We start from the raw sequence: 69,363 nt of genomic DNA, 5'->3' as shown, positions 1-69,363 counted from the left end.
CATCAAGTCAATCCGGAAAGACAAAATCAAAGATGAGCAAGATCTGATGCACATTCGGCGAGAGATTGAGATCATGTCATCACTCAACCACCCCCACATCATTGCCATCCACGAAGGTACAGAGGCAGGGCATTGAAGCGGAGAGTGTGTGTGCGTGCGGAGAGTGTGTGTGCGTGCGGAGAGTGTGTGTGCGTGCGGAGAGTGTGTGTGTGTGCGGAGAGTGTGTGTGCATGCACACACGCAGTCGGAACAGATGACACACAGGAGTAGAAAAAGGCATGGGCTTTAGGCTTGGGCAGGAGCTGGATTTGAGACCCAGCTGCATGACCTTGAGCAAGTAATTTAATGTAGTCTCTGGGTCTCAGTTCCTCTTCTGTAAAATGAGATAATCTCACCTACGTCACAAGGTTGTTGCAAAGATCAAATTTAATATCACCAAGTACTCGGCTCAGGAGAGGAACTCCACAGATTGTAGGCATTTTTGTTCTTAGGTTTCCCATACTTAAACACTGCCTCCCCAAACCCACTGAGAGCCTTGGCACTGTGGGGGTAGCTGAAGCATACGGAGACCTGCGCCTGTCTCAGGCGTGTGGGTGCTCTCTTTCTTTGTACGTCTCAAGAGCCAGGCCTCCTGTCCTCTGAATCATTCCCACCGTGAGGCCGGTTCCTACCCGTCGTCGTATCTCGCAGCCTCCTCTTCCACTGACATCAGTGCTGGCTTCCCACCCCAGCTACCCTGCTCCCTGTGACCCAGACAACAAAGTGAGCGAGAGATGGTGACGCGGGAAAGACAGGGAACGGCCTCCACACACTCCTGTCTGCTGGCAGCCTTTACATAATATCAGTTAGGCAGGAAGCGAGGAATGGCAGGAGCAGCAGGAGGGAGGAAGGGAGCCTGAGACTTTGCTCTCAGCCTGAATATTGCTGATGGGAGGAAGAGAGGTCTCCTCTCTCAAGTTCTGTTTAGAAGAAGGCTTAAGAGCAGAACCACTGCCATGGTCCCCTGGCCTGACCCCGTCCCATGAGGAACCCAAGCAAGTGGCTGAGAAGGCTAATGGTATCTCAGCAGGGTTGTAGAGACCCACAGGGTTGGAGTCTCTAGGCAGGCCCCAGCAGTCTGGGCCACGGTGCTCTCCCGGGAAAAAGCACAGTCTTCCTGGCCAGATACCCAACTGCTTGGGAGCTCGGACTCTCCCTTAGAGTAGCCTCCTCTCTCAACTCCTTCTCCCAGGCTAGACAGGAATCGCTCTGGGGTTGACTGAGCAAGCCAGACTCATAGGACCCGCTTGACACGAAGATGCAATATCACAGACATACATGTTTTGACACACACCCAGCTGAAGGGCCAGTTTGATGAACCAGCCGTTCCCTGCTTTTCCAGGAGAACAGACGAGGCCTGTGGTGGCAAGCGGGCCCCTCCCACACGTGGAGATGAGCCAGCTGAAATAGGCTGACCGCCAGGAGCCCAGCAAGTCAATTAATTATCAAATATTTATTGATTGTTTCTGTGTACAAGGCCCAAGCCTGAATACTCTGGACGGGAAATCAAAGAAGTTCAGAGTGATGAGTGTCTCAGCTCTCCATGGATTACAAACCACTTTCATATGCTTTTATCCCTCTTCTGATCTTCTGAGTATTATTTTTCAAGTTTATGCATGAGGATGCTAATAATAAAGGCAATGGCACCCCACTCCGGTACTCTTGCCTGGAAAATCCCATGGATGGAGGAGCCTGGTAGGCTGCAGTCCATGGGGTCGCTAAGAGTCGGATACGACTGAGCGACTTCACTTTCACTTTTCACTTTCATGCATTGGAGAAGGAAATGGCAACCCGCTCCAGTGTTCTTGCCTGGAGAGTCCCAGGGATGGTGGAGCCTGGTTGGCTGCCATCTATGGGGTCGCACAGAGTCAGACATGACTGAAGTGACTTAGCAGCTTAGCAACCATCTATTGAGTGCTTGCTTGCTTGTCAGGCTCCACACCAGCTCGCTCAGCCAGCCTGAGAGCTGTCGCTTGTTTTTATCTATTTCTCGCCCCAGCCCTGTGAAATTGCTGTCATTATCCCTCTTCATATGAGGAAACTGAGGTGCACTGATTGAATGACTTGCCATGGTCACCCAGCTAGTAAGTGATGGGGCCAGGATTCGAATCCCAAACCTATGTCCTTACTGAGGTATCTGGAAGAGATTTGCTGAAGGTCAGCAGGCAAAAAAGTACTGAGTTCTGAACCAGGGAGCCTGACTTTTCATTTTTATCCAGCGATGTCGTGGAATTCGTAGGGTAGGTTTAAGGATGCTCAGAAGCCTGAACTTCCAAGGAGAGGGAAGTGAGCCAGTCCTCTTGGCCTGAACTCATTGCTGCTGGGAGGTGATGGGAGCGTCAGCGGGCAGCATCCTACCCCCTTACAGTTGTCTGCTTTGGGGCCGGGAGGAGGGTGAGGCCCCTGGTGGGAGCGTGCCCCCCGCAGGGCCTGACTCTGCTGCCTCGCTCTGCCCCAGTGTTTGAGAACAGCAGCAGGATTGTGATCGTCATGGAGCACGCCAGCCGGGGTGACCTGTATGACTACATCAGCGGGCGGCAGCGGCTCAGCGAGCGCGAGGCCAGGCACTTCTTCCGGCAAATCGTCTCCGCCGTGCACTACTGCCACCAGGTGGGCGGGCCCTGGGCCCGGGGGCTGGCTTTCCCAGAGAGGTCCCGAGACTTGCCAGGACCACACAGGGAGCGAGAAACAAAGGCGAGATGGGAGTGTTGGCGTGTCTGGCTTCAAGTCTCTTGGCTGGGGTTGGAAGGACCTATGGTTTGTTGCACCGGTGAAGATGGGCTCCCTGCCTGTCTGTGCTTACCCCACCTTTCGTGCTTCCTCACTGTGCAGACTAGGTCTTCATGTCCGTCTCCCCTCATGGCCTTCCCCTGACCCCTGACCCCTGCCCTCCCTCTTTCAGAACGGGGTTGTCCACCGGGATCTCAAACTGGAGAATATCCTCTTAGATGCCAATGGAAATATCAAGGTGAGCCTCACTTCTTGTTTAAAACTGCTCCCCCACCCCTCCCCAGACCGTCTGCACTGGCCCCACCTAAGCATGTTTTAGTCTCCAGGAGGTTCCAGGAGGAGTTGAGTCCCGGTAAGGACTCAGCCACCCTCCATTTCAGCACTTCCTTCTGTGGGTTGAAAACTGAGGCCTCATGATAAGGAGTGTCTTACACAAGGGCCCATGGCTAGCAAGGTCAGCTGGAACCAGTCTTCTAACTCCCTCAACGTCACAAGGTTGAAGGAGTCTAGATCTAGGGTCGGTTGCTGCTCACAGCCTTGGGAGTGGCAGGGAGAGGCCATGGCCTGCGTGTTTCCCACCTGCACGTGTGCACAGAGATGCAGGCACACATACGCACGCATGTGTGTGCACTTTAATCTGCTACCATTAAGGAGCCCTTTTGCACCTTTCACCACAGCAAGCACTCCAGCACCAGCTTCCTGCTTCCTTCTGCTGCTGAATTCCCATGGCTAAGTAGTTAAATTTAGGTCTGAGAAGTTCGTGTTGACGTGATAAGCTCGGATCTCAGGGCTGGAAGGGGCAGACAGCAAGAGCCTGCCCTGAAGACACCTGGGAGGGCTCTGACTCTGCGCTTGGACCCTCCGCAGAATCTTCCCGAACCCAGGTCACAGCCTCTTCCCCAGTGGCCCCTGACCTGTGCCCTGAGGTGCCCTGAGTTCATTCTCCTTTCCAATTCCCGGAGTAGGCGGGGCTCGCTTTGATGCTAACCAGGGAGGGGGAGGCCAGAGCCAGTAAATGCACACAGTCCAGGCAGGCATGAACTTTCCCATCTGTACCAGTCATCTGCCTCGTTATGGGCATCAATAGGTAACTGCTTGATAAGAGGCCAATAAAACCCATAAAAGAAGGAGTTCATAAACAGCTCCTCCCCACCCTGGACACATGTGACCCTCTGCTGGGGAGGAAGGCTAGGAGCGAGAGGGCATAGGTCTCAGCCTCTGTCTGAGGAGAGCTGGGGGAAGGGTCTCTCTAAGGAGTGAGAAGATGGGCTTGGGGGCCCTCAAACCCCCAGTATCCGAGGGCTCAGGAGTCCCTTCCTATAAGAAGATTGCTTCTCCTGGGCCATAATGATGGCCCTAATCTCTGCTCTGCCTTCCCTGTGGCTTCTCAGATCTCCTGGGCTGACCCCAGTCCCACCACCACTTTCCTGCCTAGATGTGGGCCAAGATGAGCCCTTTGCTGGGAAGGCAACCCAAGCCCATGGGGTAACTGTGTTCTGAAGTCCTTGGCACTGACATGAGACATTGTCTCTCCCCCTCCAACTGAGAGCCGTCCTTCAGTCATTAAGTGGCCACTAGTCCCATCTATGGGCCACAGCTGGGCGAGGAGCTGCAGAAGGGGTCGGGGCAGGTGGTCCACGTGGGGAGCATATTGACATGGCAGCGTGAGGAGACAGAACTGACAAGCAGGGCCCTCTGTGAGTCATTGGAAATCGTACGGCTTTATGGGAAGAGAAGATCTCAGGGCAGTGGAAGGCTTCCAGGGGGAGGTGGGCCTTCTGGGTTGGTAGGACGTGTGTAGGCAGAGTGAGCATCCCTGGAGTGGAGAGCAGGCTGAGCAAGGGCCTGGGGAACAGTGAGGACTCTGGAGCTCCCCTCACCTCTGCCCAGGCACACCACGTTGACACAGCCTCTGAAGGGCTCTTTCTTCCAGGGCCTGAGCTGTGTTGGTAGTGCCCAGTATGGGCTAGAGGTCATGGGCACCCTTTCCTTCTGCCAGGGCCTGTGTTTCCTCAGGGTCTGGAGAGGGGCAGACCAGGAGCTACCAAACAATCCAGGCCTTGGTGTGACCCTGTCCGTGTTTGACCCAATCTTACAGATTGCTGACTTTGGCCTCTCCAACCTCTACCACCAAGGCAAGTTCCTGCAGACGTTCTGCGGGAGCCCCCTCTACGCCTCGCCGGAGATCGTCAATGGAAAGCCCTACACAGGACCAGAGGTGAGTACCTGGCCTCCTCCTAACCTCTTGGCTTAGACCTTGAGAGAGGGATGAGCTGGTTTTCTAATGATTCCCTTTCTCAGATTGCAAGACTCACTTCCCCGCCAGAGCAGTGCCTAGCCAGTTCTGTAGCTGGGAGTAGCAAAACTGGCATGAGAGCTTAAGTCCTCTGACCTCTGACCCCTGACCCCTGACAGCGTGGCTCTGTGCCCCACACCTTCTGCATTCCCGTTGCCTTTCCTAGCCCCCGGCCAGCCTCCCCAAGCAGAGGCAGGTGACGCCTCTCTCCATGACTCCCAGTCCCTTCTACAGTATGGCCCTCTTTGCCCCCTGGGTACTAGAAGGAGGTGGTCCCTGGATGCTCTGGGCTCTGGGTTCCCCCTCATGGGCACTGAAGGCGAGCCTGGAGCCGTTTGCCCTGCGCCATGAGGGCCCCCTGGCTGACCCCGTCTCTCCTCAGGTGGACAGCTGGTCCCTGGGTGTTCTCCTCTACATCCTGGTGCATGGCTCCATGCCCTTTGATGGGCAGGACCACAAGACACTGGTGAAACAGATCAGCAACGGGGCCTACCGGCAGCCGCCTAAACCCTCTGGTGAGTGAGGGATGTGGGCATTCTCATCCAGACCCTGGGTGTCCTTTGCTAATTCCTGATGCAGGAATTAAACAGTGACGTAAAGTGAAGCTTCCCTGGTAGCTCAGACTGTAAAGAATTTGCCTGCAAAGCTGGAGGCTGGGGTTCAATCCCTGGGTCTGAAAGATCCCCCAGAGAAGAGAACGGCAGCCCACTCCTGTATTCTTGCCTGGAGAATCCTGTGGACTGAGGGAATTGTCTGCAGTTGCAGCCTGGTGGGCTACAGTCCGTGGGGTTGCGAAGAGTCAGACATGGCTGAGCGATTTTCGCTTTCACTAAGTGAAGACGGCAGCCCAGTGTAGATGAAGGCGCCTTCCACCCCGCCTCCTGCTCTCATCTCCCTGCCTCCTGTGTCTGTGACCTGCGAGGAAGGAAGGGCTAAGTCTTCCTTTATGGGCATGCTTATTTGGGAAGTGCTTCCTAAAGCCTAGTCTAGATCCTCTCTGCCACAGTTGTCTCATTGCCTACTGCGTTTGTCCTTAGAAATCTTGTCCTTTCATGTACGATGTATAAGGTGAGAAGAAGGGTGTGAGGACCTTGGTTTACTCTTGAGCAGCATAGCCTCCACCCCCAGAGGCCTGCATTTCACTGGAGCAAAGGAGCAGACCTGTAAACAGGGCTGTGGTCCTGCGGTCCTGGAGACTGGGGAGCCTGCCTGGGGGCACAGCTGACCTGGGAGGGAGCCCCGTCTTAGCATCCATGGGGTGAGCCAGAAGGGATGCTGCAGGTGCCCGAGCTTGTGGCTACGGAGCTGAAGCCTCTCTCTCCCCTTCTAGATGCCTGTGGCCTGATCCGGTGGCTACTGATGGTGAACCCTACCCGCCGGGCCACCCTGGAGGACGTGGCCAGCCACTGGTGGGTCAACTGGGGCTACACCACCCGTGTCGGGGAGCAGGGGGCCCCGCACGAGGGCGGGCACCCCAGCAGCGACCCCGGCCGGACCTCCGTGGCTCAGTGGCTGTGGCGCTCCTCCCGACCCCTCCTGGAGAACGGCGCCAAGGTCTGCAGCTTCTTGAAGCAGCAGGCGCCGGGCGGCAGGGCCCTCGCCCCTGGCCTGGAGCGCCAGCACTCGCTCAAGAAGTCCCGCAAGGAGAACGCCATGGCCCAGACCTTCCAGGGGGCCCTGGCCACTGATGCCTCCCCTCGCCCTGGGAAGGGTGGCCTCAAGCTGCCGAAAGGCATTCTCAAGAAGAAGACTTCAAATCCCGCAGAGGGGGCAACGCAGGGCCCTGAGCCCGGCCCCAGCCCCGCCAACCCAGGCCAGGCTGGCCCGCCGCTCCCCAAGAAGGGCATCCTCAAGAAGCCGCGCCAGCGGGAGTCTGGCTACTACTCCTCACCTGAGCCCAGCGAGTCTGGGGAGCTCTTGGATGCCGGGGACGTGTTTGTGAGTGGGGATACGGATGCCGGGAACGTGTTTGTGAGTGGGGATACCATGGAGCACAAGCCCCCTCCAGCCTCGGGGCGGCTGCCGCATCGCAAGGGCATTCTCAAACACAACGGCAAGTTCTCGCACGCGGCCCTGGAGCACACAGCGCCCACCACCTTCGGCTCTTTGGATGAACTGGCCTCCCCGCGCCCTCCAGCCCGGGCCAGCCACCCCTCGGGGGCTGTGAGTGAGGATAGCATCCTGTCCTCTGAGTCCTTTGACCAGCTGGACTTGCCCGAACGGCTCCCTGAGCCCCCTCTGCGGGGCTCTGTGTCTGTGGACAACCTCATGGGGCTGGAGGCACCCCCGTTGGAGGGCCCCGGAAGCCGAGGCCTGAGGCGCTGGAGGCAGGACCCCCTGGGGACTAGCTGCTTTTCCCTGCTGGACTGCCCAGAAGGGACAGAGGACGGCCAGCAGGGACTGAGGGTCTGCTCGGAGCTCAGCTGAAGAGGGGGTATTGCCCATGCGGGCAGGCTCTGAGATGCAGCTGGATGCACCCTAAGGGGGAGGCTGCCTTCTTCCCTGCCTCCCAGGACCTGCATCCCAGCCCAGAAGGCTGAGGTGGTTTCAGTTGAGCCTTGGGGAGGGCTGGATGTGGGCAGTGGGCAAGTGAAGTGCGTTGAGGGTTCAGTGTCTTCAGCCCCATGGAACCAAGAAGGTAGCTCTAGAGGGGAAATGAGTAGAGAAGCGGCGAGGAAGGCCCGTGGCTGAGTCTAGGTTGCCTGTCAATTTCCAGGTTGCCTTGCCCACTGCCCCCTCTGAGGGGGTCGATGCCTTCTTCTTGAGGATGCCTTTGGCAGCTTGAGGCCACCCTTACCAGGGCGAGGGGCGGCGTCCCCCTGGAGGGTCTGGGCTGTGTAGTTCTTACTCTTGGACTTCCTACTGGTGCCTCAGCCACTGAGCCACGGAGGCCTGGCCAGGGTCTCTGCTGGCTGCCCGCCCGTGTGCGGGTACAGTGTAGCCTGTGCCCTCCCCATAGTAGGGCCACAGAGAGCTGGAAAGAGCACTCTATCAGTGCCTAGCTCCTGTGAAGAGTAAGTTTGTGTGTGATGCCGTCCTGCCAAGGTGGGGCTAGAAGCTCTTCATTCATGCACACATTCCCATCTCCACCAACTGTTGCAGGAAGGGGGACCCCTTCCAGGGCCCGAAACTGGGCTCTTGTCTAACACTCAGAAATGAATTGTCCAAGGAGACACATGTGCTGACAAAGCAAGAGATTTTATTGGGAAAGGGCGCCCGGGTGGAGAGCAGGAGGGTCAGGGAACCCAGGAGAGCTGCTCTGCCACGTGGCTCGCAGTCTCGGGTTTTATGGTGATAGGGTTAGTTTCTGGGTTGCCCTTAGCCAATCATTCTGACTTAGAGTCCTTCCTGGTGGTGCATGCCTTGTTCAGCCAAGATGGATGCCAGGGTTCTGGGAGGTGGCGGGACATGTGGCGTCTCCTTTTGACCTTTCCTGAACTCTGCCAGTTGGTGGAGGCTTATTAGTTCTGTGTTCCTTACCAGGATCTCCTGTAAAACAACTCATGCAAATGGTTACTGTGGTGCCTGGCCAGGGTGGGCGGTTTCAGTCAGTGTGCTTCCCCTAACAGAACCACTCAAAACTGGAATGTGGCCCTCCCCGCTAGTTTTCCCGGGGGTGTCTTGGGAATGGTCTCCTAGAGTGTGCCCTTCCATACTTACCTGAGCAGTAAGAGAACACAGCCTCTGTTTCTTCAGAGGTTCTCTCCCCTTTCCCATCCTCCAAACTTGGAAAGTGAGAGTGAAAATCGCTCAGCCGTGTCTGACTCTTTGCAGCCCCATGGCTGTACCCACCAGGCTGCAATTGCAGACAGTTCCCTCAGTCCACAGAATTCTCCAGGCAAGAATACTGCAGTGGGCTGCCGTTCTCTTCTCAGGGGGATTTTTCCCACTCTCCAGCTCTGCAGGCAAATTCTTTACAGTCTGAGCCGCCAGGGAAGCTTCACTTTACGTCACTGTTTAATTCCCGCATCAGGAATTAGTAAAGGACACCCAGGGTCTGGATGAGAACGCCCACATCCCTCGCTCACCAGAGGGTTTAGGCGGCTGCCGGTAGGCCCCGTTGCTGATCTGTCTCACCAGCGTCTGGTGGTCATGCACCAGGATGTAGAAGAGAACGCCCAGGGACCAGCTGTCCACCTGAGGGAGAGACGGGGTCAGCCAGGAGGTCCTCATGCCGCAGGGCGAACGGAGTCGCTGCTATGGATCCAGAAGACTTGAAAAGGCTCAGGCTGCTAATGGACTCATCTCAAGGGGCTCAGAGGCCCCCGGACCCCACTTTGGACCTCAAGGACTCTGAACTTCTCCAGCCTCCATGCTGCTCCTGCTATTGAGAATGGATGTATCTGTTTCTCCTGGCCTTTAGGGCCCTAGAAAGTCCTTATTTATTTTAATGTTTTCAGCTCTGTGTTTTTAAAAGAGCGAATCTTACTATTTTCAATACTGTGAATGCTATGCTCTGGGGAATTCCACTATGACATCCGAGTTTTGTGTACAGGGAGGTATTAGTGCACAGCTTCCCTGCTGATCACAGGCGGGGGTGGGGATCTTTTGTAAGCCTGCATGCCCCATCGCACTCTCTGGGAGGGGTCTCAGGCTCCTCGCTCCACGCCCTGAATCTGTCTACCTGATGGTCCCTCTTCCCTCCTGTGACCAGAAAGAACCACCCCATTAAAAATGAGAACGGTGATTGGAAAACAGCTTCAGTCATTCTATTTGGGTAGTGGGACACAGATGTTTGAGTTTTCTCCTAACACACACTTCCTTGGACTCTGTGGGGTGAAAAATGGAGACCCTGCTTAATGAAAGCAAAACACACAACAAAAACCCGGCTCTTGGCTCCAAAAGACTCCCAGGTATACCTCCACCAGCAGTTCTGCGCTTGTAAGCACACAGGGGAGAGAGCCCTGGACTGAGGGTCCCAACTTGCCCTTTCTGCCTTTAGCCCTGAAGAACTGGGTTTGTCCAGTTATATAGCCCGCCCTTCCCTCCCCTGTCCAGCTCTGTCCCTAGCTGCTGGAAGGCACCCCCCCACGTTTATTCTCTCCTTCCAAAGAAATCCTTTTCCCGCTAGTGCAGGGCAGCTTCTCACTCTTGCGCCCAACCGCCTGGCTCCTGGAGGATGTAAAGAATGCCTGGAATGCCCCCCTCGTTGGCCAGCCCTCTCCACCCCCTGCAGAGCATTCCCCAGACGCCGGTTCCATTGAGAAACTCCCAGGCTCGGAGGGCAGGATGAAAGGGAGGACAAGCACAAAGTGCAGGCCAGCAACCGGCTGGCTCCGGCTCCAAGCAGACGCCCTCCCCCATGCCTTATCCGCCTCTGCTGTGCACAGGCCCCCAAACAGCCCCAGTCGTGGCCAGCTGCAGCTGCCCGCTCCACACACACCTGCCCTCCCGCCAGCCTGCAGTGCCTGCTGGCATGGGGCACCTGCCCTTTCCTCCCCTTCCCTGCTTGTGCGAAGCTGGCAAAGTTGCTGAGTCTGGGAAAGAAGTGAGGAGGCCAGGTAACTGTGGGGTCAGGATGGGAGAGGAAGCAAACTGTTCAGGCTGCGAATGGGATACTTCAGTCTGATATCTTTGTTTGTGGTCCAAATGAATGCCGGAGCTCTGGGCCAAACTCTGGGTAGACATAGGAAAAGCTTAAGAGACAATCATTACCCAAGAAGCAGAGAGTTCAGATGTGGAATCAACTGTGTTCATTTACTCACTGACTCAGGAAAAAAGTGAAAGCTCTGTGAAAGACAGAAGTAAGTGCTCTGTTGCTGGTGCAACACAGAAGATCGTAACCTCAAAGAGGACGCAGACTGAGCAGCAAGCCCGCATGTGTTTAAAGTTCAATAGCAAAATTGCCAGTTCAGATGATGGTGAAGGGGCAACGGAGTGATGGAAAAGAATAATTGCGATTTAGGAGGTAACGGGCTACCATTTAAGTGCTTATGTATCAAACACTTGGTGATGGTGGTTTAATCACTAAGTCATGTCCAACTCTTGCGACCCCAGGGACTGTGGCCCACCAGGCTTCTCTGTCCATGGGATTCCCAGCAAGAATACTGCAGTGGGTTACCATTCCTACTCCATGGGATCTTCCTGACCCAGAGATCAAACAGTCTCCCCTGCGTTGGACGCGGATTCTTTACCACTGAACCACCAGGTGAAAGTGAAAAGTGTTAGTTCCCTCAGTTGTGTCCAGCTCTTTGGGACACCAGGTTTTCCAGGGGATTTCCCAGGCAAGAATACTAGAGTGGATTGCCACTTCCTCCTCCAGGGGATCTTCCCATCCCAGGGATAAAACCACATCTCTTGAACTCCAGGTCTGGGGGAATGCCAAATCTCAGCAGGAGTGGGCGATGTGGGATTTGTTTAATCTAGGTAGGCTTTGGAGAGTTGGGAGAATACCAGTGAATATCAGTGAATGGAACTACAAATGTACAGGCCCGCTCTTATCTAGGCACAATGGAGGTAGTCATTTCTGCCCCAAATGCCTTCCCCTTCCCTCGAAAGCCTCACAAGGGAGCTGGAAAAGCAGAGGGTGAGTGAGGACAGGGAGAAGCTGGTGTGGGGCGCCAGGATGGGGGAAGGGACACCACAGCTCCAGCAGCACACCCTACCAGCACTGCTGGGGCTGGAACGGCCAAGACGGGGCTGTGGCTGTGACGGTCGCTCCGCTGTGTCCAACTCTGCGACCCCACGGACTACACAGTCCGTGCAATTCTCCAGGACTGAGATCTTTTGTCCTCTGAGGTTTGTTTGCTTCATCTCTTTCAAACCAGGGGCTGGGAGGGGTGGGCAGGAGAGAGGGAACCGGGGAGGCGGGCAGGCCGCTGGGGAAAGAGACTCGGGGGAAGAGAGTGGCTACTACACCGGCCCCTAAGGAGGCCCAAGCTCTGGGGACGTGCATTCCATATTGCTGGGCCCTTCCCCTCACCTGCCAGATGCTTCATACCAAAACATTCCAGAAAGTAGACTCAGAGCGATGACTCTGAGCCCCAGGGGGGACGTCTGGGGCCCTAGGAATACTTAGTGCCACATCAGCGCTTCCGGAATGTGAATAACCCAGACAACTACCGGAGGGGCAACTCTGGGAGACAGGAAAGGGCCTTCAGAAACCAGACCAGAATTCTCTCCACACCCTCAGCCCTTCCCTGGGGCAAGTCCATCCAGGCTGTCCCTGGGTGGAAACCCCCTCGCTGGGGAGCATGGAAGCTTCACTTCATGCAGTGGGGAGACCCCCCCACTGGGCACGTCAGGAGGAGCTGTCTGATCCCCCAGGGACCCCATCCAGTTGGGCTGCCTCAGAGCCTTCTGGTGGGCTGGTGGGAAGGGGAAATGGCAATTCAGATGGGTGGGGAACAGCAGTCCTCCACATGAAATAGTGCCCACACCCCACCAGAGCTTCTGCGCAGCTCTGCCAGTCAGAATCTGGAGACTCACTGAGAGCCAGAGCGTGTCTGAGCCGGGAAGGACCCAGGACAAAGGGTTAGCCGAGCAGCCTCAGCATTTATAAGAGACTGGGGCTGGGGCAGGAAGCTAGGGAGCACTCAGATCTCCACTGGAGATGAACGGTATAAGGAGTCTGGAATTTCTGAAAGACATGTGAGTTGGAGATAAAGACAGGAGTTGTTAGGAAAGAATTTCTGCTTTGGGTGGAAAATCAGCTTAGTTGATCTCTGAAGTCCCTGAGTTCTAAAGATTCCTGGATTTCATTGACTAGGAAGGACTTCCCAGGTGGTGCTGGTGGTAAAGAACCTGCCTGTCAGTTCAGGAGATGTAAAAGACACGGGTTCCATCCCAGGGTTGGGAAGATCCTCTGGAGAAGGGCATGGAAAACAACTCCAGTATTCTTGCCTGGAGAATCCCCATGGACAAAGAAGCCTGGTGGCCTGTAGTCCGTGGGGTCACACAGAAACAGACACAACTAAAGCGACTTAGCATGCACACACGCATTGACTAGGAAAGCAGTTATTCTGTGGCTGATCAGTTTGTGAAAGCTTGACAGTGGAGATGGGTGTTGCTGAGTCAGGAAGGTGGTTTTGCCCATATGCAACTGACTTTCTCCTCCTGAGGAAGACACAGGCTTCTCCCAGGGATGGAAGAAGACTGCGGGGGGTTGTCCTTTGTCTTCCTGTACAAGAGAGCTGTGCTAAAAGACCTCTCAAAACCATCCAGCCGTGAAACTTCATGACCGCACATCTAAGGATTTTAGAGATTTTATAAGCACATTGGAAATGTCACTCTGGAGCCAGGCCTCTGCCTCTGACATTGGCAGAGGGGAGGGGAGTTACCTTGTACAACCCAGGCCCCAGAGAACAAGCCTGCTCCCGGATTCCCAGTTCTCTTCCGCTGTTTCAGAACTTCCTGCTTCAGATCATGGGCAAGCTTCCACACAGCCCTCATTTCAACAGGCCTGGTGAGTGGCTCTGATGACACCAGAGTTGGAGGACTGACTCCAAGTGAGGGCTTTTAACCTTTCTCTACAGAGCTGCTGCCTTTAGAGAAATGCCACGCCACTGGGCAAGCAGCTTCCTCTCTGGGTTGCAAACTTCTTTCCCTCTCTCTCTTTTATTCCGCCTGCTTTCGGCTCTAAAATCCTCCTTACTGATCGTGTTTCATAAGAAGGTGACACTAGGGGTAAAGAACCACCCGCCAGTGCAGGTTAGACATAAGAGACCCAGACTGGATCCCTGGGTCAGGAAGACCCCCCGGAGGAGGGCACAGCAACCCACTCCAGTGTTCTCGCCTGGAGGACCCCATGGACAGAGGCACCTGGGGGGCTACAGTCCATGGGGTCACACAGAATCGGACACGACTGAAGCCACTGAGCACAGCACCCCATGCTTCTCAGGCTTTCCCCTCCTCACTCCAGCTCATCCCCTGACTCAATTTCACCCTTTCCCCTCTGGGGATGTTTAGGTTGAGTTGGGGGAATGAGTCATCCTAGAGTTGGGGAGGGGGCTTCAAGTCCATAAATGGGCAAAAGTTCTGATTTCAGGTCTCACTCTCCAATTCCTCCCCTGTGTCACCTACCCCCACAGGAATTCCCCAGAGAAAAGGAAGCTGTTGGGAGAGGGGAGTGCGGGCTTTGACCAATGAAATTCTACAAACAGCAGCTTTTTAGGAGATAGGAGACTGACTCAGCTTCCCTAATAAACTGAAAAGCACAACAGGATTTTCCCAGCCCCAGAGGCCAAAACCCCATTTCCGGGTGCTCCCTGCTCGTCCCTGCTTTCTCCTCGGAGGACACCAGCTCCCAGGGGTGCTGACCCAGCTCCCCAGCAGGGCTGACCACATGCCTCACCCAGCAGCAGAGGGAAGGGTGCAGTGACCTTTCCAAGTTCTCTGCCTGGATTCCGAATCCGCCTCCAGCCTGGTCTGCAGTGTCTTCCTGGTCCTTTGGCTTCCTGCCGAAGCAGGTCAGCCCCTGGCGTGGAGCCCCACTTCTGCTGAAGGACCCCTGGCTGGCTCTAAGTGCAGGGCTCTATGAATGGAGAAGCCGTGGGCTGGGTGCCACCTGGGGGGAGCTGGCTGGTTCCTCCTCAGAGTCTCACGTGGTGGCCAGGTCCCCTTTGAAATGCTTTCTCAATTCAGGGTCTGGGCCTCACATGGCTGCTCAGAAACCTTGCTAGCCACAGACCCAGGAGACTCAGGGGCAGACTTGCAAAGCTCCAGGAGATGAACAGACACAGCCAAAACGTCAGTTTGTTGGTTTGTAAACTGCTGTCAAACCGACCAGGCCCTTGGGTTGCTGATGAGCATGTTCACCCCTTGCTTCCACATGAGGCGAAGCTGAGATTCAGAGGGAAGCTTACTCAGAGAGCATGGAAACTGGGCAGAGAACACTGTGGCCATGAATGGCCTTCGTGGCGTGGCAGCCTCTCAGCCAGGACGCACCAGGTGGCTGGTTCAGGGCGCCCTCCCCCAGCAGACCTCTGGAGAGCCTCCCCTACACACTGCCCCAGAGACAAGCTCCCTGGCTTAGCACATTCCTCCTGTAAGCAGGGCACAGTGCAATCACTTAGACGGTCACTTTCCCAGCGCACTCACGTCAGCTCTGCTGCCCCGGGACATCACTGGATGACTCCTGAACGTGCTTTGTAAGCAACACCTCCCCGAAGAAAATGAAGGAGTGGGAGAAGGCGCTCAGTAAATGTTTAATAAAGGGCCTCCACCTGCTCCCCTGGCCCCAGCCCCTTAGAAAAGGGAATCTGATAGTTACATCAGTGAAAACTCACCCCCAATAAACCCGTCAACACGTATCGAGACCTTACTTTGTTGTAGGCGCCAGGGAGGACACAGAGGCAGTCAAGGCATGGCTCCCTCTCTCAAGGAATGTGTATATAATAAAGCTGAAGCCATAAAATAACACCCACAGGATGACCGCAAACAGCGCAGACGAGAGCGTGCTAAGGGTGTGTGTCTGGTACAGAAAATGTGTCCAGCTCCCCTGGACTTGGCTGTAACGGGACCCCTCGTGTGGCTGAGGGGTAGACCCCTGGCTGGCTCTGGCCCCAGGCTTTGGTCACAGGTGGGTCAGAAAAGGAATAAGTGCCCATAACTAAGGCTCCTGGTGTTCCGGCCCCAAGGCAGGGTCTCCCTGAGCCCACTCAGTAGAAACGGGAGGGCCCAGAGGTCCTTCCCCACAGCCACAAGTCGTGGCAGGAAACGAGGGTGAGGGCCAAAATGAGCAGCCGGCATCGGACAAGAACAGCTCCCGCCTCGCCAGCCATGGGTGAGGGCGGGCTGGGGCGTCGAGCATGTTGGTTCACTGGCCATGTCCTGAGAAAGGCATCCACTGTTTCCTCCCTGCCTGGAGGAGTTTGCCTTCTTTAGTCTCTCAGAGCCTCAAGATGAAGCAGAACTGTCTCTCTCTCTCTAAGCCAGCTTGGTCTGCTTCACAGCTTGTGTGCCATTTGCTAGGTCCCTAGGTCCCGAGTCTTTCTAGGCCCTTTTTTTTTCATCCCTGCTAGGGCACTAGGCAAGAGCCAGCCTCAGTCTCCTCCCACCCCACCGCTTAGCTCAGAAATGAGAACCAGCTTGGAATCACATTCAACCATGTGTGTGCTGTGAGTGAATTATAGCAGACTGAATGTTGAGAGGTACAAGAATCCAGTTCTGCACAACGTGAACATACTTAACACTATTGAACTGCACACTTAAGACAGTTAAGATGGTGAATTTTATGTATTTTGTTACTCAATTAAATTTTTTAATTAAAAAAATCTATCTTTTTCATTAAGCCAACCATTAAAAACATTTGCAAAAACGTAGAACAATGTTACTCTTTTCACTAATTTTTTTTTTGAAAAATATAGCTTTTTTGGTAAAAAGTGTTTTGTATATATAAACATGTAGTGAGTTATTACCATTGTTTTTTTAGACTGGTCTTTTAAAATTAATTAATAAATATTTTAAAATTTATGTTTTAATTGATAATGTAGTAAACATCATTTCACCCACATAAAAGCTCTTTGAGTGTCCTAAATAATTTTTTAGAGTGTAAAGAGACCGCAACATTAAAAACTGCTGCTCTACCAATAAGGAGTATAGCAGGCAGGGTTGCCAGACAAAATATAGGATTCTCTTCTCAGTTAAGTTTGAATTTCAATTAAACAATGAATAATTCTGTAGTGTAACATTACCTAAAACATACTAAACTGAGTATGTATTATTTATCTGAAATTCAAATTTAAATGGGCATTCTGTATTTTTATTTGCTAATCTGTCACCCTGACAGCAGGAAAGATTTAGGTCAGGTTGAGAACTTGCATCAGATTTTGGGATCCTGACCCAGAAGCGGATGGAGAATTTCTGACAACTTTTAACAGAAACGAATGGGCCTGAGGGCCCTAAATGCTTAAGGTTGGAGATGCCAGCCTGGAGGGGTACGAGCAGCAAAATCTTCCCTGAGCTGGCCTGAGGTTCACTCAGCCTCCAGGAGGAAACCCAGGCAGCTGGAGGATGAGCAAAAGCAAAGGAAAGTGAAACTCAGCATCGTGTTGTTGGAGGAAGTGACGCTGGCCGGGTGAAGGCTGGGTGGGGGCAGGCGAGGACTGAGGTCTCTGGAGGATGTCAAAAACAGGAGGCAGTGAGGTCACTTAGCTCTGCTAAAAATAGCTGTGGCTGCCATAGGGGTGAGTGCGGTCAGGAAGCCGGGGGTGAACCTTCGAGTCTGGGTGGGGCTGTGCAGAGATGCAGCTGGGGTGGTTGGGGTGTCCAGCCAGGTGGCAGGAAAACCTAAGAGGCATATTTGGGGCTAGAAATAAATAGAAACAAAGAATTAGTCTCAGGAGCAGCCCAGGGGAGAAAGGCCCACCCCTCCAGCTAAGAGAATGGAGGCCAGTCACAGGTTGCTCCTCATATCAGCATGAGGAAACTTTAAGAAGCTCTTTCCATAAAGAGAGGCAAGGGTGCCCCAGAGATAAGACTAGCAGGGAGGTTACGATGCTTTTTTTTTTAAACGGCCTTTAACTATGTAACTGAGCATCTACTGTGTACTTGGCATTGTATCCAGCCTTGAGGAACTCAATTTGGATAAAATGTGATTCCTGCCCTCCAGAGCAGTGGAGGAATTCCAGTAGAGAAAACAGGTATATAAAACCGACACAAATTTATGAATTCGTTGTGCCAAGAGTCACCCACCCACTGCAAACCTGGGCCTCTGTCTCAGCAACCACCAGCCCAGGCCAGGCAGCAACCCAGCTGAGGACAGAGAACCGCCCAGAGGCCTGCAGAGCAATGCTCCCAAGTTCCAGACCCTTTCTCTCACCACACATCTCTGCTGGTTGTTTGGAGCAAAGGAAAATAATCCTAGTTTGGAGAAAGAAATTAAAATGACAGTTTTCTTTCTTGAACCTTCTCCCTCACCCCATGCCAGCCTGGGAAAGACTGTCAGACGCTTCTTGAGAGGGTTTCTAAAGGCCATTATTGGCTTCTGATTAAAGGGGCATGTGTGAGCAGGGCTGGCCTTCTTTGACCCTGGAGGTTTGGAACCCAACCTGAAGTCACACAACCAGTAGAGACAAAGATGGTTCCTTGTTTCTGGTGTCTAGCTTACTGAATAACATGGATTGAGCCCCTGTTGCCAGGGGCCAGGGGAGATGCTGAGTCCAGAGCCCTGGCCTGCTGGGGCAGGCCATTTCAGGGCTCAGTTAGTGACCAGACAGTGCCTGAGGAGGGTGTGAACACAGGGCTGGAGCAAGCCCTGCGTCACAGGCAAGGCGGGGAAGCTTCTTGGGGGGATTGAGTTGGGTGATGCAAGCTGAGGAGTTTCCTGGGTCAAGCAGAGGTGTTTTAGGGGAGCCGGAATTCCTTAAACCTGACCTCAAATAGTTGTCTGGTGCCTATATGCAAACCTTAGTCCCTCAGGTATTCTCTGGGTCCTGGCTCCCACTCCCTCCCAGGCCCATTTGATCTGCCCAGGTGTCTGCACCCCAGGGAAAGGTAGGGTCCAAAGGCTCTTTCCCGGTCCACTGGCTTCCTGGGGTTCAGGCTCCAGGCCTGGTTTCTGCCCTTGTCTCTCTTCTCCCTCAGGCCACAGCCTGGTGCTGCTTTGCCAGGATGGAGGTTGGGAGAAGCACAGCTCAGCATGGAGGCAGCTGGGTGTGTCTTCCCGGAGCAGCGGTGGGAGCCCGCTGGACCCGTCAGAACCAGTCAGGACCAGTCTCCCCTGTGGCCAAGTGCAGCCGCTTCTCTGTTTTGTCTTTCCTGCTGGCGGACAGACTATGTGGGCTCTTCTGAGGCCCCGTGTGAGTAGGAGCGTGTTGACTCTGCCCAGATTGTCTACAAGACCTTAGTCAAGTCCCTGGACCCTGTCCTCCTATTTATTCAATTGTGATCGGTACTCTGGGCTTCCCAGGTGGCACTAGTGGTAAAGAACCCGCCTGCCCATGCAGGAGGCATGGGTCGCGGGTTTGATCCCTGGGTCAGGAATATTCCCTGCAGGAGGAAATGGCAACCCACACCAGTATTCTTGCCTGGAGAATCCCATGGACAGAGGACCCTGGTGGGCTATGGTCCACAGTGTCGCAAAGAATCGGATATAACTGAGGCAACTTAGCACACAATCTGTACTCTAGGGTCTGTCTGAGGCCATATGTGTGAACATGCTTTGTGAGCTGTAAAGCACAGCACTGGTGTGAGAGTCCATTAACTTGTGGGAACCCTCAGACCCCACAGTTAGAACAGGAAGGCTATCTCAGAGTTTATTTTTCAGGCACCATCTTCCAGCTGGGGATTCCTAACCCGGGATCCAGATGTTCTTCAGGGAGCGCTGGTGTCATTTGCCGGGTACATTTTCATTTGAGAAGGTACATTTTCAGGGAAGAGGGTGCCGAGTTTTTCATCAGACCCTCAAGAGAGTCCACAATGAACATCTGTTGAGAGCCATTGCCTGAACCTTGGGCTTCATCCCTGGAGATACTCTGCCAGGGAACCCTGACCCAAGAAGGCAGAGGGGCCTCCAAATCGTTGGAGGCCACAGTCACACAGGCTGGGTGACCTGTGTACCCACTCAACATGGACATGGCTGGACATGGCTAAACAGCCACATGAGTCCAAAATCGCCAAAGAGGTGTCTGCTGACCCCAAGTTCAGTGCAGAGCAGCAAGACGATAGAGCTCATGGGATCTGCGTCATGCCGAAATTTAGGAGGCGATGATTCTGCACTATTCTCTGTGCTGGCCTGATTCTGGCTGGAAAGCCAAGTCCCATTCTAGAGACTATGTTACAAGAAAAAAAGCAGATAAATGGAAAGGATTCCAGAGGACATAGGCCAAGGTGTCAAAATGTTTTAAATCCAGTCTTCTAGGAGGAATGACTTTGGTTGAGAGCAAAGAGTTATAGAGTAGAGAAAGACTGGGAGTGGATATTAAATACTTGAAATAGTATCTAGTGGATTCTATAGGGAGGCAATAGAAACTCAGTAAGTAGACAGACTGGAGCTCTCCACTTATTTGGTCTGGCGAAAGGGAATAAATTGTGGGGTCCAAGCTCTATCCCAGAAGAAGAGACAATGACCACTCCTCCTCTGGGATTCAGGGAGAGTTGGTGTCACCTTGTAGAGGCGAGAAGGGGCAGGGCAGGGCAAAGCAGGCCAGATCTGGGATCCTGTGTCTGCTTTCACAAATGAATTCTTCTCTAACTGCCTGGATCCCCTGCGCTTGAATCCCTCCCTCCTCGAGCCTGATGTTCTTCAGAGGGCGGCACCCAGGGCTGGGTGAGGACAGAGGAAGGGACTAGTCTCCAGCCCCCTTGACAGACAGGCTGGGATGTCCTGGGCCAGGCTGGGGGTGGGGATGCAAGATGGCTCATTGCTGAGTCACCCGTGGCTATTGTCTGCTCCTGCTCCCTCTGGGGAGGGTGGCTGGGGCAGCCGAGGCCTCTGGCCAGCTGGGCCTGTGAGGACAGGTCTCCCACGCCTGGCCTCACAGCTCCGGGGCCCCTCCTCACCCACCACCCAGCAGGGCAGGGCCCTGGACCGTGTTGAGGGGCGTGTGTCCACCTCCGCCACTCTTCACTAAGGGCGGGGGTCACACAGGGCAGCCCAGGGGCACAGCCTGTGGGAGAGGCTGCCCGGCCCGTCTGGCACAGCCGAGGAAGCTGGCGGGCGTGCCCCCTCTCTGGTGACCACACCTGAGCCTGCCCGGTGCGCCCTCTCCACCACACCCATCCCAAACCTCCTTCCAAACTTGCTCTCATCAAGCAGGCCTGTCGAGCGCCGCGCCCCGCCTCAGGGCCCCGGGAGAGCCCCGGGTGAGCGAGGTAAGCGTTGGTTGGCCCCTCACCAGGGCCTGGTCTACTCTGAGGGGCAGGCAGGCCTCCCACCTCCAGGCGAGTCTGGGTTCCTGAGGCCTCCTGGGGTTGGAGGTCACAAAAGTGCAGAATAACGGGCAGTTATATGTTTGGAGACACTGAGGCCCTCAGAGAGCAGATGCAAGCAGTAGGCTGCTGAGTCTGCTGCAGGGGGGACTGCTGTCCTCGGGGCCGGGCAGCCTCTGACCCGGGAAAAGCCTGAGGGGTGGGGCCGCCATACAGCTCTGCGGCTGTCATCCTTGCTTCTCTGCTTCTCTGGGGGCCCATGTGAAGGTGCTCCAAGGGGCAAAAGAGAGGGGTGGCCTGTGGGGACACCTGGGTGGGCCGGAGCCAGACACACGGGGTCAGAACCCCGGTTCCTGGAGAAGGAAATGGCAACCCACTCCAGTATGCTTGCCTGGAAAAATCTCACGGACAGATGAGCCTGGTGGGCTCGTCTATGGCATCGCAACTTAGCAACTGAACAACAACAGCAACACACAATCAGGCAGATTGTGATTTGGGGAAATAGTTCTTGATGGAAATGTGACACAAAATGAAGAGTGAAGTGACCTAGCAATATGGAAATCAGAGTTTTGTAAGAAATTAACGTTTGTGTATAGAATAATAATTGCCAATATTCAAACAATAAAGTCCATGGCTAAAGAAGCTCCGAAAAACAAAAAGAACCCCAGTTCCCGCCACCTCCTACCAGGGGGAACTTGACCCGTGACTAGGTCTCATTGAGTTTCAGTTTTCTCACCTGCAAAATGACAACTGCTTCGCATCTCGAAATGCAGAATGTACTTCAGCACGCATCTAGCGTCTCACGGAACTCTCACAGGAACCCCTTGCGGGGAACGCTGTCTCCAACCTTCAGATGAGAAAACAGGCTCAGAGGTCACACCCGCGGTCAGGATCTTGGGAACCCCGTGAGCGGTAGAGCTGGGACATCACCCGCGACAGTCTGACCCCAGGGCCTGCACTCTGGGCCGCCCCACTATTCCGTTCCTTTCCCTCCAGGATGGCTGGGAGAGATGACGGGTCAAGTGAGGGAAAGGCCGCAGCACCCCCGCCCCAGGCCTTGATGAGGTGTCACAGGGCGCAGAGCTGGGTGAGGGAAGACAGAGAGAGGGGCTTCCGGGCCCAAAGCAGGGGCCACTGAGAGGGCGCAGGGGCCACTGAGAGGGCGCAGGGGCCACTGAGAGGGCGCAGGGTCCGGGGCCGGCAGCACTTCCGGTTAGTGGTAGGGAGGCGCCGGAAGTCTGCTGGAGGCAAAGCCGGCTCAATGGCTGCCCTGTGGTTAAAGCGGCCCCTCCGTGTTCCTGAGCCTGGAGCGGAGGAAAACCAGACTCGGGAGCCACGTGTGCCAAGCTGCCCCCAGGGCTTTCCTCCAGCAAGGGACATTTTTACTCTCTCTGCCCCATACTGTTTGCACTTTTTACACCAACTGTGCATTATTTGAATTTTCTTTTAAAGAAAGAATAAAGGTGGGTGGACGGCATCTTCTGTTTTGGAGTTTTCTCCAATTTTCTACAACAAACATGTGTTAATGATCTTCAGGAAATGCTATTTAAATGAGATTGTACGTGTAGTGTCTGGAGCAGCACCCCTGCCATGATGGAAATGTGCCCCATCCGTGCTGCCCAGTACGGCAGGCACCGTCTGCAGGAGGCTCCTGAGACTTGAAATGTGGCCAGTGCAGCGGAGGAAATGAATTTTTAACTTTATCAAATATTTATTAATTTACATTTAACTTAAATAGGCCTGGCTTTTGAGGGTTCAGTAAGACAGACAGTGGGTGATGATGCTGGGCTTCAGAAGTAAGCTTTCTGCCCTGCCCCCATCCGAACCCCTGCTGACAAGGGCCTTCTTCCCACCTTCCCTCTCCTCCCTGTCTGCAGTGCTTCCTCTAGTCAGGCTGGAGTCTGGACCCCGTCTGCCTCCCTCATCCACCTAACCTTCCTTCTCCGACCCTGTACAGAGTACAGGGGTTCCTCAGTCAGACCCTTCCAGGTGTGTGTGTCATCTGCAGTGAGAGCTCAGACTCAGCTGCACCTCACTGTGGCCATCTCGAGCAAGTCACTGCGCCTTTCTGGCCCTCAGTTTCCACATCTGTATAATGGGAGCATTGGCTAGAGGTTTCATGAAGGCCGCACGGCCCTCACTTAGCTGCTGAAGTCACAGGCTAGGATAACTGGGCAATGGCCAGGAGTACTGGTCACTGCTGAGCAAGAGGGACTTAGGTGACAGAAAGGACTGTCTGGCTGGAAGGCTTCCGGGGCATGGGTGAAACGTATGTGATGAAAGGTGTGTCATCAAGGGACGAGAACTTTGCTAACCCAGCTCTCCTCTGGCAGCTAGATGCTCTTTCTAAGATCATAGCTTCACTGTAGCCGTTGCCGAGCTCTGCTGTCATTTACCTATTTTTACCTCCATCTTTCTGGATAGATTTTGAGATGTTCAAAGGGAAAGAGTTTGTCTAGTTCACCTCAGTATCTTCCATCTCTGACATAAAGACCTTTGGTGAACAGATGGATACATTGTCTCTTTGGATCTTCCCTAGCCTTTTTCCTCTGGGGTTGGTAATAAGCTCTGTGCCTCAAAGGACTCAAGCTGGGGGAAAATAGAAAGTCAATGAAATCTGTAGAAAAAAATTTTTCCCTTTTTTCCTCCTTGAAAATGTTTTTTCCTCAATCTCTCAGACCCTAACCTTTTTTTTCTCTGGCAGAGTAAATAAAGTTCTCTGAGGGATAAACTAATTCATACTAACATGTGAAGGGCTCAAGGTTTACTTCTCCTGGGGGCACCTGCATTTGTACACGTAAGAAGCAACACTTAAGCTGACTGTGGGTATCAGGTTTCAGTTACAGGTAGTGGCATTGTCAGCAAGCCTGGGTTTGTCCTGGGGCTGCCATTCACCAGCTGTGTCCATGAGTAAGTTCCCCTCACCCTTCCAAGGCTCGGTTTGCTATCTGTAAGTGGAGTCTTATGACATCTCTCTAGTCACCCTCTAGGGTTATGATGGAGATAAAATTAATCCATGCACACAAAAAGCATTGTGAGCTGTGAGTTCCTGGCTAAGAAAAGGGATTGATATTGCCATGGCTTTGGGCCAGGGTGGGGCCTCCCCACGCCCTCAAAATCATACCTGAGCAGATGACGGCCGCATGGAAGCCACCTCCTTTTTGATCTTATAGCTACCAAGCGGAGAAGAAAACCCTGGCACCTCTCTCATCTTTATCCCCACCGCCAGGGGAAGGTAAGAGGGAGGCCAGGAGAGACTTCAGGGCCAACCCAGGTCTCCCATGCACCCTCAGCCGCCTCCCACCCACCCTGGGCATCAGCAGTTAGGACCCCAGGGCTGGAGCACTAGTCTCCTGACTCCTGTCTGCCTGCGTTCCTGCTCACAGACCTCACCCAAATCAACCCTCCCCTCCAGCACTCCAGTCTGCTTCACAGAGACACATTCTGAATCTCCCAGACTCACCAGCTTTATCAGCCTCTCCATCCTAAATTCTCCATTTGTGTGAAGATAGGGACCCTAAGGCCCAGAAAGTTTGCGTGATATTCCCAGTACCACACAGCATAGTTGAATGTGAGCCCCCAAGTTCCTAGTTTTCCAGATTGTCCCAGCTCTCCCTGCCTTATCTCCCCCAACTCCCCGTGCCTTCCCTCTCACTTCTAAGCACAGACAACCCCTCTGAGACCCCCAAGCCTCAGAAGTTCTGGAGTGGGGTTCCCTTCCCCTCTTTCTGCTCCTTCTCCCTGGAGCGGCCTTAGAAGCCGCTTTCCCAGGTGATCTGCCCTCTGGGGTGAGGGCCGGCAGTATGATGCCTGAAACACTGCATATTCCTGCAAGCCTTCCGTGATGCCTCTGCCTCACCTGCGAAACCAGGGCCTGACCGAAACCATCCGCTACAGGACACTCCCCCTGCTTGCCTCTTGCCTGACGGGTGTTCTTGCCCTTCGCTTGTCCCATGTTCAGAGAATCCTCTTCAAACTTCCCCATCAGAGTAGAGCTCTCACTCCCTGGGCCTCCTCCCACCCCCAGCTCTGCTGCAGCGTTTATCTCTTCCTGCCTCTGTGTGTGTGTGCGTGTGTGTGTGTGCGTGTGCATGTGTGTGCGTGTGTGTGTGCGCGTGCGCATGTGTGCGTGTGCATGTGTGTGTCCCCGCACCAGGCCATGGGCTCCCTATGGATATGGACCCTATCTTGCTTTCCTTTTTGTCTCCAGTGCCTGGCCCAGAGTAGGTGTTCAAAACTGCGCTTCTTAAATTTCATTGAACCCAAGGCTCAGGGAAACTGGGGGCCACCCACCTGGACTCCAGGCTGCCCAACTGTGATAGGAGCTCCAAGACCAGCAAACGGAGAGGAAAGAACAGGATCCCTGCTCAGCCCCTTCTTTCTCAGCACATGTGCTGCTGTTTTCCAGGTCTCTCCATCCCTGGCCTGGCTGAGAAGATGAGGAGAGGACGAGACTGAGATACACGACAGGTCTGTGCTGGTGACCCGTCTCTTGCATGAGTTTTTTCAAGTCCCAGTTTCATGGGAAGTCCTCTCCTCCTCACCTCCATCTCAACTCTGAGTGCTTGGGCCTGGGCTGGGCTCACTAGAAAAAGAACAAAGGGACCCAAGAAAGCAGCACCAAGAGAATTTGGCCTTCCTTAGGAGCCCAGAGATCAGAGCGCTCCAACCAGCCGGAGAGCTAGATCTTTCTAAAGGCTTTACTCTGGTCTTACCAGCCATGCACTGAAATTGCTCTAAGAACAAGGCAATCAAAGAACTTTCTGGCTGGGCAGCTGGTGGGCAGCAAGGCAGCTCCCAGCTCCTTTGGGAGGTTGGCTCCAACGCTTCTGCCTGAGGGCCCCTGCTGTCCCTTCTCAAGCCCTGCCCAGGCCTGTCCCGGAGCAGGTCAGAGCCTTCCTTGGGGACCCCTGGTGGCCTGCTGCCCCAGGGAGACACCCAGAGCTTGTGAAATCTCCTGTGCAAGCAGAGCCAATCAGTGAGTGGCTCCCCGGAGGCAGGGTCATGGCCAGGGTGGCCGGTCCAGCACCGCTGGGCCCAGGACAGTTAGCCTTGGGAGGTGGGGGCCCAGGGATGGGCTGCGGGGGGGTGCAAACCTCGGGGAGGACCCATGCTGGGAAGCAGCGCTGGCATCCCCGGCCTGGACCGTCCTTGCTGCCGGCTGGATGACTCAGGTCCTGCCAGCAGGTCTGGATGTGCTGTGGCAAGTCCAGCCTCCCCTCCCTCCCCTCTCCTGTCTCAGCACTCCAGGTGGAGGCCGGGCCTCCTCCTTCCCACTCCGCTGGGAGGGTGGCTGCAATGCCTCAGCCTGAAGGCCACCGCCGGTCACTTTCTCAAGCCCTGCCCCAGAGCAGGTCAGAGCCCTCCTCTGTGGGGGACCCCAGATGGCCCAGCAGCACCTCTACAGGCATCTGCCTCAGAGAGAGATTGGGAACCTGGAGGGCAGGCACCCACATTTCACATCTTCTCTGAGCCTCACGAGTGCCCTGCCCCTTAGCCAGCCCAGGCGTCCTTATTTCAGACGAGAGGACAGAAGCCTGCAACCTCATAGCTAGTGCCGAGTGGCTGAGCGTCCACTTAAACCTGAGCCTCCAGATACGGATTCTCAAGTGCACACCAGGGCCCATGGTCTGGGGGAGGCAGGGCCCCCCACACTCACAGGTCCTGGGCCAGGCAGGCCTCACCTAGTCCTGGCTCAGGCTGGGGCCTGATTCCTTGGGACTGGATTTGTCTATAGGTCTTAGGGTAAAGGTGTCTGGAATAAGCAGGTTCTCAGCTACCAGGGAAGGGGAGCTGTGAGCTCCCCTACTGGGCCTTCAAGAGCTGAAGGCCACAATCTCCTTAGTCACCCTCGGCCTCGCTTGTATCTGCGGGGTCTGCTGTAGACGTCTCTTGAGCAGTTCTGCACTTGAACATCCCCTGACTTCAGGAAGGAGGAGGAGTCATAACTGCCTCGGGTGAGTCCTTTATCATGTTCTAGGCACCAGATTGAGGTCTTGACACACAGAATGTCTTCTCCTCTGCACCCCAAACCTGCGAGCCAGGTATCGTTTGCGTTCCTATGGGCAAAGGAGGAAGCGAACGGAGACACCGGGGACCTGGTCTAACCTGAGTGGTGGTGCTGGATTTGAGCCCAGGTCTGCAGGCGCCAAAGCCCAGGCTCTTACACGGGAAAGCTGACCCCACCTGAGGGCCCTGCCACACAGATCCAGCAGGAGCCCTGGCTAAAGCTCCCCTCTTCCCCCAGCCCAGGGCTCCAGATCTCTCCTCCCCACCCTGGAATCACCCTTGAGTAGCTCTGCGTGGTGAGGGTTAGGCGGCCACCCTCTGCCTCCTACCGTCAGAGGTCTTTGGTCTTGGCCCAGGCTGCACCTGCTGCAGCTCCACGGTCTCCACGCAGCTGGCACAGCAAACAAGCCAGCTCCAGGCTGGCCAGCTACCCGCCAAGTGCTGTTGGAGCCCCAGCCCCAGGCAGTTTTCCCCCCGCCCTGGGTGGCTGAAGCCGCGGGAATGTGCCGGCCAGGCCGAGCCCTCTGAACCCTAGTGTGGGGCTTGGGGCTGAGAGGACACGCGACCTGGGACAAAGGCTGCCTGCTGTTCTGCAGCCCAGAGGACAGTGGGCCCTGATTCAGCGTCTCACTCTGTGAGCCCGGGCGGGTGAGGCAGGTAGGTTCAAACGAGAGCAACTCGTCCACAGTTTAGAGTGCAGGGAGGCTCGGACATAAACACAGAAGGACAGCGACTGTCAGAAGGAAACTCAACTCCTGGTCAGGCTGGGCTTTGCATGAAGCCCCTTGTCACAAAGAGGCCAACATAAGGCTTGCCAGTTCCTCTTTTTTGCAGAAGATGGCTCTGTAGGCAGGTGCTGTCCCCCTCCTCGGCCTGTTTGCTTTGCGGCCTCAGGATCTGCTGAGAATGTCCCCCCTCCCCCCTCCCACCTCCTACCTCCCACTCAGTGTGGACTGCAGCTGGCAGTGGCATTGAAGAACCAGTGCAGAGAAGGCACCTGACCTTGGGGAGGAATGTGTGAAATGTCAGCAGCCACCCCCCACCTGGAGCCCAGGAATGCGGGTTCCTGGCCCAGCAGCCCGTGGCCCCCAAGGGAGGTGCATGTGTGGCTGGAAGAGAAGGTGGGTGCGGGGCCCAGGAATGGCATTGTTGGAAGGCCCTGCAAGGTCACCGGGTGAGACTCCCGCCTGGTTACAGAAGGTGAAGCTGAGCTGTCCAGCTGCCCTCCTGGAGGTGCCAGCCCAGCACTCACTCCGATCCAATTAAGGGCACAGTCCCTCACCCCTAAAGGCCCCTGGAGCCCACGGCCATGGGTACAGCTGTGACTTGACTTCTCAGACCTTCAGAACCACAGATGTCAGAGCCCTTCATCCACCCATGTTGCAGATGTGGAAACTGAGGCCCAGAGAGACGGGAACTGGCCACAGGAGCACTGACTATGAGCCAGGTCTCGGGGATGGGGGCTGCTTTCGCTACACCCCTCCCACTTCCATGAAGCCGGGGGCGTCTCCTGCTGACAACAAGGGGACTCAGGTGGGCCCACCAAGCTCCCACAGGTTTCCAGCTGGGAATCCAGCACCTTCCGCGGGTGCCCTTCCCTGTCAGGGCAGACACTCAGGGTTTGGCCTCTATGCTCCGGCTCCTGGTGAGCCGGCAAACCTCTGCTCTAGCCACACAGCATTAAGGCCAACCCAACTCCAACCGATGCTCCTCTCTGGGACTGAAACCCAAGGAAGTGCTGAGTAAGGACACTGCTGCCCTCTTGTGGCCATGCCTCGGCATGACTGCTGTCCTCCGGGCCTCCAGTGCCTTCTCTCTGATTCTCCTCCTCCTAGAAAGCAGTGGGGGCCAGACAGGGTGGGCACCATCTCACCCCCCTATCACCAAGGCCAGCGCTTCAGCTGCAGAAAGCAAACGGGAAGGCTGGATCTGCCGACGTCAGATCTGAGAGGAAGGAAGAAGGTCTCATTACCCAGAACACTTGAGTGTTGGGAGCAACTCGGTGGTTTCCACGGAAACAGCCTAATGACCAACACTAGACAGGGTGGTTTGAAAATCTGGAGGATTTATTTCTCGGGAAGGTCCACAGCAACTGGCAGGCACTCCCCTCCCCTGTTCCCAAGAGGTTCTCTCTCCTTTGGTGAGAGAGCCCCTCTCTTCTCGGAAGTGCCCCTGGGGAGACTGGGATGTGGAGAGAAACCACACGCAACACTCCAGAGCCTTAAAAAAATACAGCCACAACGACCTCCCCCACACAAGTACACACATAGAAAATAAACAGACGTATAAAAGAGGCTGGCCCCACCCCCAGCCGGGACTACCCAGAGCTAAACCGCCGGAAGTGCCCGACGGCCAAGACGCGGCGCTGGCTTCAGAGAGGGCACCCAGGAGGCGGGCAGGGGCCCTCTCCCTGGAGCTCAGGACAAGGTACCAAGGAACAAATAAATAAATAAATAAATAAAGCCCTAAGAGCTTGGGCTGAGGCTTGGGGCCCCCAGGGGCGCCTTCCCTGAAGAGCAGATCCAGTGACCAGCAGAAAGAAGAGGGAAATCACAAACCCAAAGCCGCACCCACCCGGCCTGCAGAGCGGGCATCCTCAGATCCCAGAAGGGCCCCACCCAGGACCCAGCTCTGGAGGAGGGAGGGGTGAGCTGAGAGCCTCCTGGGCCGGGGAGGCCACCCGTGCTCCTGCCTTCATCCCGACCATCTCCACGAGCAGGGGCTGGAGCTGTCTCCTGTGTGGGCTCCCCCCCAGGAAAGCTCTCTTCGGCCTTCCTGACCCCAGGCGTCTGCTGGGAGAAGTCCTGCTGTGATTGTAAACGATCCAAACAGTCCATCCCGGTCCTTAGCTCCGCGTGGCCACAGGCATCTCCCCCATCTCCTGCGGGGGCTACACTTGACGCTCCCTTCAGGCCAACAAGGAAAAGGCATCAGACAGAAGAAGCACACACACAGAAGGGGGCAGAAGTCGCCAGGACGGACAATTTGGGCAGGAGGTCAAACTGGACACGTGAAGATGCCCCACAGACTCAGGAGCCCCAGGGTCCCCCCCGGTGCCGCAGGGGCCAGCGGGGAGCTGGGGGAAGCACGGGGCCCTCAGCTGGGCAGCAGCACGTGCTCCAGGAGGTAGGTGAGGGAGTCCCAGTGCTTCCAGAGCAGGAGGAGGCCAAGGGCCAGGAGGGCAGTGCTGGAGACGCGCAGGCGGGTCTTCATGAGCGGCGTGATGAAGCTGGCGGCGGTGGACACGAACACCAGCAGCACGGCCATGAGCGCCAGGATCACGCTGATGAACTTGCCCAGCAGGGCCCGCGCGTTGGCGTTCTCCACGCCCTCCAGCTGCACCACCTGCTGCTGCTGCTGCTGGAGCTCCAGCTTGGTGACCCGGGTCAGGCAGGACTCCACGGCCTCCTGCAGGGGCACAGGGGTGGGCGAGCTTAGGGTGGGGAGACCTCCAGTCCAAACCCCACCTGCTCCTCAGGAGGCGATGATGCCCAGGGCGCTCCCCTCCAGAGGGTGGTCAGCTGCAGCTAGGGGCCCCGGTCCTTTCATGCTGACTATTTGGAGAGGCTGAGGGGATGTGGAAGTCTTGATTAAGGGGAAGGGGCGGAAGCAGCCTGCTCCCAGCTTCCTCTCGGGGCTGATGTACCTGGATGTCCCGGGCCCTCTCGTAGGACTGGTAGGCCACCTTCTCCTCCATGCTGGCCAGCTCCTGCTTCAGGTTGGTCATCTCATTCTGGTGAAGTTCGGTCAGGTCATTGAGCTGTTCCTCCAGCCGCTCGTACCTGGCAGAGGGAGAACGTGTGACGCCAGCCCTGGCTCCCCAAGTCTCCCATCTCCTCTCTCAGGGTCAATGTCACTCATTCTCAACAAGGACTCAATCCACCCCCTGTGTCTAGACCCGTCCAATTTTAACAGCAACAAGAAAGCTACTATGTACACAGCAGGCTTCCCAGGTGCCAGTGGTAAAGAACCCGCCTGCCTGTGCAGGAGACATAAGAGACGTGGGTTCAATCCCTGGGTCGGGAAGATCCCCTGGAGAAGGAAATGGCAACCTACTCCTGTACTCTTGCCTGGAGAATCCCATAGACAGAGGAGCCTGCTAAGTCCTAAGGTCGCAGAGTTGGGCACAACTGAAGCGACTTAGCACACACATGTATATACACAGCCCTTAGAGGTGGGCTCTGTGCTAGGCACTTTGGCTACCTTGCCTCCTGGGGTCCTCCTCACAAACCTTCCGATAAGGACTAGCACCATCTGCACGTTACATCCGAGAAGACTGAGGCCCAGAGGGACTGGGGACTGCCTGAGAGCACAGAGCTCACAGAAGGAGGGTCGGGGCCTGACTGTCCACAGCCTGGGCCCTGGGCCTGGGCTCAGGTGCTCCCCTGGGGACAGGGACCCAGACGCACAATCCCTGTCCCAAAGGCACAGATATCAGAGGACGACTGTTACGTGGGGGCACTGAGTTTTCAGGCAGGTTTCTCCCCCCATTTTCCAATCCTTCTTCAAATATGTCAAGGAGGAAAAGAGCTATCTAAAGAAAAACTCTCTAAGGATCCCAAGGAACAAGCGCCCAACACCACGTGCAAGGCGTAGAGCAGAGCAGAGCCAGCAGAGGGAGGGGGTGGGGGCTCCAGCTGATCCCAGGCTGGCTCGCTGGCTCCGGCCGGACGTTCCCACGGACCGCGCCAGATACCTGCGCAGGGCGCAGTCCTCACAAACCCTGTGAGCTGGGATTCACGTTACTCCCGCTTCACAGATGAGGACACCAGGTGCAGAGAGCAAGGACTTTGTCCAAGGTAAAGAGTGGGAAGAGTAGAGCTGGGATCCAAACCCAGGTAACCTGCCTCTGGGGTCAGCGCTTTTAGCCAGAGTCTCTCCAGATAAGAAGCTGGCCCCTGCCTCGGTTTCCCCTTTTGCACAACCACCATGTAATCAAGTAGGGATGCCATAATGCTCCTTCCAGAGGCCCCGTCATCCTATCTTCCAATCGCCCTGGAAGCTGGTGGAAGGCTCCTGGGGGCCTCCTCCTGGCCCCTTCCAGCAGCCCAGGGCGCTGGGAGATGCTGCGTCTGCTTCCACCCCTGAACCTGAAATCCGGCCCCTCTCACCGGCGGGGCGGGGCGGCGCGGGGCGGGGCGGCGCGGGGCGGGGCGGGGCGGCGCGGGGCGGGGCGGGGCGGCGCGGGGCGGGGCGGGGCGGCGCGGGGCGGGGCGGCGCGGGGCGGGGCGGGGCGGCGCGGGGCGGGGCGGGGCGGCGCGGGGCGGGGCGGGGCGGCGCGGGGCGGGGCGGGGCGGCGCGGGGCGGCGCGGGGCGGCGCGGGGCGGCGCGGGGCGGGGCGGGGCGGGGCGGCGCACGCACCTGTAGCGCTCCTCCTGCAGGCACTGGGTCATGTAGGTGTAGTCCCTCTGCAGCTGCGCCTTCAGGTCCTCCATCGAGTCCTCCAGGTGCGACTGGCCCTCCTTGATCTCCCGCAGTTCTTCCAGCACAGCGTCCACGTTGCCGGGGCCCCCGTACAGCGGGCCGGACTTGGGGCTCCCGGGCGCGGCGGCGGCGGGACCGGCCCCCGAGTTGCTGCCCGCGCCCGCCGAGCTGGCGCTGGCGCTGGAGCACTCGTCGTCGCTGGCGTACTTGGGGCTGGACACGAGCGTGGCGCTGCCGCTCAGCGCCCGGGCCGCCTCCTCGGGGGGCCCGTCGTCCAGGGGGTCCTTCAGGTGCGCGATGTTGTCGGCGCTGCCGAACTTGTTCCGGATGAGGCTGGCAAACTCCCGGGGCTTGGATACCACGGCGGAGTGCGTGGCCTGCGAGAGGCCCGAGAGGCTGCCCTTGACGCCCTCCACCACGCCGCCCCCGAAGCCGCTGATGCCGGCGCGCACGTTGGCGCCCACGTCCTTGAGGCCCTGCTGCATGTCCCGCAGCACGCCCTTGGGCTGCCGCGACGGCCCGTTCTGCTCGATCTCCCTCAGGCGCCGGCGGTAGTGCTCTAGCTTCTTGTGCAGTTGGGCGATGGTCTGCGCCGACTTCTGGTTCTTCTTCTCGAACACCTGCTTGATGCGGGATGCCTGCTGCTTGTCGGCGTTGTTGGCCAGCTTCAGGTACTCCGCCACGTTGTCGTCCCGCGCCTCCTGCTCGATCTTGATCTGCTCCGTGATCTTCAGGATCTTCTGGTGCAGGTGCTCGATAGCCGCCTTGGTCCGCTGGGGGTCTGGGGCCCCGTCCGGCACGTCCAAGCTGATGGGGCCATCGGCGTCACCATGGCCGGGGCCGCCGGCAAGGTTCAGGGCCAGGAAGTCCCCCTTGTCGACCTGGGGAGGAAGGCAAGCAAAGAAAGCTACAGTCCATCAGGAAACCGAGGGAAGGGGGGTCCCCGGAGCCTCTGGACTTGGTTTCGCTCTCTGGAAAATGGACGCAGGATGAAGAGGAAATTTTTAAGGAAGGAGTTCAAAAGAGTCCCGGCAGTGACAACAGAATCCCCTCCCGCCGTCATTTATGAAGGGCGTGCGCACCTGCCCCTGCCTGATCCCTACCACGTCCCTGCCATGCAGTTGGGCAGACCTGCGCCTCCTTCAGTGCAGAGTTCAAGCAACTTGGCTGGGGATAAACAGCTACAGGAAGATAGAACCGGCAGCCCAGGATTCTTGCTGCCCCATCACATGGACCAAGCAGGCCTGAGGCTTCACCATTATTCTAGGTTATTTCTCAGGGAGCAGACACACCGTTCCCCTGGACTCAGGCATCCATAAGGCTCCTGCCTGGAGCAGTCCTCTCTCTCAGGCTGACCGGAGCCTCACTTGGGAAGTAACCCCCACTTTCCCACGTGGGCTTCCTGGGTGTGGCTCAGCAGGCTCCCCAGTTCTGCCAATGCCTCTCCCCGTCCTGCCCTTACCTTGCTGCTCCCTGGAGTCGTCAGCAGCCTCTTGTACTTCATGGTGGTGGGGGCACCTGGGCCCGCCCTGTCCCAGAGGAGCAGGCGAGGAGCGCACACCCCTGCCTGCCGGCAGGGTCTCGGGGGGCTCGGGTCCCAGAAGGCACCCACAGGCCGAGGGACGCGGGGCCCAGGCGAGGGGCCTGGGGACCCCTGCCGCCCAGTGTGGAAGGAGCTGAACAGGCGGCAGGGAGAGGACAGCGCCTTTTCCTCTCTGGCAGGTGGGCTCCCCGGGTGCATCAGGGCAGCACAAAGAGAGGAGCCCAGAAAGAAGACAAGATGGGGGGTGGAGTGGAGCGAGGGGCAGGAAGGGGCACAGAGGATGGGCGAGGGGGAGACAGGCTGGATGGAAACGGGCAGGCCTGGAGCCCCACTCTCCAGGGCCGGACCCCCCTCAGCCTGCTGGAGGACCTTGGTCCACAGCCGAGTCCCCAAGCGTCTTATCACCATGCAGCAACGGAAGCAGCAGGAAATAGCTCAACCCCATGTATTTTTACACACAGCACACCCCAGGACAGCGGCCGGGTCGGATCGGTCGCTCTCTGTGTGTATGTTGTGGTGGGGGCAGGATGAGATATATGTGGGGGAAGGGGTTAAACACAAAGTGGCCCCTTCAGCTCACGCAACGGAAGCAGCCCGTGCCAGTTACAGGCAGAAGTCACTGGGCTCCATTTCTCGCAAGGTACAAAGTTACTGGAAAACACCACAAAAAACAACAGCCCTGCCAAACTCAGGAGGCTCCCCTGTGGGCTTCCTCTCCAGCCTTCCCAGGTCATGGTGCCACTGGGGATGCTGGGAACAATACCATCCCTTCCCATCCCTCCTAAGGTCGGGACTTTCCTCGTGTCCCCATGCCCTCTGCCAGGTGCTGGTATCTTCATGACTTTGCACACCAGAGGAGCCCACACCGATCCCGAGGTCTCCTCGCTGCATCACAGAGACTTCAAACAGCACCCTGCAGTTAAACCCCTTCCTCCAGTGCTGCTCCCTACAGTGCTGGCAAACAGACGGCCTCTGGACCTTCCTGACCCTCAGTCTTCCCCCCTGTAAAATGGGGACACTCATATCTCTTCTCAGGCCTCTGGGGAGAGGCATGCCACATGATGTCCAAGGGCACTTGGCACAGTGTGGGCACACAGGTACTCATCTGTGCTGGCTGGGTCTGGCAGCACAACTTTGTGTGGTGGAGGAAATGAAGTGTATTTAAAAGATGATACCGAAAAATTCACTTATCATTGAAACTGAGACAAAATTAAATTCTATATGCAACATAGCTTTTAATACTAACTCATTATTGATTCAGGGATTTTTGCAGAAACTAATACTTGTGGCTGGCAATTTGCTGCACAGTGATATGGAAACCTCTCTGGTCAATAACGTTCAGGTAACAAAAGATGTTGAAAGTGTTAGTCACATAGTTGTGTCCAACTCTTTGCAACCTCACGGACTATAGCCTGCCAGGCTCCTCTGTTCATGAAATTCTTCAGGCAAGAACACTGGCTGCTGCTACTGCTGCTAAGTCGCTTCAGTCGTGTCCGACTCTGTGCGACCCCATAGACAGCAGCCCACCAGGCTCCGCCATCCATGGATTCTCCAGGCAAGAACACTGGAGTGGGTTGCCATTTCCTTCTCCAATGCATGAAAGTGAAAAGTGAAAGTGAAGTCACTCAGTCGTGTCCAACTCTTAGCGACCCCATGGACTGCAGCCTACCAGGCTCCTCCGTCCATGGGATTTTCCAGGCAAGAGTACTGGAGTGGGGTGCCATTGCCTGGAGAGGGTAGCAATTCCCTTCTCCAGGGGATCTCCCTGACCCAGGGATCAAACCCGGGTCTCCTGTATTGCAGGCAGATTCTTTACCATCTGAGCCACCAGGGAAGCCAGTAGAGGCAAGGCTATGGTTTTTCCTGTGGTCATGTATTGATGTGAGAGCTGGACCATAAAGAAGGCTGAGCACCAAAGAACTGATGCTTTTGAACTGTGGTGTTAGAGAAGATTCTTGAGAGTCCCTTGGACTGCAAGGAGATCCAACCAGTCCATCCTAAAGGAAATCAGTTCTGAATATTCATTGGAAGGACTGATGCTGGAGCTGAAACTCCATCAGGCCAGGAGGAGAAGGGGATGACAGAGGATGAGATGGTTGGATGGCATCACTGTCTCAATGGACAGGAGTCTGAGAAAATTTTCTGGGCGACAGTGAAGGACAGGGAAGCCTGGTGTGCTGCGGTCCATGGGATGGCAAAGAGTTGGACACGATGCAGCGAGTGAACAACAGCAGCCAAAGATACGTCTCTGGTCAGTAACGTGTTAAAGAACTTGACCCCTTTATAAAGCTGCTTTCCAAGGTGCTTTCCAAACAGACTCAACACTTTTCCTCTCTTCCGCTCTCTTCACAGGAGAAAGAACAACCAGAAACGATTGTGATCTGGCTGCTTCACGGCCTGGTGCTCAGCTGGGCCCTGGGCTCGTCTTTATAAAGAGGAGCGCGTCAGTCCGCCCGCTGGAGGAGTGTGGGAAGACCTAATGAGACAGGGACTCAAAACGCCTGCGAAAAGCAGAAGTTCTTGGGATCACAAGGGAGTGTAAGACGGCAAATTCCCTGCCTGTCCTGGCTCCAGCCTGGCAGCTCTGAGCCTTTTACCCCTCGACCTGGCGGCTCTCTAGCTTACAAGTAGAAAAGCAGAGTTGCAACTGGCTGTGAAATCCCCGTGAATGAGAGAACAGACACTCCAGAAACCAGCAGGGCTTGGTGGTGAGCTCTTCCTCACCAGCCGGCCCTCTTCTCTGTCGTGGGGCCCAGACTCAAGCCGGGGGGTCCCACAGTAGGGCCCCAGCTCCCTCCTGCCCCTCCACTGAGGTCTACAATGCCTGCAGTGTCTGGTCACCTCAGGTTACAAAATATCCCACTTTCTTCCTCCGTCTCCCCCGAGGGAGGCAAGTAGGGAGTTCTCCACTCCCTCACGTCCCCCAGCACATCCCCCAAGCCTGCAACACCCTTTTAGAACTAAAGAAAAACAGGGTCCCCAGGGAAAGAGAGCCGAGGAGGCTGCAGACAGACGGGCAGAGGCTCAGAGAGGGATTACGGTTTAACAAAGGAAGGAAAATTAGAGCATTAGGAGAAAAAGATGAGAAAGCTGTTAAGAGGGCCGTAATAAGCAGCCCTGGAGGAGAATGAGATTTGCCCCCCAAAAATGAAGAAGAATGGCAACGAGACAGGACCCATGCAGGCCACTAGAAAGGGCACGAAGAATGCAAGTGGACACTGGCTTAGAACGCTGGCTCTGTCCCTCACCGGCGATTTGCCTTCGGATATGTCATTAACTTTCCTGGGACTCAGCTCCACCCACCTCGAAAGATTGTCGGGGGAATGAAACGAGACCGTGAGGACAGTGGCTGTGGTGCGGCCTTGGGGCACAGACACAAGCCACAATCAACCGACAGTGCACACCCACCAGGACAGCCATAGTTTAAAAAGGGAAATAGCGAGGGCTGCCAAGGATGTGGGGAAATCAGAGCCTTCATACCGTGCCAGTAGGAATGCAAAATGGTGTACCCACTGTGGAACACTGTTTGGAGGCTCCTCAAAAAGTTAAACACAGACTTATCACATGACCCAGCAACTCCACTCCTAGGTACACCCGCATGCAGTTGAAGGTGGGTATTTAAACAAGCACTGGTGCACACGTGTTCACAGCAGCACTAAGCCAAAGGGTGGTGGACACAAGTCAAACGTCCGCTGATCACTGGTAAGCAAAACTAGTATAGTCACACTACGGAATATTACTTGACTATACAAAGAGTGAAGAAGGACTGATATACCCCACAACACGGATGAACCCCAGGAACACTAAGTAAAAGGAAATAGATACTAAGGGTCATATTCCTTTTATAGGAAATGTCCGGAATAGTTAAATTCTTAGTGACAGAAGGCAGAATAACGGCTGCCAGGGGCTGGGGAAGGGAGAGATGGGGAGTGGCTGCTTAACGGGCCCGGGATTCCTCTGGGGATGATGAAAGAGCTCTGGTGCTAGACAGAGGTGGCGGGGCTGCACAGCCTGTGTGTGCAAGGCCTGGTCCTCAACCTGCCAGCCTGTGCTGCAGATCCAGCCCGTGTCCTGTTACAGAGTGGGTGGCAGGAGGGTGTCTGGCTCCTTCCTCTTACAGCCACATTCTGAACACAGCAGAAGCTCTCACTCACTCCCTCCAAAGAGGAGCAACACAGATCACCGAGTTCCAGGTCGCTAGCAGGAGAAAACTCCCAGGGCCCACCGGCCCCTGAGCACAGTGCTGGGTGGGCTACACAGGCCCCAGCCCTCTGTCCAGGCCCAGCCACCAGCACCAAGGCCTCCTCTCCCCACTCTCCCGTCTAAGAGGCCGGATGCTCTGCAGGTGCCTGGCCCCACGACGAATCCCTGAGTGCTGTCGGATGCGGGGCAAGTGCTAAGAAGAGGCGAACCATGAAGGGTGAGCCCTGCTTCCTCCATGACCCCTACCCACACAAGGCGGCCAAGAGGCTACCAGCAGGCAGTGGTGCTCCCTGCTCAGGGCAACCGACAGCCAGGGCTGAGGGTATGGACACCAAGGTCCCAGAACTGCTGATGGACGCTCTGGGAGAGCCAAAGTGGGGCACTGCCTGCGTCTGGGATGCAACTCTCCCTGCTCGTCCCCGTGATCTGGTGAGACCCCTCCACACACACCCTCATACAAGGCTTCACAGCGCCTCGGACTCTCCTCCCTGCTTCCTTCCAGCAGCACCCAGTGAAGCCAGATCAGGTGCTCTGCCAGATTACAGGGCTCCCTGCCCAGGCTCCCCGGGGCCTCCCAAGACTCCCAGGTCCTCCGGGGCCTGAGCCCACGTCCTCGGGTTAACCCCACTGGACACAGGTCTTCCTCCCACGTGCTAGCCCAGCAGCCTGGGTCTCTGAGGCTCTCATGAAGCCTGTCCGTACAGAGGGAAAGGGCACTAGCGTGTCAGGGGTCAGCTTCCTCAGCAACAGTACATCATAAACATTCTTCAGGATGGACCACGCGCACAGTCACACCTGCAAGGAGTGCGTGCTCCACGCCTGTGCTCCGAGGCTCCCTGCCTGCGACTCCCCTCCTCTGGGGACAACAGCCCTGCCTGCATTTACAGAGTGCTCCCTGCTTACAAAGGGGTCCCCAGGGCAGGCTGACACAGAAGTTGGGGCCTTCCTGTTTTAGCTCCCTGTTCAGGAGTCGAAAAGCCAATGCTAAGGTCTGTTTTAGGAAGAAAAGGGGGAAAGAAGCGTGTGGCTCCTCTGCTTCCCTTTAGGAGGTCAGGGTGGCCCCGACATCCTGGGCCAGGTGGCCTGCAGTCCCCTTCCAGGAGGAGAGCAATGGAGTCAGGCGTCCATCCCACCTTGTCTGTGGGTCTGGCTGGGCGGGCCGAGCCCACACAGGGTACTACCTCTGGGCAAGGCCTGGGCCAGCAGAGGCCGAGAGCCCCGCAGGCAAGGGTAACGGGGTTGTGGGCCGGGGTGACTCAGCAGAGATGCCTCCATCTGCTGACTCCTGGCCCCGTGACTGTGATCTGAGCACCTTTCTCAGAATGGAGAGCACACGGATTCCTCTTCCACTGGCTCCCCGAAGGAAAGGGAGGGGAGTCAGGCCAGGGTGGAGAGGGGCAGTCATGGCCGGCTAACATCCCTCTGCCCAAACAGGCAGGTGCCCCTGTGATGAAGCTGGGAGGGAGGCAACCTGATGTCTCCCATCCGACCTGACGCTCGGGCCGGAGCAGGCTGGGAGGAGGACGCCAACCCTGGGCCCTGAGTCCAGATCAGCAGGTGTGGCCTGCGGGCTCTCTCCTGCTGCTACGGACAGGCAGGCGTGTGAGGCCACTCACCCCAGCTCTGGAGCATAATGACCGCCAGCCCAAGCCGGCGGGGGAGGGCCGGGAAGGCGAGAGTGAGGAGGGGAGGGCACCACCTTCCGTTGGCGCCTGGGAGCCGAAGCGGCTCTGCTCCTGAGGGCAGGGAGGCCAGTGTTTAGATAAAGGGGCACACGTGGAGGAGCACACACGCACCTGGGTCTGGAGAAGAGGAGGATGAAAAACTCCTGCAGTGAGGCCCCAGGGATTCGAGGGCGGGCGCTGAGCGGGGGCTGGCTCCTGACGCAGCGCCCCGTCCTCCTGGTACCCCGCCCTCAGCGGATTAACCAGGAGCTTTACCCTAGGGCCAAGTCCACACAGACGGGGAGACTCACCCCCTCCCCATTCCGTGCAATGCCCACGGTCTCCAGGCAGCTGGGCACTGAGGCTTCGATCAGCCTTCCCCGGCAGCCCAAGGGTGCCCGCCCACCCTGGTCCTAGGGGCAACTCGGCCTGGCAGAATGTCACGACTCTCACCCAGCCCTGGGATGCCAGTCCTTTCCTTGAGGCCCACCCCCGGTTCTGGTCGGAACCACACCCTTGGCTTAGCGGCCTCCTTTCGCCCTGCTGAGCACAATGGCCTTCTGTCCAGCGGGCGGCCTGTGATCCCCTCTGCCTGCTCACCCCTTCCGCCTAATTTCACGGCAGCTCCTGTGGCCTGAGTGGAGTGACACACTCTGCTTGTTTCTGCAGGGCTCCGTGCCGGAGTCCCCTCCCCCAACCCCAGGGCCCTGCCAGCGTCCAGCAGCCCAAGCGTGGAGGCCTGCTGGTCAGCCCTGCCCCCTCTCCCATCTTTCTCACGCAGACCCCAGAGGAAAGGGGTTGCGGGGAATCCGACTCATCTGACAAACTGCATCTCTCCTGCCCCTGCCCCCGCCAGGGCCTCACCTGCGTGGGCACTGCTTCCCGCAGCCGGGCTGGCGATGGGGTGCCAGGGGCTCTGAGGGCCCAGCCATCCACAGGCGGTGCCAGGGCCCCAGGGTCACATTCCCGGGGCAGCACGGGGCTGGCCAAGGGAAGCCGGACTCTGCGGGCAGGTGTCCCGGAGCTCCCAGGCTCTGCACCCGCCATCTCCAGTCCGAGGCCAGGCCTGGGGATTAGGGGCGGATTGCTCGGGGAGATCCCCCCGCCCTGGGGCTCACAGCTGCTCCTTCCCATCTGGGAGGAGGAAGGGAGATCACGGAGCAGGGGGACCGAGCTCTGATGAGGGCCTCCCCCCACACCGCCCGTGCAGCTGTTGCCACTCTGAGTCCGGTGTGCGGGGTTACATCTGGGTGTGACTGAGAGCTCCTGCCTGCAGGCAGGTTACAAAAGCGCGTGGTGACTCGGTTCCTGCCTCTTTCACCCGCCCAGACGCATGCTCGGGTTTTCCCACCTCTCATGCACGGGTGCAGACGCTTCTCGCCCTCAGAAAGCCCCCTCACAAACAGGCACGGCACCACTGACTCCCTTCATCAGCCTCAGAACAGAAGCACACCTCCCAGCCAGGCTTCCAGGGCGGAGGCGAGCTCCTCAAAGCCATACAGGCTGGAGCCTGGAAGGGGCTCCCTGACAGACCCCAACACGGCTGGGCCAGCCTGAGGTCCTCTGCCCCTCTCCCAGCAGCCCTGCCCACGGCTGAAGGCACCCTCACTCCCCAGACATCCTTCCTACTCCAGTGGCTGTCTGCAGGACAGCAGCCAGCCTCACCCGGGGACTTTCTCTTCTCTGAGATCCTAGAAATCTACTTTCTGCGCTGGGCACTACTGGCTTCCGCTTCCCATTCCTCACCCCACCCCTCAGCAAAAGCGCCCAAGATAAAAAGATGGATGGCAAACTCACAGTCTTCTCCTCTTCCTTGGACTTCATCTTGCCAGTCCCAGCAGGAAATCCTGCGGATGGCCAGCAGAGGGGGCCAGAGATCCACAGGTGGGGCGCGCACGCCGTGAGGAGGGCGCGGGGTGGCCGGCGGTGTGCAGGGTCTGCTGGGTCCAAGGACAGCCTCCAACAGCAGGATCACCAGTCAGAGATGACGCAGATTCTGTGCCCACTGGGGGGTGACGAAGGACTCGGGGCTTAAATATGAAGGATCGGCATGGATCATGCTGACGGGGCGGTCCCCGGTTCAAGAAGGTGCACCCAGATAAGGGCCCAGTGCTATCTCCAGGCCCCACTGCCAGGGCCCTTAGCCAAAACACCAAGAGCACGAGTCCCCACACCCCGGGCTGGGGGAACCCTTACAAACATTTGTGGTGGTGATGACCTGGGGTCTGCGAGGACAGGAGCCCAGCGAGGGCACAACACACAGATCCCAGTTTGGGGGCCGGTTCAAGCGGGAGACCCAGGTTCGATCCCTGGGTGGGGAAGGTCCCCTGGAGGAGGGCATGGCAACCCACCCTAGTGGTCTTGCCCAGAGAATCCCATAGACAGAGAAGCCTGGTGGGCTACAGTCCATGGGGTTGCAGAGTTGGACACGACGGAGCAACTAACTATTTTTTTTCAAGCATGTGCATCAGGGACACATGGGGTTAGGAACACTTCAGCAGCTCCTCTCATCTGTAAATGACCTTCTGCCTAGGCACTCGATTTTCACTCCATGCTTCCCTGGTGGCTCAGACGGTAAAGCCTCCAATGCGGCACACCCAGGTTCAATCCCTGGGTCGGGAAGATCCTCTGGAGAAGGAAATGGCAGCCCACTCCAGTACGCTTGCCTGGAGAATCCCATGGAGAGAGGAGCCTGGCGGGTTACAGTCCATGGGGTCGCAGAGTCGGACACAACTGAGACTCTCTCTCTCTCTCTGGGCACTGCGCGATGCTCCTCTTGCGTAAATGAGTCGTAATGCTCTGAGACAGGCAGGGGTCAGATCGTAACTATACCTGGCCCTTCACTGTGCCTAGCATAACAGGCGTGTGTAAAGACCACCTGACCTACCCCACTGAGCAGAGACGGAAGGCACGCCATCTACTGCAGTCTGTTCAAGGTAGCCCCGGAAGCAGCCTGGACTTCTCACTCAAGACATCCCTCCTCTGCCCTCCTCCCTTCTAGGCTCTGCCAAGCTAGTCTTTGTAGCCTTTCCTTACAAGCGAAATAGTGGGAGGGAAAAAGGAGAAGGCAGGAGCCCAGAGGCGAGGAGGGGGCTGAGTCAGCCGAGCGGTGGGGCTCTCACGACACTGTGCAATCTCACTCCCGGCTGCTGGTGTCAGGAAGGCTCAGAAACACCGGGAAGAAGTCCCTTCCAGGCCTCACTGCACCAGTGAGTGCACTCACTGCACCCCAGGGAAGACCCCGAGGAGGCGTCTGGCATCCCCTCGACGACGGGAGGCTCAGCTCGCCTGCAGGGACACCTCACCCACCAGCACAATAACTGGAGAGCAGGAGAAAGGAGGGTGGAGCTCAGGGCAAGAGAAGAGACAAACAGGAGCCAGGGCATCTGCCAGGCAAGCCAGCTGGGGCGAGGTCCCTTCTCCTGGAGTGTCGGTTCCTGTCCTTGCGTGTTGAGGATGCAGAGCTTACGGGGCGAGGAGCAGGAGCCCAGGGCACCGTGATGCAGCGGGGTCCCATACCGGCTATGGGACCTGGGTCAGGTCGGTACAGGTGAGATGCAGTGTCCACAACTGCACTGGGCAGAGCAAGTGAAAGCGGGGCTTGGAAAGTCCCAGCAGAAGGGACTGTGTTGCAGGAAAACATCTTGCTCCCTGGCGGCAGACCTGTCTTTCAGTGGCAAGGCCGAGGATCAGGTCCGAAGGCCTGAAGTAAATCCGCACCCCGCCAACTCGCTCCTGATGTGCCCTCCACAAGCCCTGTTCCCCCCTCTTCACAACGGCAAGAAGAGGCGGCGGCACCCACAAGCAGCGGCTTGGAGAAAGGGGCCTCAGGGACGAGACTGGTGGCATCAGGAGCCAGAGGAGAGGGTGGGCGAGCTGAGGCCTGCAGCCTCTGCAGCTGAATCTGGTTTCTCAGCTGCAAAACGGTACATATGACTGTTACCTCCCAGAGCTACACTGGGGATCAAAGGGGAATATGAGTAAAAATTCCTGACACATCTTACGTTTTACTGAAATCCGTGAGTCCTGAGGCCCCTGCACATGAGTATATACACACACCCCACAGTCACTCTAGGAGGTGCGTGGAAGCGTGCACCTGGGACAAAGCCAGAAAGTAGCTTCTGCGGAGCACGCTGAATTATTCACTAGCTATGGATATTGCCCAGATGGAGCAAAGCTGGGAGGGGCGCAGGCGGACGCGGAAGAGCTGCACTAAAGCAACAGACCCTGCGAAGACAGGAGCCCCAAGCGTCTGTCCTCACACAGACAGGAGGCGCCCTGGGCACCTGCCCCCAACTCCCGGCCACCCTGCCACCTCCCCTCTGGCCTGGCGGAGACGGGCCCCACCTGAGCGGGGCAGGGCAGTCGCCAGCCCTTTGCATGTGTGCCTGGCTCTCTCCACTCACCCGCGTTAGCCCCCGTCCCAAGGCCACTGATGGGCTCCCATCAAGGGGCCGGCCTTCCCTCTGCACGCCCTGCAGGCCTCAGCCCTCTCTTTCCCTGGGTCCCCTTTAGCTTCCTCTTCCTCTTCCTCTCATTTTCACGCTGTGCCCCCTTTTTCCTTCCATTTTTTCTTCCTTTGGCCTTACTATTATTCTTCAGGTTCCCCCCACCCACCCACCCACCACACACATTTTAAACCTTATTTCAAATCTTCCTACTTAGTTTTCTTTCTCTTGGGGGAAAAAAAGCACACACCACACACACATTCTGAAGGGTGGGAAACCTGAGAAGTCATAGGCTTTGGGAGCAAAGACAAATGCTGAAGAGCAGCTAAATTTAGTCATTTCAAATACCAGGTGAGGCCTTAAAAAAAAACTTCAGGCTTCAAATGTGCTGTGAAAATCTCGCAGTTAGGATTCCTCCATAAAAGACGAGCCGCTGCTCCAGGGTTACCTCTCAGAAACGAGGGGCAGGAAGTGGTCAGTCCTCAGCAGCCCCTCCCCTAATACTCTCTCTTACAGCCACTTTCTTAGAAACTCAAGTCACCCAGGAGCCCTGCTTCCTCCTGGAACACACAGGAGAAACAGGCATTTTCTCCAGGGTGAACTGGAACAGCCAATGTGGGTGCGTTTCCCAGGAGCACGTGGAGAGGATCGGCCACACAAGCCGGCAAAGCAGACCGGGGAGGCCAGGGTGGACTGCTGCTGGCACGCACTCCACGCCACCGCACAGCTGCTTCCAGGGAGGGGGGCCGTCTCTCCCGCCCTCAGGTTCCCGGCCTGCCTAATGCCACGGAGACTCATGCTACAGAGTCCTGCTCAGGCACGGTCACGAGCCAGACGCTGGGCAATGGAGACAACCACACACCTAAGGTCACTTTTAGGAAAATCAGAACTAGTGCCAGGAAGGTAGGAAATAGGGATGATTCCACACCTCCTATAGCCACTCAACTTCCCTGGCAGAGGCGATGCTGGGGACAGGCCTGGAAGAAAGTGACCCAGAGAGGAAGCAGCCTCTCCTTTTGGGGGAGTTTTGAGGAAGCAGAGCACCCTCCACCCCGCCCTACTTGCCAAGAAAAATTTAGACTGACCCCTTTCTAGGAGCAGAGGGCTGAAACACAGAACACTCGGGGCATCCTGTTGACTCAGGGGATCAGAGTTTACCATGAACTGACGGGAATTCAACAAGAAATGTATGTGGAAGCAAAGCGGTCTGCAAACTGCAGCGTGCTGCCCAACGCGGTGCCAGTGCCAGGAGGGCTCAAAGGGACGCATCGAAGGCCCGGGCTGGCATGGACTGGGGGTGCCCACAAAGCCAGCAGACAGGCACAGTGCCCAGATTGTATCTGCATCTGAAGCCGCCTTCTCAGGCACTGAGGAAACCTTATATAATGAGGCTAACACTACAGAGCACTTTTCTTTGCAGGGCAGGCTCGCCTTTCCGGCCACCCAAAGGAGGCCTTCTGGTTACAGTATCACCTAGGATCTGGTTTAGCTTCTGCGGAGCATGCTGAATTATTCACTAGCTATGGCTATTGCCCAGCTCGGGGTCCCAGTGGTGGGGCACCTGAAGAGGCTGAAAAGGACACAGCGAGCACACTTCCCAAATCCAGACCTGGAGGAAGGCCAAAGAGATGACAGACGCAGGCGCAGCAGGCTCCAAGTGTGGAGGACACGGGTATAGGGGCTGCGGCAGTGGAGGGGTAGGGAGGCAGAGAACAGCCAGACCCGCCGCCTGTCACACCCTGGGGCCTGTCACTGGAGAGGGACGGAGGTCAGAGAAGGCTCCTGTTCCTGGAACTTCGCTTCCTGCCCCCAACCCCCACTGCAGCTCGGGGGAGCCCTGGGTTCCTCGGAGCCCGGAAGGAATGCAGTGGGGTGTGCGCAGCCTCCTTGCTCCCGTTTCAGGGTCCTCTGCCCTGCAGCACAGGTACAAAGCCTAAACTATGCCTTTGAAGAGCAAGAAGGCGGAGCAGGGATCGGGTAAACAATACTGCATTTCCATTGCCTCATCTGGCACCAGAGGGGACCAGGGTCAGGTTTCGCGTCCCAGGGATGTGCTGGGTCCACAGAGGAATGTGCCCGGTGGCGGGGAAGACCCGGGCCAGCTCCCGTGACCCGGCCCACACCACCAGTGCTGGCTCCCCGTCAGCAGGAGCCGAAGACACAGACTCCTCTTGCCGCTGTAATCAGTGTGGGCGTTGGGGGCTGACACCCAAGCCCTGGGCACACCGCCCCCTGGGCACTGGGCCGGGTGCAAGGGGCTGAGGCTCCTGAGGGGGAAGGCTGGGCCTGACGGGGCTTCCCACCTGTGTCTGAGCTGGAAGCACCTCACTCTGCTGGGGCAGGGCTTGGAGTCAGGTGCGGTGGGAAGGCATGCCATCTAGGCCTTGCCAGGTAAGCTGGACGTTATCTAGCTTCACCCCCGTACCCAGGGGGGATGCTGTATTCCCAGAAGCCAGAGCTAACCTGGGGAGCGCTGGGTACTTTCTGTCTGGAAAGAGTCGTGGATGTCAGTGCGGAAAAGATGAATAAAGGCTAGTTCCAGAGGCCGGCGGCCTCCTGGGCCAACTGAGCCCCAAGTCCTGCTCTAAAGAGGCTGCTGCGTACAACCTCTGCTGTCAGAGCGGGGACTACGGGGCAGAGTCCTCCATTTTCTTGACCTCTCTCCTGATTGGAGAGGACCCCTAAAGGGCACAGGGATTTCACCTGAACATGAGGCACTCAAATCAGACTAAAGGAAGAATGTCTTAACTCACCAGATCCCACAAACACACTGGGAAATAGGGGCTTTTAATCACTGAGGCTGGAGGAGGCAATGGCACCCCACTCCAGTGTTCTTGCCTGGAAAATCCCATGGACGGAGGAGCCTGGTGGGCTGCAGTCCCTGGGGTCGCTAAGAGTCAGGCACGACTGAGCGACTTCACTTCCACTTTTCACTTTCATGCACTGGAGAAGGAAATGGCAACCCACTCCAGTGTTCTTGCCTGGAGAATCCCAGGGACGGGGGGGGCCTGGTGGGCTGCTGTCTGGGGGGTCGCACAGAGTCGGCCACGACTGAAGCGACTTAGCAGCAGCAGCAGCAATCACTGAGACGGGGGCAGCCGTTCACGATGAAGCACGGAGGCACCGGCCTGGGCCTGGCGAGCAGCCGGCAGCCAGAGGCCGCCGGGCTGGGCTGGGTGCCCCCCATCTGAGGAGCCTCCCCACACACAGAGGAAGCGAGGAGGGAAGAGGAGGAGACGGGAGAGGGCAGCCGTCCTCCCAGCCACTGGTGGCGAGCTCGGGCTGGCAGACTCCGCGTGCACGCAGGCTCTGACGCGGCTCTGAAGGTGGACGCGCTGGTGTGGACGGGCGGGCAGACGGGGCCCTCGGCCTCTCAGGGAACCTGGCCGCTCACACACGTCAGCAGGTCTTGCTGATGAACAGGCCAGCCTCCCCGCGCCTGGGGGACACGTTCGGAAACCTCTCTCAGCAGAGCGGGCCCCACCCACCTCCGAACCGGCTCCCAGCCATAAATAAACCAGGCCCCTTGACACCTGCCAAAATCTGTCTTCTCGGCAGCAGTCTAGGACTGAGGGCGGCCCCTCACTTGCCATTCCTGCCAGTAAACAGGGGTGCTTGTTTATGCCCCTTATTTACCAGGGCAGAGTGGAAATCTTGTTGTTGGATAAATCTGGCCAGAGTGTACCAAACAGGCTGTCCAGAGCTCTGGTTTACATGATGGACGGAGGCCCCCACCCCTCCCCGGCCTCCCCATCTGGGACCTGGAGATAACACCTCGGTGAGGTCACGGCGAAGGTCCATGATGACATCATCTCCATGCCCTCCCCGCAGCGCCGGGCCTCTCTCCCACCCCACCTGCCCTCAAAGCCAGGGGCCACAGACTGGCCTGTTGCTAAAGTCCTCAGCCACTGGGCAATCCGTGTCAGTCTCCTAAGGCTCTGGACACCCTCTGTGAGCTTTGGACACCCACCCCCCAACCCATGCCGTGCCTTGTTCTTAGGAGGACCAGCCTCTCTGCACAGACGGGGCAGGATGACCAGGGCAGGGGCAGGATGACCAGGGCAATGTCAGGGCCAGGCTGGCAGAGCCGGCTGTGAGCTGTGAGCACACCAGGCTCTCCCTCTCCAGAGACCCTCCCACCGCAGCACCCAGCTCAAGCCTTCCATGAAGCAACAGCTATGGAGAGCTTCTGAATAAGGCCAAGAGGGAAGCAATGACCCAGCCCAACTTGGGAGAAAGAGAAAATGAGTCTCTGACCCCTGTGATGACAAATCCACTCTCTGGAAGTCTGGGAGCAGGTTATCAAGGCAGGACAGAAGAGTTGCTAGGCTTTCCTGACCGTGCACTGTGTTTTCTAAGAATTGCTGCTCAGCAAAAGAGAGACTGGGAAGAGGGGTGACTTCTCTAATGAGGAACCAAGTGGCCTAACTATTGCCACTGCACATACCACCAGAGGTTCCTGCTGAAACCGCCAGGGCCCAGGTTTCCAGAGGTTAAGACCACTGGCAAACGGGGAACCCGGATGTCCCTGCCTGCTCATCTGCCAGGGTCCCAGTGCACATCTGCTTTCCAGACATAAGAGCGGTTATCCTGCTCAGCGCCACTCCAATAGTAGAAAGCAGAATGGCGAGGCTGAGGTGAGAATCTGTGTCTGTTTTGAAATGGGAATCATTTAAGGCACAATCTCGAAGTGGATCTGGAGGCAAACCACACCACCAGGGCTGAGCTGCCTCCTGGGACTACGAACCCCTCTCTGAGCCTCTGGTGTGCCCTGCCTTCCATGGGGCTCCAGGTGCCCCCCTTTGCTAGGGAGCAGCTGGGCTGAGCCTCTCAGGACAGCTGAGGAACTGAAGCTGCCTCCAGGGTGTATGGGCAATTCAAACCCTGGCAGGGCCGGCTCTGGGCTGAAAGTCAGCTGCTGGTTTCTAAACAATGGCAAGGGGTGTGGGTAGTGGGGGAGGCTTATGAATTAAAAATAGATGCTAGTAATCACCAGGGAGCTTGCAGAGGGCATGTGGGGCTGTGTTTACTAGAGAGAGAAGAATCCCTTCTATTCACGCCCAGAGACCAGGGCAGGACCAGCTTTGCACACCAGCCAAGGAGGCCTCTGGGTTTGAGGGAGTCGGCTGACCACGCAGGGTTTGATGACCCCTGGAAGACCCCTTTCCACAGGACGTGAAGGCACCCTCTCTTCTCAGCATCCCCCAGGGCCACACCCATTCCTGGGGGACAGTACTGGGTCAGAAGGGATGTACACAGAAGGGGAAACAGCAACCATGAGATAAAGTCACTGTCCTTGGGCGGAGGCAACCCGCTCACCACGGGTGTTGCATAAAAGGTCCCTGGCGGTTTTAGAGACTTCACATCTCAGATTGGTCTTGCGGACATGCTAGCAACACAGGGTCTAGTCGCCTCTCTGCCACAGACTAGCCAGGTGCCCTTAGGCAAGCAGCCTCCTGATTCCTCTAGACCTCAGTCTGCTCATCTGTAAAATGGAGATAACAGTACTGCTCTGGCAACTTCACAGAGATGTCATCAGGATTAATCAGGCAATAGAATGGGAAAGACTAGAGATCTCTTCAAGAAAATTAGAGATACCAAGGGAACACTTCATGCAAAGATGGGCTCAATAAAGGACAGAAATGGCACAGATCTAACAGAAGCAGAAGATATTAGGAAGCGATGGCAAGAATACACAGAAGAGCTATAAAAAAAGATCTTCATGACCCAGATAATCACGATGGTGTGATCACTCGGCTAGAGCCAGACATCCTGGAATGTGAAGTCAAATGGGCCTTAGGAAGCATCACTGCAAACAAAGCTAGTGGAGGTGATGGAATTCCAGTTGAGCTCTTTCAAATCCTAAATGATGATGCTGTGAAAGCGCTGCACTCAATAGGCCAGCAAATTTGAAAAGCTCAGCAGTGGCCACAGGACTGGAAAAGGTCAGTTTTCATTTCAATCCCAAAGAAAGGCAATGCCAAGAGAAACTACTGCACAACTGCACTCATTTCACACGCTAGTAAAGGAATGCTCAAAATTCTCTAAGCCAGGCTTCAACAGTAAGTGAACCAAGAACTCCCAGGTGTTTAAGCTGGTTTTAGAAAAGGCAGAGGAACTAGAGATCAAATTGCCAACATCTGCTGGATCACAGAAAAAGCAAGAGAATTCCAGAAAAACATCTACTTCTGCTTCATTGACTACGCTAAAACCTCTGACTGTGTGGATCACAACAAACTGTGGAAAATTCCTAAAGAGATGGGAACACCAGACCACCTTACCTGTCTCCTGCAAAACCTGTATGCAAGTCAAGAAGCAACAGTTGGAACCAGACATGGAATAAGACTACTTCCAAATTGAGAAAGGGAGTACGTCAAGGCTGTATATTGTCATCCTGTTTATTGAACTTATATGCAGAGTACATCACGAGAAATACCAGGCTGGATGAACCACAAGCTGGAATTAAGATTGCTGGGAGAAATATCAACAACTTCAGATATGCAGATGACACCACCCTTATGACAGAAAGCGAAGAGGAACTAAAGAACCTTTTGATGAAAGGGAAAGAGGAGAGTGAAAAAGCTGGCTTAAAACTCAACATTCAAAAAACTAAGATCATGGCACCCAGTCCCATCACTTCATGGCAAATAGATGGGAAAACAATGGAAACGGTGACAGACTTCATTTTCTTGGGCTCCAGAATCACTGCAGATGGTGACTGCAGCCAGGAAATTGAAGGACGCTTGCCCCTTGGAAGAAAAGCTATGACCAATCTAGACAGCATATTAAAAAGCAGAGACATTACTTTGCCAACAAAGGTCTGTACAGTCAAAGCTATGGTTTTTCGAGTTGTCGTGTATGGATGTGAGAGTTGGACCCTAAAGAAAGCTGAGCACCAAAGAATTGATGCTTTTGAACTGTGGTGTTGCAGAAGATTCTTGAGAGTCCCTTGGACTACAAGGAGATCCAACCAGTCCATCTTAAAGGAAATCAGTCCTGCATATTCATTGGAAGGTCTGATGTTGAAGCTGAAACTCCAATAATTTGGTCACCTGATGCGAAGAGTCGACTCATTAGGGAAGACCCTGATGCTGGGAAAGATTGAGAGCAGGAGGGGAAGGGGACGACAGAGGATGAGATGGTTGGATGGCATCACCGACTCAATGGGCATGAGTTTGACCAAGCTCCAGGAGATGGTGAAGGACGGGGAAGCCTGGCGTGCGGTCGTCCATGGGGTCACAAAGAGCTGGATGTGGCTGAGCGACTGAACAACATAGGCGATGAAGCTCTGGAAGGATGAACCTTCTAAATAAGGATATAAGACGGTCCCTGGAATAACCATTTTCCCCATTTCCATCCTGCACCTCGGGAACCATCCGCCAGTGAGCTCACCCAAGAGTCTGCGGTCATGCCGTCCACCAGCAACAAAGAACAGAACCCTGTCTGCCTCCTGGATATCTTGGGGGCAGTGTGAAGACCAAACATGAACCTCGTGGAAAAACTACCCAGCTGATGCCCTTCCGTCCCCCCAGCCCCCTGCATTCCCACTCAGCAAACAGCAACAAACTTTGACAGCCTCCAAAAGTACCCGCTGCGCACCCACTCCATCTGCTCAGACAGCTTCAAGACTACAATGCCCACGTTCTCTCTCCTTGTGAAACGGCTCCAGGACCAGAGACCCTGTTTTAGGATTGTTCTAAAGTGACTTTTAAAAGGTATCCACTGACTCAGCAGCAGCAAGAGGCGGGCCTGGTGGCTGCTGCAAATAAAATACTTGCTCACTGGGAATTCTGTAGCAGTCCAGTGGTTAGGGCGTGGCACTTTCACTGCCAGGGCCCAGGTTCAAGCCCCGGCGGGGGAACTAAGATACTGTAAGCTGTGCTACATAGCCAAGAATAACTCAAAACAAACAAAAAACGGTTGCTCATGAAGGGCTGAACAACTTGGTTCCTGCTGCTAGTTCCCTTTGGGTCTCCCTTCCTTCCACAAAGCCACGTTTTTCCTTTCAGCCGACACATCCAGATCTCATTCTTGGCACAGTCATCTCTGCAGTTGAAACTAAGCTTGCAGATGGTTCAGGGCCATCGTTCTAAATACTCTATATGCTGACAACCCCTAAACGTCTGTCTCCAGCCTGGGTCTCTTCCCAAGACTACAGACTCCAACATCTGACTGCTTATTTGGCATTTCCACATGGATGTTTAATAATCATCTCAAACGGAACATGTCCAAAGACTAGCTCTGATTTCTGCTCCCACAGCCCCTCCAGCTGTGCTGGTCCAACTCAGCTAATGGCAATTTCTTCTTCTCAGCAGCCAGGCCGAAACCTGTGAGCCCTCTCTGCCTGCTCCCTTTCTGCCCTGCCCCGCCTTCTTCAGGAACCGTTGTTGTTTGATCTCTGAGGGGAGTCCAGAATCCAGCCCTCCCCCGACTCTCACCCTGCAGTAATCTCTGGCATCTCACTTCTGGGGGCTTCCAACAAGCTTCCTAGCCTCCCTGCTCACAGCCTGGCTTCCACACAGCACCCAGCTCCGTCTCCTTATAGGGTGTCCCTCATCTGTCCAAAACCTAATGGCTTCCCATTTCACTTTGCAAAGAAGTAAAAAGCCTTTCTCCTGACCCACTAAGTGATCTGTAGCCCTCCCTGCCCATCTTTTAAAAACTAACACAAACCAGACTGCTCAACCAATTCTGTCCTTTCTCCCCCCACTTGCTGCCCCTCCACTTCTACCATCTCCACAGTCTGCTAAAACCAGCTTCTCGCCGCAGCTATCAGCGACCCTCACTGCTTGATACCGACTACGTACGTGTCCAAATCCAGATCTGACCTTTCCCTCTCACCGCACGTCACTTTGTTGAAAACCTCCTCCCTCTGAAAACTCCTCTGTCGTGCTTTGACATCACCCCTCCTCAGGTTCACTCCTGCAGACCTGTTGCTGTCCCTTACACGTCAGCTCTGTCCTTGGCCTCCACCGTACTTAACACTTGCTTCAAAGTCTCATCCACACCCAGCTCAGTTCCATCTTGCACGTCCACTTTCTTGCCTAGTACTATTGATGAGAACTGCCAGAGGTCCTCTGAGTTTGTCTCTGCCCTCCCACCCTCACTGATGCGGCTAGACTCCAGCAACAGCTCTGATAATGGTTTCTTTGACTCCATCCTGCCCCGCTTCCTAATCTACCGTCTACACTAAGACCCAGCGGGGCCTCCTCCGGCCAGTTTCCGGCCTAACACCCTCTGACAACGTCACACTCCCCCAGGCTCCACATGGCAAGACCTGGTGTGATCTAACCTCTGCCTACCTGTCAATCCCCAAAAGCACTGGACACTCCAACTGCAGTGAATCTGAGGCAGTCCCCAGCAGCGGCTTGTTTCTCTGTACACTATACCCTTCCAGCCCCCACACTTGCCCCAAGTCCTCTGGCTAAATTGTACTCCTTCTTCAAGATTTAGCTCAGTGGCTTCCTCCAGGAGGTCCTCCCAAACAAGTTCTCACATCCTCTGTCACACCCTCACCACCCCATTCTGTCTGTTCACCCATCTGTCTCCCTTCTATTCAGTGAGGACAGCCCTAACCCTACTTGTTCCCTCCAGCTCATTCATTCTTATAGCGCATAACAAGTATGCACGAAATATTGAGTTGACTCAGGCAGAAAGTGGCACAACCATGGTTGACGCTAGTCCAAACTACTGCATGTATTGTTTCTCGAGCGCACGCTTAAGGAAAACACACCAAAATTACCATCAGCCCAAGGAAAAGATAATTTTGAAAAACTAAATTCCTAAGCAAACAAAAATCGGCTTTGGGGGGCTCGCCCCTTGCTTCTGGCTTGGTCCTCTCTCTGGCTCCTTCCATGAAACAGACAGTTCCCCAGAGGCGGGGTGTCCGCACCCACCAGGCCAGGCCCCAGCTCAGGTCCTCAAGGCCCGAGGCCCGAGGCCCCCTGCGCGGCGGCCCCAGCCCGGAAGGCCCGCCTCACCTTGTCACCGAGACCCTCGGCCTCCTCCGCCAGGAGGGAGCCGCCGTCGGGCAGCAGCAGGGCCGTGTCGGTGGTGGAGGAGGAGCGGGGGCGGCCCTGGTGCTGGTGCAGGATGGCGGCCAGGCCGCTGTCCTGGGGGGCCTTGCGCAGCAGGTGGGGGCTGCCGCGCTGCGGCTCCAGGGAGCCGCTCTTGGCGCGCCGGCTGCCGCCCCCGCCGCCGCCGTGCAGGCTGGCGCCCCGCTTGATGGAGGGCCGCGCGCGGATCTGCTGCAGCACGCGGTTGAAGGCGGTGGGCCGGGCGGGCAGGTCGTGCAGGGACATGGCGTAGGACACGCGGTGCATCTCTGGCGAGCGCTCCTTCTCGTCCGGGGACTCGTGGTCGGACATGCCCTGCTGCTGCTGCTGCTGCGGGTCCTGAGACGACGAGTGCTCCCTCTCCCGCGACCGGCGGCGGCTGTGGAACAGGTGCTTCAGGCCGTGGCCAAACATGGAGCCCTCTGAGAGCTGCTGGATTTTCTGAAGGGAGAAGGATGAAGAACCCTGTGAGTGCAAAGCTGGTTGGGGACAGAGGTAAGGGGCCTGTTCCTGGGACACTAGTGCAGCTCCTACAGCCGCCTGAAACTGGAAGATCCCCGTGAACGGCTGCGGGAAGGGGGCAACCCAGACCCACTCCTCTCCTCCCCAAATACATGTATCCCCATGGCTTCCCTCGGGACACTCCTAATCCACACATGGCTCAGGGTTACTTGTCACGGTATCCTTGTGGCTACAGTCTGGGGCTCAGTGCCACATGCTGGCGGCACTTGGCTCATGAGTTTTATCCCTCTGGATGGATTCTCCACCCACCCCTGAGACCTCCCTCCTTCTAGATCAGATCCTTCCTCAAGATCCTCTTTTGGCCCAAAGGATGCCTCATTGCAATGCTCCTTGGGAAAATCAGAGTCATGCAATCAGATTATACTATGCAGCAGATATTGTTAATCACCTACCCAATATCTCTTCTCCTTTCTTCCCAAATTGCATGGCCTTCCTGCACCACACTAAAAATTCTTGCTTCATCAGAGGCCCTGGCAGCCTGGGGTAGCTACATGACACAGTCTTGGCCAATGAAAAGCATGAGCTTTCTGGGGGAACTTTTGCCTTCCTAATAAAGGGACTAGCCCTTCTTGCTTCTTCCCACCTGGAATGTGGAGGTAATGCCTGGATCATGCTTTACCAACAGCCATCTTGGTAAAGCCCCCAGGGATACACCTGGGAACGTGATGACCCTATGGAGTCATCAAATCGGGTGTGGATGCCTACCCTGGGATTCTTGGTTCATGAAATAAACAAGTCTGTCGTTACCTATACAACTTTAGAGTAATTTTCTCTTATTTATAGGCAATCTCATTTCTGACATAGCAATACATTTTACTGAAGCTTCCAGGCTGATAAACACTTCCCCATGCCAGGAGGGTAGCACATCCCAGTTCCAGGGCAACAGAAACTCCTGTACCCAAGACCCTTCCAAACATCTTCACTGGAGGTTAGTCGCTCAGGGCCTAACCTGTGCACTCAGGTTAGTCGCACCCATGAAGCGTGCCTCTTCATTTGGCTGTTCATTTGCATCCTGCATAATAACCTGGTAAATGGAAAAAAGCACACAAACGACGTCTCCGGGCACACCTTCCAGTGCAGGCAGTAAAGGGATGACCTCCTTGGCATACACATTGGAACCAGGACGACCTCCTCGGCATACACATTGGAACCAGGACGAACTCCTCGGCATACACATTGGAACCAGCGGTCCACAGGCTGGAGCAAACCAAGGGGGCGCTGGAGCCCAGAGCCGCCATGGCCCCAGGCTTTCACAGTCCTGCCCCTGAGGCGCTCCACCTGCCCCCCAGGCAGAACTGCTCAGACAGGGGCACCCTACTGCCTGGCCAGGGCGCGGCCACGTGCGAGATAACTCCAGACCACCGCTTCCGCGTGGGGGCCGGCTCACGTGGTGGAGCCGACTCTCAGCAGAGAACTTCAGAGCCAGCAGGCAGGGGGCTGGGACTTGGAGGGCCAGCGGAACCCTTAACTCCTGAGAGGGGAACTCAGAACCAAGCGACCCGGGGCTCCATGAGCTACAGGAGGTCTTCATCTGTAAGGAACGCCCTAGGGAGGCAGCCTGTCAGCTAGGAAACCTTCCAAAGGATTACAAGTACTGGATTTTCTTTTTTTCTAGAAACAACGTTATAGAGGAGAAAACTTGAACCATGCAGACACCAAGAGAAAACCATCTTCAGATCTGTATTAGCCGACCCCACTCTCACTGTAGGCTACCCACTCCAGTATTCCTGGGCTTCCCTTGTGGCTCAGCTGGTAAAGAATCTGCTTGCAGTGCAGGAGACCTGGGTTTGATCCCTGGGTTGGGAAGATCCCCTGGAGAAAGGAAAAGCTACCCACTCCAGTATTCTGGCCAGAATTCCACGGAGTAGGAGCCTGGCAGGCTACAGTCCATGGGGTCGCAAAGAGTTCGACACAACTCAGACTTTCACTTTCACTCTGTTAAGGCTTTCCTGGTGCTTCAGCTGGTAAAGACTCCGCCTACAATGCAGACCCCAGTTCGATTTCTGGATTGGGAAGATGCCCTGAAAAAGGGCATGGCAACCTACTCCTATCTTCCTGCCTGGAGAATTCCCATGGACAGAGGAGCCTGGCGGGCTGCAGTCCACGTGGTTGCAAAGAGCTGGACATGACAGAGGGACTAAGCACAGGGCAGCAGCACTCTCACTGCTACTTGACACCTCAGCTTGGTTTGTGCAGACAGCTGCACTTACATCTGATGTCAGTAACTACGCACACTGCTGTGGATTTGTGTCAAAGTGGAGGATTTTCACTTTTCACCCCGTTTGAATAGTCCCACAATCTTCAAAGTAGGTGGGGCCTTTATAACACCTATTTTACAGACCAGATAAGTTTTATCACCACAGCTCCCTGTGAACTTATGGTATACAGTTTTCAACATGTTCTTTCTCCTGCATGATCTCACTCGACTTTCCCAGAAACTAATAAAAGCAACAGCAGCAACATTTCCATTTTTAGGTGAGGAGATGAAGGTGACCACCACCGCTCCTCAAAGAATTTAATCCTGGGGCAGCCCTGGAGGTGCTGGGTCTCCCCACGGAGCCACCGTCTCCAGGGCCAGCCCGGGGCAGAGTCGGCTCAGGTAAAACCACCACGGTCAAGGAAGGCCGGACTGAGGCGTGCATTCTGCCAGACTTGGAAACCGCCAGATCCTGTGGCCTCTGGACCAGAGACAGGCCGGGACACCCTCCCCCTCCTCGGGCCCAGGCTGATACCAGACCTTGCTGCAGACATCACGGATGGGGCCAGCTGGCTCTGGCACTTGCCCAGCAACTTCTGCCAAGTGGTCACATTACATATTACAAACGGTCTTTCTAGCATTCTACTCCAGGCCTCTTCCTTCCCTCCCTGGCACTCCCAGCCTAGCCTCTCCAACACTGAGGCCCCTCTTCCACATCGACTCAGATACTGACTTCCTTCAGAAGACGGCACTGGAGTTCTGAGGCATCTCCTCTCCCCGAGCCCCGGGAGGTTGGGGTAGGCGCTGGGGACAGCAGTCCCCACTGTCTGCCATATTGCTCTGCATCCAAACTACCTCGGTCAGATTATGTTAAACATCATACGACAGCAGTTTTCAAGGTGCTTTCCCAGGTATGCTGTCCTTCTCGCCTGACACGAGTGTAAGCCCGGGAGGCAGGATGTGTCTCCATTTCACAGCTGAAGAAATGTAAGCAGAGCACAGCTAAGTGGCTCATTCCATTCCCGGAGAAGAGTCTCCAACTTCTACTCAAATGAGCCTCCACTGGCTCACACGCTGATTCCAAGACTAAAGCAGACAGAGTATTTACACAGGTCCCAGAAGAGAACTGGCGTCACTGACTCAATGGACATGAGTTTGAGCAAGATGCAGAGATGGTGAAGGACAGGGAAGCCTGGTATGCTGCAGTTCATGGGGTCGCAAAGAGTTGGACACGACTTAGCAGCTGAACAACAACAACAATGGAACAGCATCACAGGCAGGATCAAAACGGAACAGAATGCCTGAGTCACGGGCAGCTCAGTCCCCTGAACTCTTGCGATGGATCTTCTCATGTTACACTGTGGGACGCGGGCAAGACCTGTAACCAGTGTAGGTCTTCCTTGCCCACCCTGCCCTCCATTCTGCAGGTCAAGCAGAGACAGGGTGACCCAAGGACCTTTGTCCCAGCAGCACGGAGGAGTCTGCTAAAGTCCATGGTGAGGAAGAAGACAAAGAATGATGGGGGGAGGGAGGTGGCTCCGTACAAGGGGTTTTTCCTCACAAAGTGCAAGGCAAGAGAGCAGAGTGATACGTGCACGTGGGTGTCAGAGAGGACATAGTTAAGGAGTTTTGACGTAACATGGTAAGTATTTAAAAAAACAAAAAACAAAAAACCCAGCATACACACATAACCAGCCTCAAGTTTTGGAAATGAGGAAAACCATGGTGACTAGCTTGAGGGAACTCAGCCACCAACGCAGCAGAAAGCACCACCTGCTCTGACTAACAGGTTCCAGCTACTAAATGTCACTTGCTTCTCCACATTGTCTCATGCTTTTCCCCAGCTGCCAGGAGCCATTTTGGTGGCCGAACGCAGCCATGTATTTATTAGGAGAAGAGAGCTGAGCTGCTTCGGAGTGAGAGGTGGGATACAAACAGCTCTCCCGATCCAGGAGAATGAGCACAAACCGTCCCACAGCTGCCCAGAGGCCAGAAGGGAGGCAGAATGCAGAGTGCCCCAGGGCCAGGTGCCCACGCCTGCAGAGGGAAATGAGGGACGTTTGCTGCCCTCCCCTGAATCGGCTTTAAGGGCAGGAAGGGCCCCGCCTCCTTGGGGTGCCATCATCCTCTCAGGAAGAAAGGGTGGACTAAATGCTTTCTGAAAGATCCTTCCTGAGAAGGCTGTGGTCTCTGAACAGTTAGGCTTCATCCGTTCTCCTCCCTGGGTGTGGGTCCCCAAAAGGGGAAGTCTGCTCCAAAAGCTGCAAACACAGCTGCCTGAGATCAAGCAAAATGCTTTGGGGTGCAGTGACTTTGGTACCATCTGGTTAAAAATAGCCAAAAGCGGCTTCTAACTCTTCCAAGTCCCTGCGTTCTTCACAACTCCCATTAATGCTGAAAGGATCTTTAAAAGTGATGCTGACCTATAACTAATTACCCCGCCTGGCAGCTGACTGCATCTCCCCTCCTCCCAGCTGGGTTTGAAACGCCCTCTGCCCCACCACTTGTTCGGCAGGTAGGGTTCAGTGGGGTGACTGGGTCACTGTGAGCCTCAGCAAGCCTAGGTCGCCAACGTTCCTCTATTTATAGGGTCTCTATGGAAACAGGGCCAGCATTAAAGAGCTAATCACTGTAAAAACCCACAGAGTCCTACTCTCAAGATAAAAAGTGCATTGCAGAAGTCTCCGATTACCCTTAAGAAGCCTTGGGTGGGGAGCCTGGGGCTGGAGCAGGAGAGGAGCAGTCACCCCAGGTCTGGCGCTCATGGCCATAGTGATGGAGAAGAGTGAGCGGCTGCAACTGTCTCTCTTAAAAACACAGTGATGAAAGACTTTCGGAATCATTTTTTTCTTCCCCAGCAACTCAGCTGACATTAAAAAAAAAACAACAGATTTCAACTTAGGGGCAAATGATCTTCCCATTCTCAATTTTATTTAAACTTCTTATTCCTTTATGGCTCAGAGAATTCTGCCTGGAGTCAATGCAAGTCAGGCCCAGTGACCTCATGCAATGGGTCTTTAGGCAGAATCGGCTCAACATACACCAGCGTAAGAGATTCTGATTAAAGTGATCTTCCTGGTGTGCCCTCTCTCTGCCTCTTCTCATCCTACCCACCCTTCACCACCCACCTCCCCTGCTCCATACAGTTCTCTCGTACCACGCCAGTCCAAAGAGATCTCACCACCCTGCTCTGAACTCCAGAGAGCTTGTTATCTACACCATTCATCTTGCCATTAATCATGTTCTGCCTTGTGACAGGGCTCTCTCAAACTGTTACCCAACTTTTCACTAGCTTCTGGAGGGAATCCTCAATGAACACATGGAGGGCAGGAGCTATATCATCTATTATCTCTGTGCCTCCAATAGTAGCGGGCAGAGACCTTCACACCAATATGGCCAATGAAAGTGAAAGTGTTAGTCACTCAGTCGTGTCTGACTCTTTGTAACCCCATGCACTGCAGCCTGCCAGGCTCCTCTGTCCATGGAATTCTCCAGGCAAGCATACTGGAGTGGACAGCCAATCCCTTCTCCAGGGGATCTTCCCGACCCAGGGATCGAACCCAGGTCTCCCACATTGCAGGCAGATTCTTTATCATCTGAGCCCCGTCGCTACTTAATAAATTTCTGAGCGGAAACTGCACATCTACAAGATCATCTTAAAAAGGAGATTTAATCCTTAGACAATTACCTTTTCCAAAGATTTAAAAGCTCAGTTGCACAACTTTTTCTCATGTCTAGCCCAGATCTCTCCTGCTGCAGTTTAAACCTAATCTCAGTCTGTCATCTCAGTAACTGCCAAGATCGGGCTTCTTGGGGAAGGACGAACAGAGACCCAGGAGCCTGGATGTGTTGACTGTCCTCACAAATGGCTGAGGTCAAGGCCCATGTCCTCCCAGCTAGCTTTGTTTTCCAGGTGGACATCATTCAGCTAACCTGGCTGGACGCCTTTAGCCAATAGGTATGAAAAGTCAAATATTATCTTTTTCATACAGTCACAAAACGTACCTGTGATCCCTCAAACAGCTTTGTTTTAAATTCTTAACATGGAGAGAGGCTTAAGTGTTTGGTTGATGAAGGCGGACCCTGTCCAGTGTGGCCTCATTCTAAGAACGTATCATTCTTAACTATGAGGATTTCAAAGCCCATTTCTTAAAAGAGAAATGAAAACAGACGTGAGTTTTGAGTTGGCCTCCAAGACCACCACTGAGAAGCCACCTGAATTTGTTTTCCCCAGCCCTGACATGTATTTTTTAAAACTTCAGCCCCCTAATTCAGGTTCTATCAGATGTTTCAATTCCTTGCTGAAGGAGAGATTCTTATTAATGGGATTGGCAGTGAAGACAATACACAAAAAACAGCACATTCTGTAGATGCCAAGCCTACGAGACAGCTCTCACTGGAACAAGGGCAGCTGGGGATTCATCTAGAACCCAATATGCAGCAGAACAGACAGCTTCATTTGGCGTGTGCTTTCGCATTGGCCAACAATTCCTCCCGAATCCATGTCCAGAACGTCTCTGAAAATTCCTGAAGGCAGAGGGGGTGGGGGAGGGGCAACCAGGCCCCAGGACCCTCCATGCTCCTCCCGTTAGGTCCAGGTGGGACAAAAACAGACACCCTCTGCATTCTTCATCGCCCTTCACTGTGCCTGACTACTTACAGGGCTGGGCAGCTGCATCTGGTCAAAGAGGAACTGGCCTTACACGGGACCTGGCACTTGCCCTCTCACGTAGAAAGTGCTCTCCTCTTCTTTGGTAAATAAAGTTCCACCCTTTACAACTTGCTCAAAGCACACATCTTCTGATCAACCTCTTATGTTTCTGATGTCATCAATGATGCTCAAAGCACCCTTAAACTTAGGTGTGCTTTGATGATGACTTTCTTGCAAGTGTTTCGGCCTGTTGGCCTGGAGGCCGAGGCGGTACCTGCTGCCAAAGAACTGATTCCCCATTTCCTCATTCTTGGCTCTACCTCAACTCTCTCTCCAGATGAAACCTCTCCTAGGGTCCCACTCCCACCTGAGACTGCAGAAATCGTCACGCTGGAACATGTCCCTTCTGGAGGACAGCTGGGGGCCCCCTGTTGCAGAAGGCCACAGAGAGCCCTGCCTACCGTCGGAACCCTTCACAGGCACCTTTCCACCCCACCAGCATCCCACGAAGCTGCTGATCTTCTCCGTTGAAAAAGTAGAGAAAGTGAGGCCCATAAATTTTATCAAAACCCAGGGCCTTAAAAATAAACAAAAGAACAGAAAAATAAGCAGAAGCTTCTTGGGAATGTAAACGTTCCCCCTCTCGGGTAGCAGGTAGCTGGGGTGTCTATTTTGCCCCTGTTATTTAAAGGGCACACATACTCTCAGACACTTTTACATACATGGCGTGTTTCACAATCTAAAACAGGCTTTCCCATGGAAGGTCAGCGTCTGCTGCCCCGTGAAGCCTTCGCCAGCGGGCTCTCCGGGAGCAGTGAGGAACATGGTGCACCTGTGCTCAGCACAGGCTGCGAGCCAGCAAGGACAGTCCTACGGATTCAGCTGTGACTTTCCCTCAGCTCTTTGGTTTCGAATCGCTCTTCACTTCAAGCAGACAGGAAGAGCAGTGAACAGTACAGATGAAGGCACCCAAGTGAGTCCCGAGTTACAAGCACTTCGAACCAGGACTGGGATGATGCACTTCAGAGCACCCCCTTCTTCTTCTTGGAAAAAATATTAACACTGTTCAGAACTCTCTGGGGAAATGAATCGCACAGGCATCTGCGAAAGGAAAGAGAAGCTCAGGGAAAGTCTAGGGGACAGTTTCTGGGCAGCACATCCAGAGCCTTCCTTTCACAAAGGCCAAGTCCTCCAGTTGCTCAGGGGTGGGAGAGATGGCAAGGCGGATTCCCTCCCCTGCTCTTGGGCTTCTAAAAGGCCTCAGGGCAGAGCCAGCTGACTCTCATGCTTAGCCACCCATCCCGGGCCTCAGCGACATCTACCACATGTCGTGTTTCTAACAGGAATGTGTGCTCCATGTCCCTTTCTGCAGTTTTCCCCGAGCTCCTCCCACTCCTGCTCTCACTGGCACTGGGTTTACTTGTTGGAAAATCTCAGTGTACTTTTGGTCAGCCAACACTCTCTGTAAGCAGCAATCGAATGTGTCCTCCTAGCTAGTAAGGAAACTGGCAAGAGCAAACGCCTGGATAATGACCACAAATGAATCCAAGACATGAACTCGAGTGGTTCAACGGAGTCCAAGCCACAAGCCAAGGGGGAAGGCGATGTGACTCTGAATTTTGGGGCTCCTGTTGCAGGAGTGTCTGGTCACACTGCCCCTGAAGATCACATCAAGTGCGCAGAGTAGCTGAGAAGGCCTCCAAAGCACCTGCATAAGCTGCCTGTGGGGCAATGTACTTTTTCAGGCTATTTTTCAATTAGAGTTTTAAAACTGCTGCTTAACTATTTTTCCTTCTCACTGGTCCTTCACGGCCCCCAGTCGCAGATCCCAGGCTACCACAGGAGAAAGCTACAGTGCAGTCCTCCACAACACTGAAGGACAAGAAGGGAGACCGCCGGAGCCCCTGCTCCGGGGCTGCTCGACAAGCTTGTCTATCAGGGCACGTGCGGATCACTCTGTCCTCTCCTTTCGCCCAACTTCCACGAGGTGCTTCAGACAAAGCCTTTTTTTTTGTTCCTCAAGATGATTTCCTCCACTGCCCCTAATCCATCACAACGCCTGGAGCTGTTACAAGAAAACAGCAGTAGACTAAGGGACCAGAAATTCCTATTTCCAAAGTTTAAAATGAAAACAAAACCAAGCCAGAACTGCAGGTTGCTCCAGGCCAGACACAGGTAGGGGACAGGGGGTGTTAAAAAATCAAACTTACCCTATTCCGGTACCACCATCACACCTAAAACAAGGTAGCTTCTACGCAGCGCTACAGCCAAAGATGGGATTTTTCCATTGCTGGAAAACTATGCCAGTGCTGGAAAATAAGTTTAGACATACTTCAAAATTCCTAGTCCCTTTCCCCAGAAAAAGGCTCAGAAAAGTTGAGTCACTTGCCTGAGATCACACAGCAAATTAAACTGCGATAGCCCCCAAGTTGGTGTCTGTCTCTGAAGTCCCTACTTTGTAAACATGTGATAAAGCAGACGGAGATAAACAGGAAAAGGCCCTGCCTGTCTCCCCGAGCTCCCACGGAGCAGGCAACAGCTAGGTTTTCCTTGAGCTGCCAGCCTGGGTTCACACGGCTGTGGTCAGCTCAGAAATATGTTTTCTGATGGGGGTGGAGGACAACTTGGAAGGACAAGAAAAGAAGGTGTCCTTTTCTCACACCTGATCTCAACTGTGGTTCAGGGATGGCCCGCATTTAATATCAAGTGTAGAGCTGTTGTTGCTGTGTCTGCCCCAACCAGAATGACAGTGTCAACCGCCACCACCCTCCCCCAAAAAGAAGGAGAGAGAGAGAGAGTATAAGAGGTAAGCGAGTGGAGATGAATGAGCTTCTTTCAGCAGCTTTATCTACAGAGACAAAGACACTGCAGCCCCCACCGCAAGCCCACCTTCCCTTGTGAAGGCAGCGGGGGAAATGAACGGAGCCGGTGGTTTTCACTGCGGCCGGAGCTGAATCGTGGAGGAGTTTCCAAGGCTGCTTTTCATGGACTCGGGGTGAGGATCCCATCTCACCAAGGAATCAGGGTGTGCTGGCCAGACCCATCTGGATCAGCCCAGAAGGAAGCTGAAGTTTGCAGCAGAAGGCTGCCCCTGCCCCACGTCAGCACTAAGGGCAGCCCTTTTCCTTCACCATCTCATTGAAAATAGGAACCACGGCTCCTGACCACTCAGGTGGGCTCAGAGGTGGCAGGTGGGCCAGGCACCAAGGACTCTCCCTGAACTGCCTACCCAGTGGAGCTCATCTTACACATAAAGCTAGCCCCGATCCTCTGAAAAGGGGCAGCCGCAAAATCAGAGGTTACGTTCAAATAACTGCCACCAATTTTTAAGATACACACATGGAGACAGAAGTCACCTTCTTACCCCTCCCCAGGAAACACAGACAGGGGACACACACTCACCTGCTCTCTGACTTCCTGGCTCTGTGCCGCTCAGGCCAAACGAGGAGTGTCATTGGTTTATTCTGGCGAGCTCCTTAGTGGCTGCTGCCGTAGGAGACAGGCTTTATTTAACATAATGGAGTCCTTTTGCTCCCCTAGCCAAGACCTTGCACCCCCTCTGGAGAAAATCTCCCCAAGGCATCAGTCTCCAAGGCGTCTAAGTTCCTTCCTTGGGCTGACATCGCTCTCAGCCCGGCGGTGAGCTTGCTTGAGAAGCCTGAGCCTGCAATTCCTGTGGCAGCTCCAGCAAAGGTGCATTATTTGTCACAGCTGCTGTTTTAGTTAATATAGAGACATACCCAGTACAGCTCAATAATTGTCTCGGCAACCTAAGCTGGAAAATGAAGGACTCCCAGCTGCAAGTGGCCGCCTCTCTCAGATCCTGGTTCTCCCTGCCGGCTCATCATGTGTGCAACTTGAACCGAGGCCCCAAACCAGCGCAAGCACCAAGCGGCCACCTGTCAGTTCTCCACCCTGGGGGCTGGTTTAGGAAACCAGCCCGGATCTCCAAGCACTAGCTTAACCTCTGGCTCCACCTAACGGCAGGAAACCCACACTCCCCTTTCACAGATGGACAAACTGAGCTTCAATCCAGGAAGGTCCCAGAAGGAGGAAACGAATTCAGCAAAGGAGCTAATGGTCCTTTGCTTGGGTTCCCACCCCTGTTATTTCCTTCCCCTTCCAGGGAGAGGAAGGGATGTCAACTTTTTAGTTAGCATTTCGGATTTCTCCAGCTCTTTGTCTGCGAATAGCGCTTCACACACATTATTCAAACAACCTCGGATGCGTGAGTCACTAGAACGTCTGCTGAATAATGAGGAACAAACACAGAGGCCTGAAATAAGCTGAAAGACAGAGGCACAAATGGTACCTGAGATCTAGCCCAGGGTCTGGCTGAACATCTGCCCATCCTCTCTGACCTCGGTCTGGCTTCCCCATCACTTTTAGCCTGTTACAGCACTTCTGCGTGGGGCGGGGAAAGCTAAGTCGCCGGTTGGGCTCTCAAGGGGAGGGTCTGCGCTCACCTTTAAATCGGGAGGCTTGCTTCGGGGACCCGGGTTGGGCGCCGCGGCAGCGCCCGCATCCGAAGTTGGCCCGCCAGGAGAGTTAGCACCCGCGGCCTCCCCAGGCCGGATGTCCGCACCCGGCAGGTGGCAAGCAGCATCTTCCAGCCCGGCTCCATCCTCCTCGCCCTGCTGCTGCTGCAGCTCGTCCGATTTGCACCTCTTCATGGTGTAGATGGGTCGGCAAGGGGAATCTGTCCTTCCAGCGCGCCGTCCTGGGGGGAGACCGCACCCCCTCTTACACTCAGAAACGAGGCTCCGGGTCTAAATTATTAACGAGGAGGGGAGTCGGGCGGATCACAATCTCTTGAATTGAAAAAATAAACCTTTTCAAGGGAGGGTGAGGGAAGGACGAGGAGCGGGGAGCCTTGGTTACAGCTTGGAATAGTTCATCGCCACCCGGGGAGCGAAGGCAGGTCACAGTCGAGGCTGGGCAGCAGGAGTCCTTGGGCAGTCATTGGAGCGGGAGGAGGAAGACGGCCCCCGGCCCCCAAACTTTCTGCTTCAGGGCACGCGCAGGGCGGAGGAGAGCCGGGCGGCACCGCGCATCCCTCCCGGCGGGCCGGGCTGCTGGGCGCGGCAGGCATGGGGCGGCCGGCCGGGCAGGTCCTCGTCTGCCGCCCTTGGCGGCGACTGCGGCCCCCCGCCCCGCCGCGGGCCCCCGGCCCGCGCCTGCCGGCGGAGGAGCCCGCAGCGCGCCCCCGCCCCGCCCGCGCGCCCGGCCCCCGCCCGCCGCACCGCCTGCTGCAAAGCCGCCGCCGCGGCCTGAGCCCGCGGCCAGCGTGCAACCTAGCCGGCCGGTGCGGCGGCCGGGCGGGGGAGGCGAGGCTAGGAGGGCGTGACGACGGCCTCGGGCCAATGGGGAGCCCCGAGGGCCGGGGGGGCGTCGCGGCCGCGTCCTTGGGGTTGGTTGCACCGCGCGATCCCCCAGGAGCAATCGGGAGGGCTGGAGTGCTGCGTCTTAGCATTGCGGACAGCGGGCTGCGGAGTTGAGATCAGGGGTGTCGGGCCACCGAGGCGCGATTTTAGCAGAAGCACCCGAGGGACCCTTGCAGGAAACACTCTGTCGGGGTGTCCCCCACCCACTCATTTTATTTGGCGGGGAGGAGGCGACATAGGGATGCTTATCATCACGCCTTTTTTGCTCTAACTTCGCACATTATAGCATCTCTTCGGTGAGGAAGACGCAGATCCTAAGACCCTTGATCTGAAACGCGGACAGATTGCTACCTTAAGAGCTGCAAATGCAAAGCGAAGGAAGAGAGCGGGTGTTCTGCCCCATCGCCTCCTCCCCTAATTATCTAAAGAGTCTCAGCTTTGTGCTCAGAAATAAGAAAGTATCTCATTTTTGAACACAATAATGTATGTGAGTGTTTTTGCAAACTGAAGCAGCTTTTAGATAAGAAGGGGTTTTAATGACAGGAGGTTGAAACGTGGAAGAGAGGAAAGGAATTCAATCTTTTCCCTCCATAAATCTCAGCAAAACTGCACTGAGTAATCTGGAGGCAGAAGAGAGCAAATACTGGGGTTACCAAGAGATGGAGCCGGGTAATAATAACAACCCTATTCTAGTAGCTACCTTGTGATTACTGTGGATACCATGGGTTTTGCCCACCCAGCAGCCAGATGAACAGTTTTGGAAGTAGGTTCCAGGACCAGCAGCCTCAGCATCACCTAGAAACTTGAGAGAAGTGCAAATTATTGGACACCATCCAGACCTGTTCAGAGAAGGCGCTGGCTCCCCACTCCAGTACTCTTGTCTGGAAAATCCCATGGATGGAGGAGCCTGGTGGGCTGCAGTCCATGGGGTTGCTAAGAGTCGGACATGACTGAGCGACTTCACTTTCACTTTTCACTTTCGTGCATTGGAGAAGGAAATGGCACCCACTCCAGTGTTCTTGCCTGGAGAATCCCAGGGACGGGGGAGCCTGGTGGGCTCCCGTCTATGGGGTCGCACAGAGTCGGACACGACTGAAGCGACTTAGCAGCAGCAGCAGCAGCCAGACCTATTGAATCAGAAATAGTGGGTCCCAAGATCTGTTTCAACAAGTCTTTCAGGTCATTCTGATGCATACTAACGTTTGAGAACCACTGGCCTAGACCGTACTGAAGGGACCACTTGGTGTGTGAGTCACAGTGATCTCTAAAGCGTTTCACAGTTTCCCAAGCTCTTTCACACCCATAGTACCATTCTAGCCTCAATTCATTTACCCTTTCAGTCCTGCTAGTCTGTGAGTTTCCTGACTGTTCTTTTTCCCAGTCCAACCACTTGTTTTAATGCGTGTCCTAGAAGAGCCTAAGTTGTTAAGTATTTACTTCAGCCAAGCAGCTACTTTCTAAACAAGGCAGCTCCAATTTTAGAACACAGAAGTTTAGAATGGGCTAGAAATGTAAAGCCCCTCCACCTCCATTACACAGTGTCAGGCACAACGTGGAAAACGAGGCCACAAGTCTCTAGCATTTTCAGTAGTGGGGGAAAAGCAGAATGCCAGTTAAATCTGTGGCAGGACAAGGCAGAACCAGTCGGGGCTGATGACCCTGGTGCACGATGTCACTGTCCCCTGATGGCTCACCCCAGGGAAGTGCAGGGGTCCCACAGACCCTGGACAAGTCTCGGGTGGCAAATGGTGAGTGCATATGGATGTACGTTCATGACCTGACTCTAGGCCGAAGAAAAGTGGAGGCTGTCAGTGTGAAGCTCTAAGGAAGCAGAGACCATTATCATTCTGAATTACATTTCCTTTCCATACTAGGTTGAAGCTGACTTTGAATTTTATATTTATATTTTCATGTACACATAGCATGATGTCCAGATTTCCCGTTTGTGCCCATGTTTTCCGAGGAGTGATGCAGGTCAATAAAAAAGTGTGTCTCATGACATCAGCCAATACTTTACATTCAGTTTTGGAGAGACAGCGTTGAGAGGTTAGGAGCTCAGACTCTGCAGCCAGTCTGCTTGTGGAGAAATCCTGGCTCTGCTATCCACTGACTGGGATTGGAGGCAAGTTATCTAACCTCTTTAAGCCCCAGTTTCCTCATTTAGAAGTGGTGATGCCAACCTTATAGGGTGTTGGGTAACATAGGGTGCTATGTATATAATATATATATAGCACTTAGACATTGCCCAGCAGAGTGAAGGCCATCGATTTAAACAGAAACGTCATCCAGCTTCAAAAAGTTGAACATCCCACTCCAGTGATTCTATCCTCCGGAGTTCAAATGTGTCTCACCCATTTCTGACTTACGTTGAGTGTCATATTATGCTGC

General features: G+C 55.4%; 2 protein-coding genes across 4 annotated transcripts in view; one reads left to right on the top strand and one right to left on the bottom strand.

Moving 5' to 3' along the window:
* NUAK2 (NUAK family kinase 2) overlaps window positions 1-7,722 on the top strand; it is a 17,012-nt gene extending 9,290 nt beyond the window's left edge. Inside the window, exons 2-7 of the mRNA XM_068986192.1 lie at window positions 1-116; window positions 2,498-2,649; window positions 2,942-3,007; window positions 4,868-4,987; window positions 5,448-5,580; window positions 6,396-7,722. The exon at window positions 1-116 is cut by the window's left edge and continues 5 nt beyond it. Coding sequence (XP_068842293.1) covers window positions 1-116; window positions 2,498-2,649; window positions 2,942-3,007; window positions 4,868-4,987; window positions 5,448-5,580; window positions 6,396-7,492 — 1,684 coding nt within the window. The 3' untranslated portion in view covers window positions 7,493-7,722. The remainder of the gene's footprint in view (window positions 117-2,497; window positions 2,650-2,941; window positions 3,008-4,867; window positions 4,988-5,447; window positions 5,581-6,395) is intronic.
* Window positions 7,723-29,980: 22,258 nt separating this feature from the next.
* TMCC2 (transmembrane and coiled-coil domain family 2) lies at window positions 29,981-66,264 on the bottom strand. Of its 3 annotated transcripts, XM_068986214.1 has the most exons (5): window positions 66,058-66,264; window positions 54,147-54,662; window positions 32,246-33,189; window positions 30,531-30,666; window positions 29,981-30,292 (listed from the first exon to the last, which is right to left on the bottom strand). In XM_068986214.1, exons 1-5 carry the CDS (start codon window positions 66,262-66,264, stop codon window positions 29,981-29,983), a joined length of 2,115 nt encoding a protein of 704 aa, XP_068842315.1. The 3 variants fall into 3 exon arrangements, with proteins under 3 accessions (XP_068842315.1, XP_068842318.1, XP_068842317.1); XM_068986217.1 differs by lacking the exons at window positions 54,147-54,662; window positions 66,058-66,264 and adding an exon at window positions 41,516-41,542; XM_068986216.1 differs by lacking the exons at window positions 54,147-54,662; window positions 66,058-66,264 and adding an exon at window positions 40,583-40,765.
* Window positions 66,265-69,363: the final 3,099 nt, after the last annotated feature.

The sequence above is a fragment of the Capricornis sumatraensis genome, chromosome 14, assembly GCF_032405125.1.
Source record: "Capricornis sumatraensis isolate serow.1 chromosome 14, serow.2, whole genome shotgun sequence".
In the NCBI taxonomy this organism is placed as follows: Eukaryota; Metazoa; Chordata; class Mammalia; order Artiodactyla; family Bovidae; genus Capricornis; species Capricornis sumatraensis.
The sequence above is the reverse complement of the archived record's forward strand: the minus strand, read 5'-3'. Positions and strand labels throughout refer to the sequence as shown.

What these genes read in the sequence shown, in the direction of transcription:
- TMCC2 (XM_068986214.1), bottom strand. Translation starts at nt 66,264, where the DNA reads ATGAAGAGGTGCAAATCGGACGAGCTGCAGCAGCAGCAGGGCGAGGAG. An exon ending in CCGAGGGTCTCGGTGACAAG is followed by an intron (nt 33,190 to 54,146) that starts GTGAGGCGGGCC and finishes CTTCCTCCCCAG; the next exon opens with GTCGACAAGGGGGACTTCCT. An exon ending in AGAGGGCCCGGGACATCCAG is followed by an intron (nt 30,293 to 30,530) that starts GTACATCAGCCC and finishes GTGCCCCTGCAG; the next exon opens with GAGGCCGTGGAGTCCTGCCT.